At 49.3% G+C, this 55,382-nt stretch overlaps 1 protein-coding gene and 1 pseudogene across 2 annotated transcripts; one reads left to right on the forward strand and one right to left on the reverse strand.

Moving 5' to 3' along the window:
• LOC105533460 overlaps positions 1-14,879 on the forward strand; it is a 28,872-nt pseudogene extending 13,993 nt beyond the window's left edge.
• A 4,788-nt stretch (positions 14,880-19,667) lies between these two features.
• On the reverse strand, positions 19,668-45,912 carry CETP (cholesteryl ester transfer protein, plasma). 2 transcript variants are annotated; one of them, XM_011971862.1, is made up of 16 exons: positions 45,671-45,912; positions 44,645-44,759; positions 38,253-38,387; positions 38,092-38,162; positions 37,772-37,859; positions 36,669-36,738; positions 36,380-36,440; positions 34,027-34,118; positions 32,091-32,270; positions 30,949-30,999; positions 27,870-28,034; positions 22,266-22,333; positions 21,836-21,869; positions 21,279-21,351; positions 20,102-20,187; positions 19,668-19,921 (listed from the first exon to the last, which is right to left on the reverse strand). In XM_011971862.1, exons 1-16 carry the CDS (start codon positions 45,864-45,866, stop codon positions 19,847-19,849), a joined length of 1,560 nt encoding a protein of 519 aa, XP_011827252.1. In that variant the 5' UTR covers positions 45,867-45,912; the 3' UTR covers positions 19,668-19,846. The 2 variants fall into 2 exon arrangements, with proteins under 2 accessions (XP_011827252.1, XP_011827253.1); XM_011971863.1 differs by lacking the exon at positions 32,091-32,270 and having other exon boundaries at positions 45,671-45,839.
• Between the last annotated feature and the right edge of the window lie 9,470 nt (positions 45,913-55,382).

The following is a 55,382-nucleotide window of genomic DNA, read 5'->3' on the forward strand; positions in this document are numbered from 1 at the left end:
TGAGGCAGGAGAATTGCTTGAACCCGGGAGGCGGAAGTTGCAGTGAGCCAAGATCGTGCCACTGCACTCCAGCCTGGGTGACAGAGCAAGAGTCCATCTCAAAAAAAAAAAAAAAAAAAAAGAATGAAAGAAAATGTGGTACACATACAAAATGAAGTACTATTCAGCCATCAAAAAGAATGAGATCCCATCATTTGCAAGGACATGGATGGTACTGGAGGTCATTATGTTAAGTGAAATAAGCCAGGTACAGAAAGACACATGTCACTTGTTCTCACTTATTTGTGGTACCTAAAAATCAAAACAATTTAAGTCATGGTGGTAGAGAGTAGAAGGACGGTTACCAGAGGATGGGAAGTGTAGCAGGAGGCTGGGGTGGGGGAAGTGGGGATAGTGGGTACAAAAAATAGTTAGAATGAATAAAACCTAGTATTTGATAGCACAAGAAGGTAACTATAGTCAGTAATAATTTAACTGTACGTTTAAAAATAACAAAAAGTATAATGGAATTGTTTGCAACACAAGGGATAAATGCTCAAGGTGATGGAAACCTCATTTACTCTGATGTGATTACACATTGCACGCCTGTATCAAAATATCTCAGGTAACCCATAAACATATACACCTACTATGTACCCACAAAAATTAAAAATGAAAAATTAAAAAAAAAGCTTCAATCCACCCAAGCTCTGATTACCACTAGTGTGGCTGTCATTGCTGTCGCTTCTTCGGTCTCTCCAGCCCCTGGCTCCTGGTATGAGGAAAGAAGTGAGGGATGCAGAGAGGACAGGAGTGGAGCCACAGACTTCTGGCTGCGGTTCCTTTGCTTTCCATCCTGTTCCTGCCTCTCGAAGAGTAGATTAAGGAGGAGGCCCCATTAGGCCTTGGGGTGGAGGAGAAACAGGACCTCAGTTTTCTCATCTGTGCAGATCAGAAAGCATGCAGTTTGTGGGGTAATAGCCAGGCACCCCAGTCATGGCTACAGACATTTGGACAGAAATACCTTAAAGAAACAGAAAGTGCTGCTGTTGTTGGTTCTTTAGGTCCAGGTGGACAGATCAGGGCCTGGGGACCCTGGGGAGGACCTGAGGCCACAGAGGCCCTCCAATCCTCCCTGAATCCTACACCAAGCCCTACCAGGGGAACAGAGAGAACGTAGCGCCTCTGCCTTCCCCCTGGGGAATGGCTGAGGATGTCAGGGCTTCAGAGAACACCTGAGCCTGGGCGCACAGGGTGACAGAGCAGAAAGAGCTCTGGAGATGGGGTCTATGCTGGGCCCATTGTAAAGATGGGGAAACTGGGGCCCTGGGAGGGAAAGGCCTTGCTGGCATTTAAAGCAGAGGAAACAAAACTAAGAGCAGGGCTGGGCCGGGCCACTGGTCTCTTTCTGGGAGGCGTCACCCTCCTTTCAGGGGTCCCTTGGGAAGTGCCTTCAGGAAGGGTTAGAGGCCGTTTCCTCCCCCGCCCACAAATGCCGGCAGGGCAGGCCAGAGATGTCCTTATAGGGCATATCCATTTCTGTGAGTCAGCGACGACGCAGGGGTGACTGTTGCCTTTGAAAACAATCATCTTGGCCAGGCCCGGTGGCTCACGCCTGTAATCCCAGCACTTTGGGAGGCCCAGGTGGGCGCATCACAAGGTCAGGAGATCGAGACCATCCTGGCTAACACAGTGAAACCCCGTCTCTACTAAAAGTACAAAAAATTAGCCGGGTGTGGTGGCGGGAGCCTGTAGTCCCAGCTACTTAGTGAGGCTGAGGCAGGAGAATGGCGTGAACCCGGGAGGCGGAACTTGCAGTGAGCAGAGATCACGCCACTGCACTACAGCCTGGGCGACACAGCAGGACTCTGTCTCTAAAAAAAAAAAAAACCATCGTCTCTGTTGTCCGTCACAAAGATAGGGCTCTAAAAGGCTTAAAATGCACAATCACAAGGATAGGGCCTGAAAGGACTTAAAATGCACAGTCACAATCCTTTACAGGTGAGGAAATTGAGGCTCACAGAGGGGAAGGGACCTGCCTAGGTCACCAGCTGGAGTCGAAGAGACAGGAGTTGAAGAAGCGTCTCCCTGCCTGGCAGCCCTGGAGGTGTTCCTGAGCCTGTGCTCAAATTCATGCTTGCACTCCCTGCCTCAGGTCTGAGCCTGGGTGGTCCCTGTCCCCAGTCCAACAAGGCCATCTTCTCCTGGTCATTGGAAACCCAGAAATCTGGGTCCTAGCCCACATCACTAGTCTTTAAACTGCCTCCTTTACCCCAGTCACCTTCCTATGTTAAAGGCTTGAACTTCCTCCAAGGAGCCCCCAAGATTTCCAGATGCACCCTCCTCCAGGACTGGGGTGCCCTATTGCTAGCCCGAGCCTGGCTGGGATATCAGGTGGCCAGCTGGTGGCCTTGCTTCTCCCGCTCAGCCCTGGCAGTTTGGGTCTAGCACCCACAGAAAAGGGGTTGGTGGCTGGCAAGGCTGCTAGGAGAAGGCTTCCGCCTGCATGTCCAGGGCCCCAGAGGCCTCTCCCTGGGGCTTCCAGGTCAGTGGTTCCCATGCTTGTCTGCACATCGGTATCACCTGGGAGGAGGGCCTTTTAAAAATCCCAATGGGCCACACTCCAGACCCATCACAGCACCATCCCAGGCGGTAGAACACAGGCACTGGCACTTTGGGAAGCTCCTGGGGGGTTTTCCCATGTGCCAACATCTGGCAACGACTGTTCGAGGCTGTGACACCCAGCTCTCCACTCCCAGCGGGGAGAGACAGGCTCCTCGCTACCTCCACCTGGCGCCCTGCTTCTCCAGCAAACCAGAGCTGAGTGATTCTTGTCCTCTGAGAGCCCCAAAAGCACTGGGGACAGGAAGGCCACCAAGTTGACCATATTTAGATGGAGACCTTGAGGATGTCTCCCCATAACCAAAACTCAGCTCTATCCCCTTCCTGGAGCAGAGCACCTGCCTCAGATTCAGAGCTATTTCTTGGTACCTCGCGCCCCAACTCTGTGGCTCTGCCAGGGCTTGGCACGGCCAAAGTGAAAATAAAACCGAGGTTTAGAAATCCCCTTCTCGGCTCCAACCTTGCCATGGTGCCTGGCAGGAATGTCCCAGAGGAATCTTGCTTTGGTTTGGTAACTAAGGCAGGGGACAAAGTAAGCTCGAGACATAAAGGAGAGAAGGCCTAGATCCAGGGTTCAGAGCTGCAGCCCGGGAAGTGGTTTGCCCATCTTGCAGGGCAAATCAGCAATGACTTCTAAATCTTACCGCGCTTCCACCCTTTGACCTTACCACTAAACTTCTCAGCAGAAAGCACAGTGGATAGCCATGAGGCCCAGAATATACAATGTGATGGACTGAATATCTGTGCTCCCCCGAAATTCACACGTTGAAATTCTAACCCCTAATATGAGGGTATTAGGAGCTGGGGTCTTGGGGAGGTAATTAGGTCATGAGGGTGGAGGCATAGTGAATGGGTTTGATGTCCTTATAAGAGTCCCCAGAGAATGCTTTAGCCCCCTTTGCAGCATGTGAGTATACAAAGAAAAGTCCGCCATCCGCTACCCGAAAGAGGGCTCTTGCCAGAACCCGACCATTCTGGCGCCCTGATCTTGGACTTTAGTCTCCAGAACTGTGAGAAATACATTTCTATTGTTTAGAAACCAGCCAGTCTCTGGCGCTTTGTTACAGTAGCCCCAATGGGCTAAGACACAGAGTCTTGGATAAAGAAATTCCAGCAGCGGTCTTTAAACACCCTAGACAGCCACGATAAAGTTTAGTGTAACCACGCTGTGGGATTACGTGCATGAAAGGGACTCATTTTTTTGTTGACAGGGCTGTATCCTCAAGATGTATCATGGAATAAACAAGACACATTGTATAATGATATGCACAAAATGATATCACTTGTCCCAAAATACACATCAACAAACAGCAATACCGTTTCTTCCCACAGGTGGATAATAGCACGTTTTATAACTTAGAGGCTAAGAGCATGAATTTCGGAGCAAGGCTGCCTAGATTTGGTACTGACCTTTCCACTAATTGCAGGCTGGGTGACACCAGGCAAGTTACGTAGCCTCTCTGGGCCTCAGTGTTCTCATCTGTAAAATGGGGATAAGAGCAGCACCTACCTCACAGAGTTCCTGTGGGGTTTAACTATGTAAAGTCCTAAAATCAGTGCTTGGAAGTTAGTAAGCCCTATATAAGAATTATTTTTATTATGTGAAGGTTTAGATAAAGCTCTGGAAACATGTCAAATAGGGGTTACTGCAGGAGAGGGGACAGGCATGGGGCTGGAAGCAGTGAGTAAAATAGATTTCAGCCTTATGTATAAAAAGCTTAACTTTCTGCAAGGAAGACTGAGTCATGTCTTACTTGTGTGGTTTAAAATGAATACATTTTTTAAAAGTTAAAAAAAAAAAGACATCAGTGACCCTAGGCTGGGCCCTTTGAATTTAGAAAAATTTTGCCTCCAGACTGGATCATCTGAACTGCTCCCTCCCATCCTGGCAGACATTGCCAAACCCATAACACAGGCGCAGAAGAAAGATTGGCGGGGCCAGAGGGCTGGAGCCTTGGTTTTGGGTCTCATCACCCCAAATGACTTAGAGGGTGATATCCAGACAAATCCCTGCTCACTTCGGGCCATGGTTTATATGTATGTCAAGCAGGAGTAATGCTTTCTATGCAGCCCATCTCACAGGGAATTGTGGAACTGTTAAAAGAGCCTCTAATGCTGGGCATAGTGGCTCATGCCTGTGATTCCAGCACTTTGGGAGGCTGAGGCAGGAGGATCGCTTGAGCCCAGGAGTTTGAGACCAGCCTGGGCAACATGGCAAAACCCCGTCTCTACAAAAAGTACAAAAATTAGCCGGGCATGGTGTTGTGTGCCTGTGCCCCCAAGCAACTGTGGGTTGGGGGACAGAGGTAGGAGGATCACTTGAGCCTGGGAGGTTGAGGCTGCAGTAAGCCATGATCATGAGACTGCACTCCAGCCTGGGTGACTGAGAAAGACCCCCATCTCGAAATAAAATAAAATAAAATAATTTTGGAAAAAAAAAAAAGCTTCTGGGGTCAGGAGGGCTGGGTTTAAATCCTTATTTCAACATTTGAGAGCTGTGCAACCTTGGACAGTTTTCTTAATCTCTCTGTGCCACTGTTTTCCTCATCTGGGTGATGATTTTACATTTACTTCACAGGATCACTATGAGGGTTGCAGACATTAATACCACAGCACAAGGAGGGGACATGTCCAGTCCACAGCCAATGCTCATTGGCTCTTATGTACTGAGTTCCCGGCATAGGCTGGGCATCAGGCTGCAGTATTCCACCGGTACGTCCTCATTAGAATCTCAAGCAACATTTCCAGGCACATTTCCTGAATTTCATAGATGAAGAAACAGGCTCCAAGAAGTCAAGCAACAAAATGTGGATTTAAAATCTATGCTGGCCGGGCGCAGTGGCTCACACCTGTAATTCCAACACTTTGGGAGGCCGAGGCAGGCAGATCACTTGAACCTGAGTGTTCGAGACCAGCCAGGACAACATGGTGAAAACCTGTCTTTACAAAAATACAAAAAAATTAGCCTGGCGTAGTGGTGTGCACCTATAGTCCCAACTACTTGAGAGGTTGAGGCAGAAGGATCACCTGAGCCCAGCAAGTTGAGGTTGCAGTGAGCTGTGATCACACTACTGCACTCCAGTGTGGGCAATAGAGTGAGACACTGTCTCGAAAAATAAAAATAAAAATAAAACAATAAAATCTATGCTGATTCCAGAGGCCATTTCCTAACCGAAATATAATACTGCCTTCAACAAATGGTCATCTTTTAAAGCCAATTCATCATTTTAACATGTCTTTATTATTTTTCCTGTTTACAAACATAACCTGTACTCATTTGGAAAGTCCTAAACATTGTGGAAATATACATTATGAAATTTCCCCCACAATCTCACCCTCTAGGGGTATGTGTATAATTTCCAAAACTCTTTTTTCATGTTTGAAGATATTTTTTTTTTGCCTTATCTGAAAGCCAGAACACCACTTCCTTAAAGTTTTTCTAGAAACCATGTCACTTTTAACTTTATTTTTTGAAGTACCACTTGCCACGAACGGAAGGTAACATCTAAAAGAAACCCAAGGGTGGGGCATGGTGGCTCACACCTATAACCCCAGCACTTTGGGAGGCTAAGGCAGGAAAATTGCTTGAGCTCAGGATTTTGAGATCAGCCTGGGAAACATAATGAGATCTCATCTCTATCAAAAATAAAAACCAAAAACAATTAGCCAGGTGTGGTGGTGCACACCTGTAGTCCCATCTACTTGGGAGGCTGAGGCAGGAGGATCGATTGAACCTGGGAAATAGAGGCTGCAGGAAACTGTGCATGGAGCTGTGCAATCAGTGCACCCCAGCCTAGGTGACAGAGTGAGACCTTGTCTAGAAAAAAGAAAGAAAGCCAAGGAAAACAAAAAATACCATGATGCTGTTGAACTGTAGCTGGGTATTGCTGCAGACCCAGGGCTCTGATCGGAGCCCTGGCCTCCCCTTGCTGAAAATATCAAGAATGTGAGAGGTTTACAGATGCGTTAGCACTTGACTGAGGCTTTCTCTTTGACTAGTCCGGAAGAATGAAAAAGAACTGAAAAGGGAACAACTTTGTCACTTTGTGATTCAATGGAATTGGATGCCCTTTCCACACACCTCCTAAAATCCTCTTGTGAACGCCTACTGGATAGGTCTTTCTCTGGAAAACACTGACCTGTACATTTTGATAAAAGGATTCTGCAGCCCAGAAACACACAGCACACCTTCAAGAACTCAGTGAATAAGACTATTGAGAGACACACAAAACAGCAAGCTATTTCTCTCTTCAAACATGATGCCATGGTAAGATCTGAATGCCTCAAAGCACCAGCTTCCCAAGGCGTTCATGCTGCGTCCATTTCACCAGGAGGGGCAGAAGGGACCCGACAGGACACAGAGTTCTTGAGGGTTTGGCTATGGTACAGGATCCATCCCACCAACAGGGGATAGGTGCTAGGGGATCGGGAAGCTTCCAGGGGTCGGCAGCCTCTCTAGATTGGCACAATCTTTTAGTAGATAAATTTGACAACACAGTTTCAAAGATTTTTAAAATAAAAGTTCATCTATCCCTTTAGGAGTACACTTTGAGGACTGAGCCTAAGGAAGCAATCCAGAATGTGAATAAAGCTCTAGCTACGACGATGTTCACCAGGGCGTTGCTTACGCCTGGATGTCAGTGGAAGCGGCTCTCCCTTTCTTGAGACAGAAACAGCCAGCTGGGACACCAACCCACCTGCAATGCCACCACCTACAGGAGGCTATGGCCTCCCCTGGGAGCTCTGCGATTCCTGGGGAGGAGGTGGGTGGGTGCTCCTCTAGCTGAAGGCTCCTGCTCTAATTCAAGCCCCCCCCCTTTTTTTTTTGAGACCAAGTCTCCCTCTGTAACCCAGGCTGGAGAGCATGGCACGATCTCAACTCATCACAACCTCTACCTCTCGGGTTCAAGCGATTCTCCTGCCTCAGCCTCCAGAGTAGCTGAGATTACAGGCGTGTGCCACCACACCTGGCTATTTTTGTATTTTTAGTAGAGACTGGGCTTCTCCATGTTGGCCAGGCTGGTCTCAAACTGCAGACCTTAAGTGATCTGCCCGTCTCAGCCTCCCAAAGTGCTGGAATTACAGGCGTGAGCCACTGCGCCCCGCCTAGCCCATTATTAAATTACAAAACAAAATTGCAAAAATTGCAAAAATGTCATTCACAGTGAGCATTTGGGAGCACAAAAGCAGACTTTAAACAGCATTGTCTCCTCCTCTCCCTCCTGTCCACCTCTTCTCTGCTTTCTTCTTCTCCCCACTTTTTTTGTTTCTTGCCATCCCCTCTGACTGGTTCCCTCTTCCTCCAGACATCATGGCCCAGGGTTCCCTGCCACACTCCCTTCAAGTTCTCTCTCAAATGTCCCAACATCCCTATGAGAAGGCCACGTCTACCTCTCTTTCCAGCATGCTCCACCCTTGCCTGCCTTGCCTTCTTCACTGCAGTCACTTCCACCTGACCTCGTATGACACGCACATCTTTGTTTACTTGTTTGTCTGTTTCTACTGCCATATCAGCTCTATAAGGCAGGGACTTGGTTGCGTTCCCAGCTGTGGCCCAGTGCCTAGAGCAGGGCCTGGTATGGTGTGGAAGCTCAGCGGAGAAGCTGAATGCATTCATGACAGCAAGTGTGGAGCCAGAGCCGGTGTCTGCGGTGCTGATATCCGACTCATACGGAGCAGAGGGCATTCCTGGACTCACCGAAAATGCCCTTTTGCCATCCTACCCCTAAGAAGTTTCTGGGAGTCATCTCCCTATGTGGCTAACCTCCCTCCACCTTCTCTCCTTCCTTTCTTCTCCCCTCCCTCCACCCCCTTTTCTTTCAGGAGCAAATACAGCACCTCCACCCCACACGCATACATCATGCAAAGCACTCTGTTCCCACCCAACATGTCCTGGTCCCTGTTGGCCATTTTGTACACAGGTTCCAGCCACCCCAAATCCTATCGAAGTATTTTCCCAAACATATTTCCTTTCCTTCACCATTATGGTGAGAGCTATTGGAAGAATTAAAATGTCATATTTTCCTTTTTTTTTTTCTTTTAACAGAAAACAGGGAAAACATCCCATGTACAATACAAGAAAATGAGACCGAATATAAATATCCAACAATGATGGATATGGTTCAGACATTCTATAAGCAATGATGCCACCATTTTAAATGACAGTATAACCATATTATAGACAAAGAGCAAATTCCCTCAACATGAAAAATGCTTTTACAACTCAACAGGAAAAAGACCAAAAACCAATAAAAAGTGGGCAAAGGATATGAACTGACAGTTTATGGAAAAGGAGCTATAGGTGACTCTAAAATTTTTGAAAAGGTGTTCAAACTCATTCATAATAAGAGGCACAGAAAATACACCATTTTTCATCTCCCAGATTTGCAAATATGGATATTTGGCCCCTCCCCACTCCAGCTGGTGGGAGCAAAAATTAGTACAACATTTAAGGGGGGATAATTTGCCACATTTATCCAAGTTCAAACTGCATATTCCCCTTGACTTTGCAAATCCACTCCTGACTTTCTTAAAGATTCACTCCCACATATGAAAAATGATGCTTGACCAAGGATACTCATTACAGCACTGCTGAAACAGCAAAAGACAGGAAATAACCCAAGTGTTCTACAACTGTTAGATCAACTACAGAGCAGTCATACAGTGAAATACTATGCAGCCGTTAAAAAGAAAGAGGGAAAAGGCAGATTTTAAAATTTTGATGTAGAAAGATTTCCAAATTGCACTAAGTTAAAAAAAAAAAAAAGAACCCAAGTTAGAGAACACTACATATAGTATACTGCCATTTGTGAGAAGGGAAAAGTACACGTGTGTGTGTCTATGTATGTGTATATGTATGTATATATGTATGTATCCATGTTTGTAAAAACCCACTTAGACTATCCTTGGAAGGAGACACAAGAACCCGATAACATTGATTGACTTCGGGGAGTGCAGTTGGGTGGCTGGGAGACAGGAGATGGAAGGAGACTTATTTTTCATTATATATATTTCCAAACGTTTTACATTTTTAGAAACTATATAAATGTATTAGCTATGAAAAATTTAAAAAATTAAAAAATGATATTGTAAGATTTAATTTTCTTTTAACACATAATACCATATCATTTATTTTTAAAAGTGAGATACTATTTTCATGTATAAGTCCATTAAAATATGAATATACAGGCTGGGCGTGGTGGCTCATGGCCATAATCCTAGCATTTTGGGAGGCCAAGGCAGGTGGATCACCTGAGGTCAGGAATTTAAGACCAGTCTGGCCAACATGGTGAAACCCCGTCTCTACTAAAAATACAAAAATTAGCTGGGCTTGGTGGCACATGCATATAATCCCAGATACTCAGGAGGCTGAGGCAGGAGAATCTCTTGAACCTGGGAGGTGGAGGTTGCAGTGAGCCGAGATCATACCACTGCACTCCAGCCTGGGCAACAGAGTGAGACTCCCTCTCACTAAAAAAAAAAATTAATAATAATAAATAAATAAAATAAAAAAAGATCTGGCAAACAGATCTCGCTCACATCCTTAGATTGCCTCCAAAGTTTTTACAGTGTTTGGACTTGCATTAGCTTGCCTGATCCTTAGTCCAATTCTATATGGAAAACAGAGCAGAGATGCTGAGATGATGTCTTCATTTCCTAGTATTGTCACAGTACTGCTGTATCTGCTGTCACAAAGTGCCACAAGGCTGTGTACATTAAAACAACCGAGATTTCTTCTCTCGCACTTCTGGAGGTCAGAGTCTGAGATCAAGGTGTGGTCAGGGCCAGGCTCCCTCTGAAGGCTAGAGGAGAGGATCCTTCTTTGCCTCTCCTGGCTCCCGCTGACTGCTGGCAATTCTAGGTGTCCTTTGGCTCCTAGATGCATCACTGCACTCTTCCTCCACCGTCCATGACTGTCTGATCCCCGTATGTCTCTGTCTTCATGTGTCCATCTCCTGTCTTATAAGGACACCGGTCCTATTGGATTCAAGGCCCATCCTACTCCAGTATGACCTCATCTTCACCAGTTATATCTGCAACAGCCCTATTTCCAAATAAGGTCACGTTAGGAGGCACTGGGGCTTAGGTCTTCAACATATCTTTTGTGGGGAGGCAGAGTTGAACTCATAACAAATGGGAAAAGTCATGCTAAGAAGTTATGGCTGGGTGTGGTGGCTCACACCCATAATCTCAACACTTTGGGAGGCCGAGGCAGGCTGATCACTTGAGGCCAGGAGTTCGAGACCTCATTTCTATTAAAAAAAAAAAAAAAAAAAAAGCGGCCAGGCGAGGTGGTTCACGCCTATAATCCCACAGGAGGCCAAGGTGGGTGGATCATCTGAGGTTGAAAGAGTTCGACACCAGCCTGGCCAACATAGTGAAACCCCATCTCTACTAAAAATACAAAAATTAGCTGGGTGTAGTAGTGGGCGCCTGTAATCCCAGCTACTCCGGAGGCTGAGGCAGGAGAATCGCTTGAACCCAGGAGGTGGAGGTTGCAGTGAGCCGAGATTGCGCCACTGCACTCCAGCTTGAGCAACAGAGTGAGACTTCGTCTCAAAAAACAAACAAACAAAAACGGAATAAAGAACAACAACAACAAGCAAAAGAAGTTTTGCTGAACTTTCCTCAGAGGGGAAGAGGGTATGTGTGTTGGGGTCTGTGGAGGCTGACCCGGCCCTGTGGACACCGGGACAGCTCAGTATCTGATCCAGGAATAAAGCTCAGCATATTGTGAAACTCTCCCAAGAACTTTCCCCTCTGCTGATCTGTCTTCTTCAAGGATCCATCTCCTCTCACACTTGCGCAGCACTTTAAGGTTGATCAAGGCACTGGGCGTGTGTGCGTCATCTCATTCAATCCACAAAACACACATTGTAGGATAGATCTGCCTATGTTCATTTTACAGATGAGAAACCAAAGTGTTGAGAAAGGGAATGGTTAGTTCATGGTCATCCATCAAATACCAGGTGTTGAGAGCCCCAGTCTGTCTACCGTCCACACCAGCTGCAGGTCCACCTGGCACTGTGCTTCTGGAGACAAGGGGGATGGGCATCATGGATGGCCATTCTGGGCTATGGTCAGTAAGGTTTGCAGAAAGCACGCTCGATGGGAGTCTAGATACATCTGAAAAGCATCAGATACATCTGCAAAGCCCATGGCTTTTCAAGGTTTATTTCTCCCTTAGAGAAACGGAAAGTGATTTGAAGGGACTATGAGGCTCCAGGATCTGGCCCCGGGTCCTCTCTGCCTCCTGCTACCCCCAAGTTTTAGAGGCTAGGAACTGCCAGTTTTCAAACTGCTTTTTAGGTCTGCAGAAACTTCAACCTTTTAAAAAAGGAAAACGTAAGAACCCCAACTTATAAAATGGACGCAAACGGCACTGAAGGTAGGAGCCTCTTCGGACCTCCCCGAATGATCACCCCAGCCAATTCCAGGTCCTGGCTTTCTGGGTGAGAATAGTGACCAAAAACCACATGGGAATGCAGAAAGCAAGTAACAAAACAACACCCACGTATTCACCTATTACTTGTGAGGTTAAATGTTCCTTAGAAATAATCTGGAGATTTGACATTAAGGAATAACTATTAAAATGTTTGTAGTATGCTGGTGGTACTGTGGTTTTGTTTTTAAAAGATGTCTTATCTTTTAGTTCATTCTGAAATACCTCAGTTGAGATGTTATGCTGTCTGCCATTTGTTTCAAAATAACCAGCGGTGGAGATTGGGCCACCTAGGTGGCCTTAGGGTCGTGACTCTCCAAGCTGAGCGTGGATACGTGGTGCTTCACTGTATGAAAACCCGCAGGTGCACAAGGTTCAACTTAATTCTATTCCTTCTACTCTTGTATATGTTTGGAATTTTCCATAATAAAAAGTTGTTTAGGCTAAAAAGTCCAAATTGCGTATAATGAACAGTGTAACTTACTTCCTTAATCGTTTTAAAATCAATGAAAAGTTGCAAAGAAAAAGACAGAGAGAGTGGGTGGCTCCGGTAAGTGACAGGGGCTGAGCAGGGAGGGAAGCACAGCCGCTTACCGTGTCCCCCCACCCAGGTGACCCTTATCTGCAAGCCGCTTACCATGTCCCCCCACCCAGGTGACCCTCATCTGCAATCCTCTCCGGGCCGGCAATTCCTCCTCCAAACTCCCGGGGCCGCAGGCTGCGCGCGCTGCTCAGCTACAGGCGCCCTGTCCACCACCCGGCGACCGGTAACCCCCGCTCCAGGGCCTCTGACATCCCCTCCACCCCTCTCAGTGCAGAATTCGAACCCCGAACCTCCCCCTTCCGCTCGCCGCAGCCCGGGTCCCGCAGCCCGGCGGCACGCCCGGCACTCACCCTCAGAGCTCCCGGCATTCACTCTCTGCGCTCCCGGCTCTGCGCTCTGCGCGAAACTGAAAGTAGAAGTCGCCTAGAGCTGCCGGGCCAGTGCTTGGAACCGGCAGCTGCTGCCGAGAAATCACGTGGATTCGAGGTGCCAGCCCCAGTCAGATGGGGCTCGGGCGCGGGATGGGCGGGGGCCTAACACACCCGCTCCTCGCTGCGCCCACGCCCTGGCACCTCCCTGGAGCCCCGCATCGCACCCAAGGACAGTCCCAGGAGACGTGGGGGCGCTCACCCCTTTCGTGGACGGGAAACTGAGGCAGGCGGGTGAAGGTCGGCTCACATGCGGAGCGCAGGTAGGTGGGGACTCCGCGCTGAGACCCTGCCTCAGTGCCTCAGTGGAGACTGGGTTGGATGAGAGGGGGTATGCAGCGCAGGAGGAGGGGACTTAGAGAGTGTAGAGCCTCCAGGACGAACTAGGGGAGAAGGGAATGGCAGCAGCGTTCGTTCTTATTCACTGAGCCCCTGGCTGGCTGACCTGGGAAAAACAGTCTACCAATTTATCTCATTAAGTAACCCTAAAATACTCCTGCAGGCATCACCCTATTTTCCAGGTGAGCCACTGAGGCTCAGGGAGGACAGAGGTGAAGGATCTTGCCCCAGTCACACGAGGAATCACAGGCAGAAAGGGGGAGATGGAAAGAGGGAGGAGGGAGAGCAGGGAAGGAGAGGAGGGGCTGGAGGGGGCAGAAGGAAGGGGAGGTGGCTCTCCCAGGATGGGGTCAGGGGCCGTCCTCAAAGTCCAGCTTCAGCTCCTCCAGGTTTCTGCCCACATCCTGGGACAGGGGGCTCCTCTCCCCCTGGACATGTTCATCCTGTGGGCAGCTGTGCCTGCTAGGAAGGCCTTCCACCCACCTCCCAGACATCCCACAGGGAAGCAACTTTCACTCCCGGACCGATGCTGCTCCCCTGCCTCCCAGGCCAGGCCAGGGCGGGGTGTGGGTGTGAGGATGCTGCAAGGTAGTGGTCAGGACACAAGCATCAGCATCGGACATCCCGGGTTCAAGTCTTACTCTCCACCTTACTGTGTTAGATAGGCCCAATGCCTTGACTCCTCTGTTCATACTGGAGTGCACTTCCAGGCCAGGAGTCGGGGACCCCGCTAGGTTCTTTTGTTGTTGTTGAGACTGAGTTTCGCTCTTTTCCCCAGGCTGGAGTGCAGTGGTGCGATCTCAGCTCACTGCAACCTCCACGTCCCAGGTTCAAGCAATTCTCCTGCCTCAGTCTCCAGAGTAGCTGGGATTACAGGCAGGTGCCACCACGCCCGGCTAATTTTTGTATTTTTAGTAGAGATGGAGTTTCACCATGTTGGCCAGGCTGATCTTGAACTCCTGACCTGTGATCTGTCTGCCTCGGCTTCCCAAAGTGCTGGGATTACAGGCCTGAGCCACCGTGCCCAACCCTGGAACCCCCGGGTTCTAAGTCCCCTCCTGCACAGCATTCCCCTTTCCTCCAACCTAGTCTGTACCCTGGGTGGAGGAGGGGGGGACTCAGCCTGGAGTCCCCGCCCATCCGCGCTCTGCAGGTGAGCCAACCTTCAACCTGCCTACCTCAATGTCCTGTCCACAAAAGGGGCAAGAGCCCCTGAGACTCCTGAGATTGCCCCTGGGTGTGGTGCGCAGGGGCTCAGGGAGGTGCCAGGATGCAGGCTCTACAGAGAGTGGGTGTGCCAGGCCCCCACTCATCCTGCACCTGCATTCCCATCTGGGTCCAGGTGGGAATGGATGTGCACATCAGTTTTGCCATCTGTAAGATAGGGATGATGTTAATACAAACTCCACATAGAGTGGTTGTGATCATTTGATGACTTAAAGTTGAGACTGACGCAATCTGTACCTGAAGCCCATAAACTGCCCTTATGTTTTTGTCCCCTTTTGCAGGCCCCAAATCCCCATGAGACTTGAACTGCCTTCCTCCTAGCCCCAAATCCCCATGAGACTTGAACTGCCTTCCTCCTAGGACCAACTCCAATATCTGCAAATTGCATGACAGCTCAGAGTGGGAAGGGCACAGACTTTGCAGTGATTGCTTGTGTGTAACTCCCAGCTTCACCACTCCCAGTTGTATAACCTCAGACAAATGCCTTGACCTCCCCTGGACTCAGCTTCCTTATCTGTCAAGTGGGGTATTTCTAGCCTCCCCAGGCCACTGAGGGGCATGGTGGGAATGGATGAGAATGTGGGTGTGAGCTGTATGCACGGGAGGGATTGATTATGTTTCAGTATGTGCCTGCTAGGAAGGCCTTCCACCCACCTCCCAGACATCCTACAGGGAAGCAGCAGGTTCACTGAGCACCGACTGGATGATTGGTCCTACACGAAGTCCTAAGAAAGACACTGACCTGCTCCCTGTGCAGGCAGGATTGACAGACACATGAACAAATAACCACAGTCCGAGACACACATGCAGGTCATTTTCAGATGCATTTAATTCTGAACAGCCCCTTGAGGAGGGCAGGACAAAGATTATTATCCCATTAGGCAGATGAAGAGGCTGAGGTCCAGATAGATCAAATGAGTTGCTGAAGGTCACACAGCAATCAAGGGCAGAGCTGGGTCTTGAACCTGGAACCCTTTTCACTCTGGGTATACCAGGCCTGCCAGAAACATTATCACCAAAGGGTTCTGGAAGGGCGATCTTCTCAAACTTCCCCTGTCCTCAGACTGGCTTGCAGCCTGAGATTCCACATCACACCTTTGGCTAAAAATGTGCCAGCCCCTCCAGTGTCAATCAAATGGCCATCAGTCATTTACACTTGAGTGTGAAGAAGCCAATCAGATTTTATGGGTTGGAAATGAGAAGGAATCTTGAGTGTTTGGACTTTGGGGTGGGAAACTGGAGATGTGAGAGGAAAGTCTGACAGCAGAAGAACTCAGGAAGTGGGTGGGGAGGGAGTCGGGGTTAACTGGAGAATGGAGTGAGTCCGCATGACCTGACACGTCTGTGTACCTCACCTCCATGAAGTATAACCAATATCTGGCACTCATGGAGCACTGAGGATGTACCAGACACTGTGCTCTCTCTCTCTTTTTTTTTTTTTTTGAGAAAGAGAGTCTCGCTCTGTCACCCACGCTGTAGTGTATTGGCACGATCTCGGCTCACTGCAACCTCCACCTCTCAGGTTCAAGCAATTCTCCTGCCTCAGCCTCCTGAGTACCTGGGACTACAGGTGCACGCCACCATGCCCAGCTAATTTTTTAAAAACGTATTTAAGTAGAGACTGGGTTTCACTGTGTTGCCCAGGCTGGTCTTGAACTCCTGAGCTCAGGCAATCAGCCCACCTTGGCCTCCCAAAGTGCAGCCGCTCTCTCCTTTAATCTTTTTCTTTGTTTGTTTGTTTGTTTTTGAGACAAAGTCTCACTCTGTCGCCCAGGCTGGAGTGCAGTGGCGCAATATAGGTTCACTGCAACCTCCACTTCCCAGGTTCAAGCAATTCTCCCGCCTCAGCCTCCAGAGTAGCTGGGACTACAGGTGTGCACCACTACATTCAGCTATTTTTTTTTGTATTTTTAGTACAGATGGGGGCTCATTATGTTGGCAAGGCTGCACTTGAACTCCTGAGATACCCCTGCCTCAGCCTCCCAAAGTGCTGCGATTACAGGTCTGAGCCACCATGCCTGGCCTCTCCTTTACTCTTCATGGCAACTGTCATCTTTCTTTTGATAGGTGAGAAAAGGGAGGCACAGAGAGGCTAAATAACTTGCCTGAGATCACACAGAAGCAGAGGAGCTGAACGGTGGACCCAGGCAGGCCACCTCTGCAGCCGCTGTTCTTGGCTACCATGGGCTCCTCCTCTGGGCTAACCCAGCCCTTGCCAGAATCCTACATGGAAAGTATTATCATCCCATTGAATAGAAGAGGAAATAGAGGCACAGAGGGGCCCCAGGAGGGTAGAATTAGTAACTGGGGTTGTGGGGAGCTGGGACTAGTACCAGGTCTGAAAACCAGGCCTTCCCTCTACCCTTCCTATTTGCCAAAAACCTGGGCCCCATCCTGCCCAAAGTCAGTAGCCCAGGTGGCAGGATGTGCTTCTGCCTGGTGCTGGCCTTGGGGAGCACTTGTTTTTCCCTGGCGGAAGCAGCAGGTGTGGCCTTCTTTTTGGAACTGATCCTGACTGGGCTGGGGCCAGGACCCCCCTACACACACACCCAGGCCAGGAGGACTTAAATAGGACTAGGTCAGAGCTTCTAGGCTTGGATGGAGGGGCTGGAATTTGGGAGAGGGGCTTGGAGGTCAGCCCCATTTTTGTAAGCCTCTCACCCATTGGACTCCATATCTCCTGCTAATTGCACTCTTTGGATGGGACAGTGACATGGAAGTGCCTCCCAGCTCAGCCCTGGGGAGAGCTCTCCAAGGACAGTGAAGGAAGCTGGCGGGATGCCCCTACCCTTCTTTCTGGAGCAGAGCCCTGGGGCCTTCTGGAGTCCCAACCGGGCTGGGGTCTACAAGGGGTAAGACTCCAAGTGACTTCTCTGTCTGTCCCTCGTGCTAATAAAAGTCTCCATTCAAGGAAGAACTGCCTAGGGCTGCCAAGTTATCCTGATTCTGTCATTGTAGCATCAAGGTGGGGGCCTTGGGCCTTTCCAGCCTCTTCGAGGGAGTATTCTTGGGTGGGATGTGGCTCCTAACTGGTGTCATCACCTCAGAGGCCAATATTCCAAGACCTAGAATTCCCACGTTGGACTCAGGGACTGGTGAGACCACCTTGACTCCTTCTGCCAGGGCCCTTTGCGAGCAGCCCATCCTGCCCATGAGTGCTCCTGCTTAGTGAGTCAGACCCTTGCATTAGACCCCGGAGGAGGAAGAAAAACAGGTCTCAGAAAGCACTTGGAGGAGCAGGGAAGGGCTTGGAAGAAACCTGGCTCAGAAGATGGTGCCCTCCCCTCACATATTCCCAGACTTGAAGGGGCATCTTACTTCTGAGCTTTCCACAGCCCCAGCCTCCTAGCTGTCTCTCTTGGCTGCTGAAATAAAGACCAGGCCCTTTTACCACCTTTGTTATGTGACCTTGCCTGCTGGTTAGACCTCATCTCTTGCCCCTAGTTCTTTGCTTTCAGTGCCACACCAGCCCTCTTGACTGTTCTTGAATCCATCATGATTCTTTCTACCCCAGGGACCTTGCACTAGCCAGCATCTTGCTGTGCTTCCTTCCATCTCACTTAGCTACATGGGAGAGGCATTTTCTTTACACACCCAGAGAAAATAGAACCTGGTACCTTCCAAGACTGAGACAGTTGGAAGAAACTTTTTGTATTGTAGCTTGAGGGTGGGAAGGAGAAGACACAATTTGAGCATAAGAAGGTGAGCTGGAGGCCGGGCATGGTGGTTCATGCCTGTAATCTCAGTATTAGAAATGCTGTTCCCCACTGCCTGCTACAAAGAAATAGCACTCAAACATAAATTTAATTGTCTCAGCAAGGCAATTTTTACTTTCTGCAGAAAGGGTGCTCCTCACAGATGGAACAATGGCGAGAGCACACTTGAACAAGGGAGGGGAAGGGGTTCTTATTCCTGACCCAGGTAGTCCCTACTGCTGTGTTGTTCCCCTGATGGCTAAGGTTGGACTGCACAGTCTAAGCTAATTCCGATTGGCTATTTTAAAAAGAGCAGGGGTATGAGCCAGAGTGGTGAGGTGAGTAGTTTGGTGGGAAGAACTGTTAGGAAGAGGTAACTAAAGGTGTTCCCATAAGGGAACATCAGAGCAGGTGACCAGGGGTGACTCAGGTCAAAGCACGTGACTGGGATGAGTCAGGATGGAGCAAGTGACCAGGGGAACAGATGTGAACTGCTGATAAGAACTGGTGGAAAAGGTTGTTTACTGAAATTAGAAGCAAGGGGGCAAAGAGAACCAGGAAGTTAAACTTTAAAATGGAAAATCAAAGAATAAGAGAGCTGAACATACTGACTTACTGATTCTTTGAAGAGAAACTTGGGGTTCACTATATTTAACACCAGCACTGTGGTGAGGTTGAGGCAGGTGGATCACTAGAGGTCGGGAGTTTGAGACCAACCTGGCCAACATGGTGAAACCCCGTCTCTACTAAAAATACAAAAATTAGCTGGGTGTGGTTGTGCGTGTCTGTAATCCTAGATACTTGAGAGGCTGAGGCAGGAGAATTGCTTGAACTTGGGAGGTGGAGGTTGCAGTGAGCTGGGATTGTGCCACTGCATGCCAGCCTGGATCACAGAGAGACTCCATCTCAAAAACAAAAAAAAGTGGTGAGCTGGAAATAGGCTCAGGCTCATGAGCAGTTTATCTTCTGGAATAAAGTTTTTTGCCTTTTTAGAGGCTCTGTTTTCCTCCATTTCTACCAGAAACCAGACTTCTGAGGGCCCCTTCGCCTCCCGCCATCCTCAGGATGTGAAGCCCCTGTCCTCCCTCACTTCCTGTCCAGCACTGGAACCCTATGGGACACAGAGTGTGTGCCAGCTCCTGCAGGAAGCTGGTCAGACAAGGAGAGTGCTGGGTTAAAGGAGATAAATTTGGAAGGTATCCAGGGACCTGATCAGGGAGGACCCTGAGTCCCAAGGAGAGAGGTTCAGATTTCTTCCTCCAGGTACCATGGAGCTTGGAGGGTTTGGGGGCAGCTGCCTTGGAAGGGCTGAAAGGAGGAGGACAGCGTTGGTGATACACATCCCTTCCCCCTCCCTCTACCCATCAGCCACAAAAGAAGGACTGTCCAGCTCTTAGATACAGCATTTTAATACCAGTGGGCCTTTAGGACAGGGAGGAGTTGGGAGCCAATCCCCATCTCTGTACTCCTAACCCAACTTCCACCATGCTGGAGGAGACACCAGGGTTCCAGCTGTGAGCCTGGTGCTTGCCTTCTGGTTCAAGCCCCATCCTGACGTCCTTGGAGACTTCTAGCTCAAGCTCTGGAGGAAATCCACCAGCAGGTGCTCAGGGAAGCCAAAGTCCATCTGCAGCAGCAGGAAGCCCTGGAGGGAGGGGCGGGAGGAGAGAGGGGCAGGCTGGGCTGACTCCCAGGCCACCAGGAGGGAGCCAAGCTGGTGAAGTCCCCTCTGCCTGTTTCCCCAACAGCCCCCAGTCACCCTGGGAATCCTGTCTGGGCCTCCCTCCCCAGGAACAGGGACTGGTGAGGGGCGCTTTGTACTCACATCTTGAGTGATAATCTCAGGATTGATGATGTCGAAGAGGCTCAGGCCTTTGCTGTTCATGAGGGCTGTAAACACTGCCTCAAGCCCTGGGGCAGGGGACAGAGCCCCAGTCAGCCCTTCTTGGGGAGCAAGGCTGGCCTGAGGCTCTGCCACCCTGGGCAGTGGGAGATGCTGAGACCCCTTTGGACCAATATTCTGTAAACATGTGTTTCACTTTGACTTAGAAGAGTGGGCAAGTGCTTCTGAGGAGGAGGAAGAGCAGAGTTTGCGTGGTGGCAGGGCTTGCCACTCTGCTGCCAAAAAAAAATTCCCTCTATCCCGAATTTGAGCTCCCAACCCATTCACTATGGCCACATGACCTGCAGTTAGCTGAATCTACCTACCCTGCTAGGAAGGAAGCTTTCCCACACAGCTTCTCAAAGTGTTCTTTGCAACCACACAGAGTGGTCTCCTTGTAAGTAGTTGTAGGAACCATTTAATCTGCACCCCCTAGCTTTAGCTTCATGGTTCAGATGGGGGAAAATGAGGCCAAGAGATGCCAAGACACACCACTAGGATCATTCCAGTTTCCACGCCCTTCCTCTCCTACCTAAGCCATGTGAACAAGCAGATATTCAAAAGGAAGGCATAGTCAGCTCAGCATACTCTGTGGGGAACGGAGCAGAAAGCTCTCAGCAGAGCCTTGTCCAAATTATCCCCAGCACATGCGTGCTATGGTGTCTGAGAGTCTACCATTCGAGTCACCTCAGAGGGATAAATATTCTACCATTTCAAGGTCAAAAGGAAAATTGGGAGTTATCAAGTTCAACATTCTTGTTTTACAGAAAGGGAAACTGAGGTTCAGGACTGGGCTAGAACTAGGTCTCAGCCTCCCAGCCCAGGGCTCTTTCTGCTATATCAGGTTACTGTTCGGAGACCTGCATCCTGAAAGTGGGTTGAGCCATCCCACTGGGTGGCAGAGATAATATTCTGCAAGTAAACCAAGAACAGGGTTCTGTACATCTGGCCGAGTCACTGGCGTGCAATGACACCAGCAGGGAGAAGGAAGGGGGCCCAGACTGCTAAGTATCAATGACTGGGAAGAGGGGCACCTGGAGCTCCGCCTGGGAAGGGCCCACAAGGTGAAATGAGAAACTGTCAGGCTCGGCACCCGGTTTCCCCTCCAGCCCACACTTACGAGACATGACCTCAGGGATGCCCACAGTGGTGATCATTGACTGCAGGAAGCTCTGGACGGACTCGGAGCTGCTCTGCCAATCAGAGGCCCATAGTGAGTGCTCCATGGAGCATGGAAATGACCCATAGGGCAGATGCTGCACGGCCTGGATGAGCATTCATCCACATGCCCATCCGTGAAAACAATACATCCAACCCACTCCCTCTTCCTGCCCCAGACAGTGCCCCTCCTCAGTGGTCTTTCCTTCGCCCTGGGGGGGCCCAGTATTGCTAGCCCATTCCACAGAGGGAAAATTGAGGTCCAGGGAGGGGCTGCTTGGCCAGTACTCTTCTGCCTAAACTCTAATCCATACCACCACGCTCTCATTTTTGCAAAACAAGGACTCTCCCAAAAGACATGGCAGAGAGAAGAAGGGTCACAAGAGACACAGCATGGACCACCTGGTCCAGATTCTTTTGGTCCGGTTGCCTGATTTCCTTTAGGGCCCTCCACCTGCTTTCTTTAAGGCAGGAGGTCCCACAGGACTTATTTCCCCCAGTCTATCCAAGACCACCTACCTCAGTCAAGTTGGAAACAGTCTTTGGTGTAATCCTGAAATAAAAAAGAGATGAGAATTTGACCCACCATTGGGCCCCCTCCTGTAACATCTCCTGGGAAAGAAACTCTAAGAATAACTGCCAGTGCTTCTGTCTCATAGCTCAGGCCCTTTGGGGCATCTCTTGAGATTTGCTATTCTCTTGAGATTTGCCAGACCTTCACTCTGGCAGCGCTCTCCTCCTGCTAGGCCCTCCCTCCATTCCTCCTGGCGCCCCTTCTTCCCAAAGAAGATTCTATCTAGGTAGGGTCTTATCTCCCTGCAGTCAGGCCATATGCCCCAAGGGGAAGGAGCCACATTTCCCCACCAACACCCTATGCTGTGCCTGACTCCAAGGGACCAGGGAGAGGTTTGCGGAGTCGACCAGCCCCTCTCTTCTCTGCGGCACGTACTGGAAATCCAAGAGGCTTAAGAAGAGCTTTTTCTTAGAATAGGAGGCCTGGACGGTAGTCATGATATCCTGGGGAGAGAAACCAAATTTGCTGTGAGCCGGGGCTCTTCCTGAAGCAGAGAGCAACCCTTCTAGCTCAGGGCCCTTGATTCTTTCCACTGAGGGACCGGAGAGGCATGGGTGACACGGGAACCAGGCTTAGCTACTGCTCTTCTGAAAACTGAGGAAAGTTCCCCAGCACCTGTGGCTTTGGGGTTAGGACCTGAGAAGTCACTTTCTTTTCCTTTTTGTTTTGTTTTGTTTGTTTTTGAGACACAGTCTCGCTCTGTCGCCTAGGATGGAGGGCAGTGGCATGATCTCAACTCATTGCAACCTCCACATTCCAGGTTCAAGCGATTCTCCTGCCTCAGCCTCCCAAGTAGCTGGGATTACAGGTGTGTGCCACCATGCCTGGCTAATCTTTGTATTTTTAGTAGAGACGGGGTTTCACCATTTGGCCAGGCTGGTGTTGAACTCCTGACCTCAAGTGATCCACCCACCTCGACCTCCCAAAGTGCTGGGATTACAGGCTTGAGCCACTGTGCCCGGCCCACGTGGGCACTTTCTCTCCTGGTTTCTGACTTATCCACATCACCAATAGTTTCTTCCTGTTTGGTGAGAAACAATCACAGTCCTGGGCTTTCCTGCATACCTCACTCCCTCCACCTCCCAAGTGAAACCATCGTTAAAGCGAGGTGAGGCTTCCTCCACTGGCGGTGCTACTCCAAATGTGGTCCCTTAACCGGCATCGTTCTCACCATGCAGAAGGGAACGTGTGGGAAAGGCAGGTTCTCAGGCCCCACTACAGACCCATCAAACCTGAAACCCTAGGGGTGGGTCCAGAAGTCTGTGCAGTAACACTCCGCCAAAGTCTGAGGCCCATGACGCTAGATCACTTTAAATAGACGCTGGATTTTGAGTTATAAGTTGTATAAGCACCTCTGCTGACCACCCATTTTTATTTCATAGCACTGGGCACAATTAGTAGTTATATAGTCTTTTGTTTGTCTAGTTATTGTCCCTTTCTTCCCATTCGACTGTAAGTTTCATGAGATCAGGAACCATATGGTCCCGGCCCACAGTAAAACCTCAACAGATTGTTGAAAATGAATGAGGCCGGGCACGGTGGCTCATGCCTGTAATCCCAGCACTTTGGGAGGCCGAGGTGGGCAGATCATGAGGTCAGGAGATCAAGACCATCCTGGTCAACATGGTGAAACCCTGTATCTACCAAAAACACAAAAATTAGCTGGGTGTGGTGGCATGTGCCTGTAATCCCAGCTACTTGCGAGGCTGACACAGGAGAATCGCTGGAACCCAGGAGGTAGAGGTTGCCAGTGAGCCGAGTTCACGCCACTGCACTCCAGCCTGGTGACAGAGCTAGACTCCGTCTCAAAAAGAAAAAAAAAATGGAAAGAAAGAAAATGAATGAATGAATGAATGAATGAATGTGCTGGGGGTGCAGAAACTACTGGCTCAGGTCTGAATGTGATGTATGGCCTTGAACAAGTGTCCCATTGGTTCTAGGCCTCTGGAGCGCCCTCTGCAGTGAAGCGGTGGGCACAGCTGAGGCTTGGAGGCTGTTCCTGCTTTCTGTCACTTTAGCCAGGGCTCAGTTTGATGCCTCCCCAATCCCACAGTCCTTCACCAGCACCAGCCATGTCATCTCTTCCCTCCCCTAATCCCAAAGCCTCTGTGGCTTTTAATTTCTCCTTCTGGTCTTTAAACCTCCATGAGATAGTCTCAATGTACCTCCTAGCCTTCACCTCAAAACAACCCTTGTCCCTGGCCACACTGGGATTCCCCTCCCCTGGCTCTATTTGTGTTTTTCCCTGGGCCACGGCACCTTCCCATGGCTTTCTCCCTGCCCCTGAGATCCAGTCAAAACTCCCTTCTGGAAGCACTCCCTTCAACTCCAACACACACACACGTCCTAGTGAACACAGATTTCTAAAAATCCTTTCTGTACACAGCCAGACTCAAAAGCCAAAGGAGAGGTCTTCAGGAGGCAGGAACAAGGGCAGACTCCTAGGAAAGTTGGGGGAGGGGGAATGAAGTGCTTTGCAATGAAACAGGACATTCCAGGAAGGGGGGGATGAGTTTGGGTGAGTAGGGGGCTAACAGGTATTTGTTATAGTGGTAAAGACTAATTTCAGTCAGGCCCCTGAACCTTCCCCTAGGACCATCTGCACACTTCTTATAAAATCCAGTAGGCTAGGCACGGTGGCTCACACTTGTAATCCCAGCACTTTGGGAGGCCAGGCGGGTGGATCACGAGGTCAGGAGTTTGAGACCAGCCTGGCCAACATAGTGAGACCCCGTTTCTGCCAAAAATACAAAAATTTGCCAGGTGTGGTAGCACCTGCCTATAGTCCCAACTACTTGGGAGGCTGAGGCAGGAGAATTGCTTAAACCTGGGAAGTGGAGGTTGCAGTGAGCGGAGCACTCCAGCCTGGGTGACAGAGTGAGGCTCTGTCTCAAGAAAAAAAAAAAAAAAAATTTCAGTTTTAGCCAAAGAACTCAGCTAAGTCAATTTGGCAAGAACCCCCTATTCTCGATATGTGATCACCCTTGAAATCTGATCAGATTTCTCTACCTCCACCTCCCCCTAGATGTTGTCTGATCACCCTGTCTTCAGCTGGAATCCTGTTAGGTTGGTTTTAGCCAGAATCCCCCTTAGCTCTGATGTTTTCTCTTAGTAATTTTCCATCCCTAATCCCATCCTGCTCTGTGGTTATAAATTCTCACTTGCTCATGTTTGAAGTTGAGGCCAAGCTCTTCCACTACTGTAAGCCCTGCCGTAGTGGTTCCTATACCTGTCCTGAGAGTCCCAAATGGTCTCTCTTACCATGCTTTAACATGAATAATTTTTTCTTTTTCGTTTTTTTTTTGAGACGGATCCTTGCTCTGTCGCCCAGGCTGGAGTGCAGTGGCATGATCTTGGCTCACTGCAACCTCCGCCTCCCAGGTTCAAGCGATTCCTCTACCTCAGCCTCCCAAGTAGCTGGGACTAGAGGTGTGCACCACCACGCCCGGTTAATTTTTGTATTTTTAGTAGAGACGGGATTTCACCATATTGGCCAGGCTGGTCTTGAACTCCCGACCATGTGATCCCCCCACCTCGGCCTCCCAAAGTACTGGGATTACAGGCGTGAGCCACCGTGCCCGGCCAAATAATTCTTTTTTAACAAATGCTCAATGTTTCAGATTCTTAACAACAAAAAAAAAGTAAATAAAATAATACATATCCATCCACATGAGAAAGCCAAAAGGAATAAAACAGAAAAACAAAAAGGAAAATAATACAAAAATTAAAGAGATATTTAAAAGGTTAAAGAAACTGGGCACAGTGGCTCATGCCTGTAATCCCAACACTTTGGGAGGCCAAGGTGGGTGGATCACTTGAGCCCAGGGATTCAAGACCAGCTTGGGCAATGTGGCAAAACCCTGTCTCTACAAAAAAAAAAAAAAAATATGTGGAGGTACACATCTCTAGTCGGGAAGCTGAGGTGGGAGGATCACCTGAGCTAGGGAGATCAAGGCTAGAGTGAGTACTGCTGCACTCCAGCCTGGGCAGAAACAAACAAACAACAACAAAAAACAACGGCTAAATACAATGTGCTATCGTGGATCAGATCTTGGAAAAGAAAAAGGATATCAGTGGAAAAACTGGGGAGATTCAAATAAAGTTTAGAGTTTGGTTAACAGTCGTGCACCAATGTTGATGTCTCCGCTATGACAATGTAGCATGGTTATGTAGGATGTGAACAAAGGGGGTAGTGGGTGGGGGGTATATGGGAACACTCTGTATTTTGCAACTTTTATGCAAATCTAAAGTTACTCCAAAATAAAAAGTTTATTTAAAAATAATAAAGCACCAGGAGGAAATGCGCCCAGTAACCACAACGAAGGCCTCTGGAGAAGGGGGTTATGGTGACAGTGGTTTCCTTCTTTCTATTTTTCTATATTTTCCACAATGTGCTTGCATTGTTCTTGTCTTTAATTCTTAATGTATTAAGAAATATTGACCAGGCACAGTGGCTCATGCCTGTAATCCCAGCACTTTGGGAGGCTGAGGCAGGTCAATCACTGGAGGTCAGGAGTTTGAGACTGGCCTGGCCAACATGGTGAAACCCTGCCTCTACTAAAAATTAGCTGGGTGTGGTGACATGTGCCTGTAGTCCCAGCTAGCTACTGCGGAGGCTGAGGCATGAGAATCGCTTGAACCGGGAAGGTGGAGGTTGCAGTGAGCCGAGATTGCACCACTGCACTCCAGCCTGAGAGTCTGTCTCAAAAAAAAAAAAAAAAAAAAAAATTGAAGATATTCTAAGAGGCCTTAAAGATAATACTGATCCTTAATTCCTTATTTGCAATGATAAAATCAAACAGGATTTGAAAACTACAAGTTTTTTCTTAAGTTTGTTGGCAAAACCTGGCCATTGTCTAGGAAGCTATCTGTGGTATTGCTTCATATGAGGAGAAATGCCAATTGAGGCATTTGAGGAGAATTGATTGTGTGGTGCCACCCCACACCCAATTGTGGTGTTCTGTAATATATCCAGTGTCTATACACTATACTACTTTTACAAAGTCACAGAAGTTCTGAATCTGAAAACCCATGTGGCCCTAATGGATGGAGGGTTGTGGACTTGGGTAACAAACACCATTGTCCACTGCTCAGCTTAAGAAGGAAAATATTGGCCGGGCGCCGTGGCTCACGCCTGTAATCCCAGCACTTTGGGAGGCCGAGGTGGGCAGATCACTTGAAACCAGGAGTTTCAGACCAGCTGGGCCCACATAGCGAAACCCTGTCTCTACTAAAAATACAAAAAATTATCCGGGCATGGTAGCACATGCCTGTAATCCCAGCTGCCTGGGAGGCTGAGGCATGAGAATCGCTGGAACCTGGGAGGCAGAGGTTGTAGTGAGCCGAGATTGTGCCACTTCACTCCAGCCTGGGCAACAGAGTGAGACTCTATCTCAAATGAATAAATAAATAAATAAATAAATAAATAAATAAATAAAAATAAGAATGAAAGAAAATATGCTTGGCATGGTGGCTCATGCGTATAACCCCAGCAACTTAGGAGGCTGAGGCAGGAGAATCGCTTGAGGCCGGGAGTTTGAGAATAGCCTGGACAACATAACAAGACCCTGCCTCTAAGGAATTTTTTCTTTTTTTTTAATTAGCTGGGTGTGGTGGTGTTTGCCTGTGGTCCCAGCTGCTCAGGAGAGCTGAGGTGGGAGGGTCACTTGAGCCCAGGATTCGAGGGTGCAGTGAGCTATGATTGTGTCACTACACTCCAGCCTGAGTGACAGAATGAGACCCTGTCTCTAAAAAAATAAAAACAAGAAAAGAGAGAAAATATGGAAAAGCTGTGGAAGCCACGTGTGCACCCCTCATTACTTGCATGATGTGATTTTGATTGTTAAGGGGCCATGTGCAAGAGACAACCAGTGCCGGCAGAGGTGGTGAGAAGGATCTGGAAGCTTCAGAGGTCCCCAGGCCCCTGCCCATCTGTGAGTCAGGTTCCCCCACCACCACCTCTCCCTGCACCCGCCTCACCTCTTCAAATGTGTAAGCTACAGAGTGTTGCTGGTCTGGGCGTGGAAAGAGGAATTTCACCATCACTGAAGAATTGACCACGACTCCCTTGTTTTGGCAGGAGATCTTGGGCATCTTGAGGCAGTGGACAGTGACTTGGGCCTGGCTGGGGAAGCCGCCGACAACCTGTGAAAGACAGGGGTCCCATGGCCAGGATGGGGGCCCATCAGGGCAGCAGCAGTCCTTGCCCTCAGAAATGGGAAGGACAAAGCTGGCTTGGGGCCCCAGGGCTGGGGAAAGGAAGCAGCCTGGGGTAGTACCCGGGCCCCAGGCCGTGCAAATTAGGACTCTCGTCCTCTCTGGGCTTCAGTTTCTCATCTGTGTGCTAGTGAGGCTATTCCTACCCTGAACTCCTCTCTCGGGATGTGCTGAGGATGCCTTCACTTAGCCTTCCCAGCCTCACTTTCCTCATCTGTAAAATGGGGATAATCATAGATCCTACCTCATAGGGTTGTCCTGAGGATGAAATGAGATAATCTGTGGAAAGATCTTAGAACAGGACACGCTGCATGGTAACCCTCCGAGGGAAGCTGCTGTAGCAGCTGGGCTAGGGGTGGGGATAGAGCAGAGAGTGCAGGAGCTGCGGGCTGTATCTGCAGGAGCCCAGCATTTTCCAGGGCATCCCAGAACAGAAGGTAAGACTGCATCTGAGGAATATTTAAAGGAGAGACACACCAGGCTGTGACACAAGGGGATCTGACCTAGTCAGTGAGGTGGGAGAGGCCATCCCTGAGGAGGCAGGAGGAGGAGCAGATGGGATGGGGGAGTGCAAACCATTCTGGCAGAGGGGACAGTGGACAAGAGCCCTGTGGAAGGAGCCTGGCCAAGATAAGGAATGCGCAGGCAGGGGCTGGGGAGTGTGGCCTGAGGACCTTCAATTACAGCCTGTGGGACTGGGCTCAAGGAGACCACATGCCCCAAGAAACCACCGAACCACTGGATACACAAGAAAAGGTTTCATTAAATACATAGCTGAGCTCAAAAGAAAGAAAGGGGCGGCAGGGTGCAGGGGCTCACACCTGTAATCCCAGCACTTTGGGAGGCTGAGGCAGGAGGATCATTTGAGGTCTGGAGGTCAAGACCAGCCTGGCCAACATGGTGAAACCCTGTCTCTACTAAAAATACAAAAAAATGAGCCAGGCACGGTGGTGTGCACCTGTAATCCCAGCTACTCGGGAGGCTGAGGCATGAGAATTGCTTGAACCCAGGAGGTGTAGGTTGCAGTGAGCTGAGATTGTGCCACTGCACTCCAGCCTGGGGAAAAAGAGCGAGACTCTGTCTCAAAAATAAATAAAATAAAATAAAATAAAATGAAAATCTCAGTCGGTAAGTAAACAAATAAGACACAGCTGTAAAAAGAATTAATGAACTAAAAAGATACTTGAAGAAATCATCCAGAATTTAGCGTAGAGATAAAAGAGATGGAAAACATGACAGAGCAAGTAAGAGACACGGAAAATGGAATGAGATGGCCCTGTGTGTGTCTCACGGAAACTTGAGGTGGTAGAAATGGAGAAAATAGGGATGGGGCAATCATGGAAAAGAAAGTGATGAAGAAATTTCCAGAGCTGATGGGCCAGGTGCTGTGGCTCACGCCTGTAATTTCAGTGCTGAGACAGGAGAATCGCTTGAATCCAGGAGGTGGAGGTTGCAATGAGCTGAGATTGTGCCACTGCACTGCAGCCTGGGCTACAGAGCAAGACTCTATCTCAAAAAAAAAAAAAGAAAGAAAGAAAAGAAATTTCCAGAGCTGATGAAAGACGTCGTCAACTCTTAAACTGAACAGTTACACTGGGTAGGATACAACTAGATGGAGAGGTAGACAAGATGAGAAAATGCAGGATCCTGGAGGCCATGGCAGAGCACTTAGCCTGTATCCTACACCAGCTTTAAGCAGGCAGGTGAATGATCAGTTTTATTTCTTGAAAAGATTTTTCTGGCTGCTGTGGGGAACAGATTGTAGGAGGGTATCAGGACACAGGGAGACCCACTGGGAGCTACAGATGGGTCCCCACTAGAGATAATGGTAGCCTGGCCTGGGGAGGAGGTAGAGACAGAGAGAACTGAAAAGACTAGAAATAGGACATCAAAGGAACAGGACTCAGACAAGAGGCTGAGGGAGAAGACCCAATCAGGGGCCTGCCCAATATTGTGAGTTGCGTATGTGCAGGGAGAGAGACATCACAGAGCCAGGGAAGGCTGGACGGTCTGAGTTCAGAAGGGAAGACGGGCCATCCTCTGTCAGAACAGGAGAAGGGCCACAGGAAGGCGCAGGTGTGGGTGAGTGGGTAGGACTGGGAGCGGAGACATGCGGGGGAAGTTCTGTTGGTGGCTGTGCTCAGCTCTTGGGAAGTAGGTTGTGTGAGGAGAGGGAAGTGGAAGGTAGACAGGAGGGGGCAGCTGGAGATTTGAGGAAGACAGGGAAGGCCTGAAGAAGTCATTGCAGTGGGTGGGGGAGTGAGGTAACCAGAAAGCTGAGCGAGGCTTATTCAGAAAGCATGAGGTCCATTTGAGGTAGGAGATCATGGGTTCTTAGTGGAACCCTGCATTGAGGGGTGGGATTATGAACATCATTGCCACTGGGCATAGCAAGAAGAGGCTGCGACCCGCAAGGAGCTTGCCTGAAGTCAGCTTTGGGATCAGGAGTAATCAAGTCACTTATTGCTGGGGCCCTCTGAGCCCGGAGTTGATCTTGAGGTTCCAGCCCCCTACAAGTCCCTATGCTTGGGTAATAGAGCAGAGAATGGAGCATTATCTTTGGGGGAAATAGAGCTGGGCTCAAACCCAGCCTTGCCATTCACTAAGTTTTCCTGTGTGTAAAATGGGGATGGTCTGACTGCCCCACTCATAGCATCGGTGTGAGCACTGAAGGAAGTCACACTCACTAAGCGCTTCGCTCCTGCCAAACACCCTACAAAGAGCTGTGTTTGCTGTTGTAATTGTTGTCATTGGTGTTGTCATTGGCTGTGTGGGGGCTCTTGAAGCCAGAGCAGGATTGGGGTACACGAGATAAACCCCACACAGCGGCAGGGGCAGTTACCTCCTGGAAGATTTCCTGGTTGGTGTTGAAGCCCCAGGTCTCCAGCACTGCCTGAAAAGAGATGGGGAAGTTGGCGGGTAGACGGTGTAAAGGCCACTCCTCAGAAGAAAACTTCGCTGGGACCAAGTGCAGTTTCAAGGACTGGACCCCTCCTCAGATGCAACTCCCAACCTCCTAGACAACATGTGAGATGCTCCGGGTGGGGTGTGGGGCAGGGAACCCCTGTCCCGGCTGGAGGCCTGGGTTCTGCTCCCCACTGTGCCCCACGCAGGCTGCGTGACCTTGCGCAGGTCTCTTCCCCTCTGTGGGTCTCAGTTTCCTCATGAGTTCAATGACAAGCATGCCCTGGAAACTACCTAAGCATTTCTAGTACAGTATAGGTGAAGAGTACAGGCTTTGGGGCCACCTCTTACAGGCTGTGTGATCTTCAGTAAGTCACCTACCTTCTCTGAGCTTTGTGGTTTTTTGTTTGCAAAACAGAGGTAACAGTACTTATCTCACAGGATGAGTACAACAAGACAAAGTGTAGCAAATATGACTGTGCAATAAATGTAAGACTAATATCATCTTATATGTAATGCACAGTTACTAACTGCCAAGTTATATCTACACCTAAATCTATTGATCACTCTGTCTATCTATCTGTCTCTCTGGCAACACATCGTTGACTCCAATAAATGCTGAACTTCATTAATTTTTTTGAGATGGAGTCCTACTCTGTCACCCACACTAGAGTACAGTGGTGCCAATACAGTTCACTGCAGCCTCAACCTCCTGGGCTCAAGTGATCCTCCCACCTCAGCCTCCTGAGTAGTTGGGACGATAGGTATGCACCACTGTGCACAGCTGATTTTTAAATGTATTTTTATTTTTGTAGAGTCAGGGGTCTCCCTATATTGCCCAGACTGGTCTCGAACTCCTGGCCTCCAGGGACCCTCCTGTCTCAGCCTCCCAAAGGTTTGGGATTACAGGTGTGAGCCACTGCACCCAGTCTGGACTTCACTGCCATTGCTCCAGCTTAGGTGGTCCCTAGTTCTTTTGCCCACCCCCGAGTTTCCGAGTTTCCTCCCTCCTCCCCATGCGTGTGCATACACACACATACCACATGCCATCTGGATTGCCTAGCAGCCCCATCCACTCACCTTGAACTCGTCTCCCATCAGGCTGAGCGTGAGGCGGCCATCTTGGAAAGCTACCTTGGCCAGGGAGTGGAAGACTTGCTCGGAGAACCAGAAGTACAGCATGCGGGAGTCCCCCAGCAGTGCGGGCGAGAAGGTGGGGAGCGGGAGGTCCTCCGAGACATTCTTATAGATGAAATAACCCTGGAGGAAGCCAGGACGCTGGCTGGACCCCGTGTGTCCCTACTGGGCTCAGGTCCAGCTTCAGGGAGATTGGGAGGAGCCCAGAGTGGGACCTGGGTGTGTGGGGAGGGGTGTGGCACTTTTTCATGCTCTTTTTTCCCAAGTCTGTCTGTCTGGGTAGGTAGAGCCCTTCTAGAAGGCTGGTTCAGAGCATGGCACTTTGAGTCCAAGACTTGGGCTGAAACCCAGCTCTGCTCTGTACTGCAGAGGACAGGGCAGGGCCCTGACCTCACTCAGCGTCCATGTCCTTGTCTCCAATGAGCTAGGCTGTGTAAATGTGGATGAGTGCCCAGCCATGTGAGCAATCTAATTATCTTTTTTCCCAATCTACTTCCAGGAGAATCTTGGAGTCCTCCTGGACTTAATCACCTGTCTGTCCTGAGTTCTATAGTCCAGAACAGTGGGTAGCAGATTTTTTCTATAAAGAACCAGATAGTAAATATTTTAGGCTTTGCAGCGTAAGTGGTCTCCGTTGCAATCATCTGCTCTGCCACTGTAATGCAAAAGCAACCACGGACAATACGCATGCCAGTGGGCATGGCTCCATTCCAATACAGTGGAGCCCCAGAGTGTAGAGTGCCCAGAGTGCAGATGGGGAAACTGAGGAAAGAGCTGCACCCAGTTTCCCCCACGGGGCTTTCACTCATTCAACAAATACTTCTGGAGTGCCCACTATGTCTCAAACACCGTGGGAAGTGAACCAGACAGATGTGGTTCCCGCCTTCACAGGGTTGTATTCAAGTAACGACATTGGTCAGGACAGCTGGTGACCATGGACCTCCAGCTCCCACCCCGCCCCAGCTGACCACCAGCCCTGCCCCTGCAGAGGGCAGTCCATTGACCATCAGCTCCTGGAGGCCAAAATCAGGAAAACAAGCTGCTGCCCAGTCCCCCGCCCCTCTAGATCATCCAGCCCACGGGTTGTGAACAGGCTTCAGGAGTGTCCATGAACCTCCGAAATGATCCTTCTGTTCAGTTTTCCAGGGAGAGGCTCTGTTACAAAGATGGCTAGGTCTGCCCTAAAATCTTCTCCCATCTCTCCCTCCATTCTGTACCACTTAATTTTTAGCTGGTCTCAATATTTAGCTGAAATAAATTCCTCAGCTTTCCTTGCAGCTAGGGTGGGGTCCTGCGATCAAGTTCAGGCCAATGGGCTGTGAGCAGAGTGGGTGTGGTGGTCAGGCCAGCCAGCCAGGACCCTGGGACGAGGCCGCACCTGGGGCTGGCTGAGAACCCAGTGGAAGGGGCCTGCGTGCCTGACACCCTGCAGCCTCCAGATCCCCCGGGACTGCACATGTTCAGACCGCAACAGAGGGAAATAAATGTCTATTGTGTTTAAGCAGCTATTATTTTGGATTTCTTTGTTACAGCAGTAGAACCTATATCCTAAGTAATAGAGGGTCCAAAGCTTTTGTCAGTACCCCCGGAGGGGCCACAATCCACTGCTGTAGAGGATGACAGAAGCCAAAGAAGTCCTCTAGGAAGGAGCTGGTGCTTTGCTGGGATCCTTGTAGTGGGGAGCCCTGGTGCCTGCAGAGACGGCTCGGGGGCACGTCGCTGTGGCCTGCCCGCCTCGCAGCATCAGGAATGCGGAGGAGCGCCCCAGGACTCTTGGCTGCCATAAGGTTGAAGCTGGGGGACGGGGTTGTCAGACCGCAGGAAAGGACCAACTCCCCTGGGGAAGCTGGGCCCTGCCCCACCCTCCCACAACTCCTACCTTGTGATGGGACTCCAGGTAGGAGGCTGTAATGATGGGATCACCTGTCAGGGAAATGTCCACCCCGATGTCTCCATCTGAAAGGATACTGGCTGCAGGAGGAAAAGATCAAGGCAGGGCCTTAGGATGGGGGAACCACCCTGAGTCACCGCTCCCCTGCATCCACACAGCTGCCCAAGCCTCCAGCCTCAGTGTTCCCCTCTGTAAAGTGGGACCTGGGTGTGCGGGGAGGGGTGTGGCACTTTTTCATGCTCTTTCTTCCCAAGTCTGTCTGTCTGGGTAGGTAGAGCCCTTCTAGAAGGCTGGTTCAGAGCATGGTACTTTGAGTCCAAGACTTGGGCTGAAACCCAGCTCTGCTCTGTACCGCAGAGGACAGGGCAGGGCCCTGACCTCACTCAGCGTCCGTGTCCTCGTCTCCAATGAGCTAGGCTGTGTAAACGTGGATGAGTGCCCAGCCATGTGAGCAATCTAATTATCTTTTTTCCCAATCTACTTCCAGGAGAATCTTGGAGTCCTCCTGGACTTAATCACCTGTCTGTCCTGAGTTCTATAGTCCAGAACAGTGGGTAGCAGATTTTTTCTATAAAGAACCAGACAGTAAATATTTTAGGCTTTGCAGCGTAAGTGGTCTCCGTTGCAATCATCTGCTCTGCCGCTGTAATGCAAAAGCAACCACGGACAATACGCATGCCAGTGGGCATGGCTCCATTCCAATACAATTGTATTCGCAAAAGTAGGCAGCCAGACACATTTGGCCCACTAGCTGGAGTTTCCAACCCCTGGTGCAGAACCAGTGTGAGGGACGGAGCACAGATGGGAGCATAAGTCCCCCTCCCTTCCTCCTCCCTCAAACCTGCGTCAAGAGCCATGTCCCCATGAAACAGCCCCTCCGACCTCCCAGCCCCCTCTGAATTCTGTGGCTGCCTGGGTCAGTCCAGGGACTCCTACCTCACTTTCCCTTCCTATTAGCTTTGCCCACCCGCATTCCCACTGATGGCACAGCTACCGGCATAGGGATCCCAGAGAGACAGGCAAGGTTCCAGTCTAGGTGTATGCACCCATAGGAGTAGAGGGGAGGGGAGGGGAGGGGAGGAAGGGATTGGCCACTTAAGGAGACAGAACTGTGCTCAGCCCTTCCTGCATTGCTCATCTGTGCCTTGGCAGGAGCCTAGGATGCCTGCCACAGGCCTGGGGCTGCCTGGAGCCTCCCCACCTGATACCCCACAGTGGCCCAGAGGACCCCCTCACCTGGAGTTCCACTGTTCCCTCACTGCCTCTGTTTACTGAGCACCTACTGTGTGCCAGGGTATAAGGAGCAGGCCAGCCACCTCCCTCTCCACAGGTGAGGTGCACAGTGGGAGGCCTTACAGCACAGCACAATAGCTGGGAGCGGGGGCTTAAGAGTTGTTGGAGGGCCAAGGTTCAAATTCTGCTTCCACTTCCTAGTGGGGGGAAGGGGGTCCTCTCATCTCCAGAAATTTCTATGTCCTCCTCAGTGGAATGGGGGTTAGCGGTACCTCCCTCGCTGGGTGGTTGTGAGGATTCCATAGCTAATGTAAGTGTTTGGTATGCAGTAGTCCTGGGCATGACGGAGCGTCTACTGGGTGCAGGGTACCATTCAGGGCATTGATCAGCAAATGATGGCTATAACTCTTATTATGATTGGCACAGGACAGTGCTTCTCACTTCTCAGACCACCTTCTTCTCTCGTCTGGCGTCCCTCTCCATGACCAGGGGCGTCCCCACGGGACAGAGGATGAAACTGGGTCCTGAGTAGTTTCTTCTACACTGCACAGCCTGGTGGGAGGGCTCCCTTAACCCGAGGCCTGATGGGAGGGGAGGGAAGGGTCCCAGAAGGGCGGGGAGTTCCTAATCTCCACACTGCTTTCTTCCTCCTTATCTTTCATCAGATGTTTTCTCTACTTGAAATGTTGGTGACTGCAAGGTTCAGGGTGTTGGGTGATGATAATAGCAGTCATAATAATAAGGGTTCAGAATGAGCCAGGTATGAGGTACAAGGCGCTATCTTATTTTACATACATTTTTTTCCCACGCAATTCTCACAGCCACCTTGTGGGGTAGATGCTATTATCGCCCCATTTTAATCAATGAGGAGACTGAGATTCAGAGAGATTACGTGACTTGCCCAATGTCACACAGCTTGTGAGGCTGCAGCCCAAAGGGGCAGAGATTTGCCAAAGCCTGCCCGTAACTAATCGTCAAGTGTCAGAGCCAGACAGAGCCCATGGGATCTAGACAGGAGGAGTGATGGTCCCAAGGCCATGTAGTGCAGCAGATGGCCTTCTGGCTCCCACCGCTGTTTTCTGAGGCATGCAGACAGAAACACACTCACCAGCCCTTGTCTGGACAAAATCAGCCATGATGTTGGAGATGACGTTGATCTCTTTGCAGATCTGGGGCAGACAGAGCAGGTGCTTTCCAGGGAGGAAAGGAGGCCAGAGGAGAGGCAAGGCAGTGCCTCCTTCCAGCTGCGTGTTGGTGGCAGTGCTGGGAACTGGCACAGGGGACTGGCCACATGGGGAAGGTGGGAGTGGCACCTTCTCAGGGAAGGGCAGGGAGGAAAGGGCTCCAGCCTCCCGGGCATGGCCCTGGACCACAGGGAGTCAGCCAGCCCCACTCACCTGTCCCTTCAGGACCAGCTTCAGGGTGAAGGAGATGAAGTTTGTGAACAGCTGCTTGATCCACCCGGGCCTGAGGGCAGCAAGCACCACAATAAGCCCCTGACCAGTCCTGTGCATCCATGGAGCGCCTACTGTGTACCAGGCACCATTCAGGGCTCTGCTGGCCCTGACTCGTGTAGCTCAGGAAGTAAGAATTATCACCCCCATTTCGCAACTGAGAACACGGAGCCTCAGACCCAAGAATTAACTGTGGCACCATCCCAGAATTCCTCGGGAGGGGGCCCAGCTCCTGTGACGCTCACACCTGTCACATACACGAGAACGTGTCTGGAGTCCAGATTCACACATGTGTCCATCTGCTCCAGAGGCAGAAAATGGCCTGAATAGAGGGTTCCTCTCCAGACCCTACCTACCAGTTCCCTTCTGCCTTCCAGGTTTGGCATTGGTTACATGACTAGGGTGTCTCCAAACCTCGTTATCTTCCTCTGTGCAATGGGGTTACCCACAGCTCCTTGACAGACGGTGTTGGCCAAGACAAAAAGCCCCACCCTGGGAAGCAGGATAGTAAAATGTCTAGGAACTCAGCTTCTGGGGTCAGAGAATGCTGGGTTCAAATCCTACTCCCATCACTCAGTGGCGAGCTGTGTGTCCTCAGCAAGTTACTTAGCTTGGCTGGAGTTTTATCTGTGAGTTAGTGTGGTCCTTGGGATGCAGGATGCACTCTGTAGATACGAGCTTTCCCTTTCTAACCTCTCTGTGACTCAGTTTACCCATATGTAAAAAGGGAATGATAACCGAATCTCTATCCTAGGGTTGGTTTTAAGGACAAAATCAATTAATTCATGAAAAGGGCTTGGAATAGTGCTTTGCACACAGCAAGTTCTTAGTAGCTGTTAGTTACTAGCTGTTGGTTATTGTTTTTTCCAGCCTTTGAGGGTGTATTGATGGGAAGGAGTAGGAAGTGACCCCACTGAAGGTATTGCTACCCCCAGGTTTGGCCACCCACAAGCGTGCCGTGTGTGGGGCTGAGCCTGGAGGGGGCCGTGGACATGCTCACAGGATGGGCACGAGCAGGAAGGGGGGCCACAGGGCGGTGTACTTACTCTCGCTCCCCTTGGAGATGCAGGAGCAGCTTATGGAAAGACAGGTAGCAGTCAGGGGCATCAGTCCTCACTCTACCAGAGTCACAGGCTGCAGGGAGACCCGACACGACCTTAGGGCAGCCTCCACTATTGGATAGTATCCACATGCTGCCCAGGCCAGCCAAGAGCTTGGCCAGCTCTTGGCTCCCCAGCCCTGCAAACTTCCCAGGCCAGGCTTCCTTTGGTGGCCCCAGAACCCTCCACCTGCATAACCTCCCGCTCTGCTGAGGACAAGCCCTGGAGTCTGGCTCCCACTTCCCCAGAGGATGCTATACACATACTCAGTTGTGTGTTGATCTGGAGGTCAATGGCAGAGTCGATCTCGAAGTCAACGGACCGATCAATGCCCAGCCTGGAAAGAGCCAAGGACCCAGGACTCTCATTCAGCTCTCCAGCCCAGAGAGGGCCAGGGCATAAGGCATCAGCTGACAGGAATGCTTACCCCCAGGCAGTGGTGTAGCCATACTTCAGGGTCCCCTTGAAGACCACAGACACGTTCTGAATGGAGACATCAATGGACTTGGCTTCCACCAGCTCCACCCGGCTGCTGGCGATGGACAAGTGGCTGATTTGGATGCTGGGAAGGAACGGTAGTGAGGAAGGATGTTGGGGGTCATCCAGGGAGCCCAAGGAGCGAGCCTCCAATTTTGCCTTGGTGAGGGTGGAAGATAGAATTATGGCCCCCAAACTGTCCGCCTCCTAATCCACAGAACCTGCAAATATGTTATCCAACATGTCAAACCCTGGGTACTGCACTCAACTCATGTTACCCATATGCAAATATGGTCAAGTTAAGGACCTTGGGGGTAGGTGTGGAGATGATCCGAGATTTTCTGGGTTGTCCCAATGTAATCACAGGCTGCTGAAAAGTGGAAGAGGAGGCAGAAGAGGAGAGGTGGGGGAGGGGTGACCAGGGAAGAATGCCCAGGGAGAGTCAACCCTGTTGGGCTGAAGATGGAGGGAACCATGCTCACGGGGAAATTTATATATAGAAATGCCTGTCTTTAGAAAAGAGAAAGATCTCAAGTCAATAATCAAACTTTCCACCTTAAGGAACTTGAAAAATAAGGGCACACTAAGCCCAAAGCTAGCAGAAGGAAGGAAGTAATCAGGATCTTAGTGCCTACGAACGAAATAATAGAAGAACAATAACAATCAGTGAAAACAATTGTTGGTTTTCCCCAAAGATCAACAAAATCAATAAACCTTTAGCTAGACTGGCAAGAAAAAAAAAGAAGACTGAAATTACTAAAAATAGAAATAAAAGCAAGGCTATAATTACCAATCTTACAGAAATAAAAGGAATTATAAGAGAATACTATGAACAATTGTATGCCAACAAATGAGATAAATTAGATGAAATGAAATGGACAAATTCTTAGAAATGTAAATGGTATGTGAGGAAGGGTGAAAATTGATTCGGAAGAGTATGAATACACCAGCAGAAGTCAAGTTAGATCAAAAATAGATTGGCAGGCCAGCGTGGTGGCTCACGCCTGTAATCCTATCACTTTGGGAGGCTGAGGAGGGCAGATCACCTGAGGTCAGGAGTTCATGACCAGCCTGGCCAACATGGTGAAATCTCGTCACCACAAAAATACAAAAAAATTAAACAGGCATGATGACGGGTGTCTGTAGTCCCAGCTACCCAGGAGGCTGAGGCAGGAGAATAGCTTGAACCTAGGAGGCAGAGGTTGCAGTGAGCTGAGATCGCGCCATTACACTCCAGCCTAGACGACAGAGTCTTACTCTGTCGCCAAAAAAAAACAAAAAAATAGACAAAACGTTGCATGTCTACATCAAAACATCTCATGTACCCCATAAATATATACGCCTACTATGTACTCACAAAAATTAAAAATATTTTTTTTTAAATAGATTGGCAAAGACTTACAGTATAGGAAACAACCAGATTGCTCCAAATTCTTCTTTTTTTTTTTTTAGTTTGTTCTTTTTTTTGTTTTGTTTTTTGAGACAGGGTGGCTCTCTGTTGCCCAGGCCAGAGTGCAGTTGTGTAATCACAGCTCACTGGAGCCTCGAATTCCAATGAGCCTCCTGCCTCAGCCTCTGGAATAGCTGGGACCACAGGCAGGCACCAACAGTGCCTGGCCAATTTTCGTATTTTTGGTGCAGATGGGGGTCTCACTATGTTGAATAGACTCCACATTCTTCTAAATGCTCTAATGTAGAATTAGACCGTACTACAATCTCCAATCCTCTTTCAGTTCTACAGAAATTTAAACCTCATACCAATTTTTTTTTTTTTTGAGACTGAGTCTGACTCTGTTGCTCAGGCTGGAGTGCAGTGGCATGATCTTGGCTCACTGCAGTCTCTGCCTCCTGGGTTCAAGTGATTCTCCTACCTCAGCCTCCCTAGAAGCTGAAATTACAGGCTCCCGCCACCACGCCCGGCTAATGTTTGTACTTTTAGTAGAGATGGGGTTTCACCATGTTGCCAGGCTGATCTTGAACTCCTGACCTCAGGTGATTGCCCCACCTCAGCCTCCCAAAGCGCTGGGGTTACAGGTGTGAGCCACCATGCCCAGCCTTTTTTTTTTTTTTTTTTTGAGACAGAGTTTTGCTCTTGTCGCCTAGGCTGGAGTGCAATGGGCAATCTCAGCTCACTGCAGTCTCCACCTCCTGGGTTCAGTGATTCTCCTGCCTCAGCCTCCTGAGTAGCTAGGATTACAAGCATGCACCACCACGCCAGCTAATTTTGTATTTTTATGTTGGCCAGGCTGGTCTTGAACTCCTGACCTCAGGTGATCTGCCCGCCTTGGCCTCCCAAAGTGCTGGGATTACAGGTGTGAGCCACTGTGCCAGGGGTGGAGTCTCTTCTGGTAATAGCTGCATAAGCTCCTAACACACTAACCTCCTTTGATGACTAAATTCTTGACCTCTGCACAGAATACAATAAACACTACCTGAGGCATTAGAGAGTAAGTGAAAATAGTCAGACTAGGCCAGGCGCAGTGGCTCATGCCTGTAATCCCAGCACTTTGGGAGGCTGAGGCAGGTGGATCATCTGAGGTCAGGAATTCGAGACCAGCCTGGCCAGCATGGTGAAATCCCATCTGTACTAAAAATGAAAAAAAAAAAAAAATTAGTGGGGCATGGTGGCATATGCCTGTGGTCCCAGCTGCTCGGGAGGTTGAGACAGGAGAATCGCTTGAACCCAGGAGGCGGAGGTTGCAGTGAGTCATGATCGTGCCACTGCACTCCAGCCTGGGCGACAAGTGCAAACCTCCGTCTTAAAAACAAACAAACAAAAAAACCCACAAACAACCCACAAACAAACGAACAGAAAAACCCAGCTGGACTGCAGGGGAGATGCCGGGTGGAGGAAGAGAACAGCACAAGGTGCGTTTCCCCATTTTCACAGATTCTAGCACGAAGGTGGGCTCCAGCTTGCACTGTGAGAAAAGACAGTGGGAAAAGGCCCTTTCAAGGTCTTGAACTCTGGTAGATCATAGTTTTTCTGGCCTAGAGAACCAGAGGACAGGTTTGGGACAATCACAGCTGCTGGAAAGCAGGGGGGAATACCATAAATGAGAAAGTCAGAGCAGGGAGCCCCCCTCGTCCGAAATAAAAGGAGATGGAGGGAAGCCAAGGAATGGGGGAAGCCTCTAGAAGCTGGAGAAGGCGAGGGAATTAATTCTTCTCTATAGCCCCCAGAAGGAATCTGATTCTGCTAACATCTTGATCTTGGCTCAGGGAGTGCCGTGGTGGACTTCTAGCCGTTTTAACTGTAAAATGATAAACTTGTGTCATTTTAAGCCACTAAACTTGGAGTGATTTTTTACGGCAGAAAATAGGAAACTGATACAGAGGGCTTCCCAGAAGAGGTGACACCTGATGGAGGGTGGGAGTTTGGAAGATAGTAGGAGGCTCAGCTTGGAGGAGGCCTCAGCCAGGCCCCAGGGGCAGAGGTGGAGCTGCACAGTGGGAGAAGTGTTGGACCTGGGGTCTTAATGTAGGTCCAGCAGAGGATCTGTGCCGCCGGGGACTTGGTCAGAGGTGGGGCTCAGTGAAGGCCCTTAGGAAGCAAGCATCAGAGAGGAGAGACTGCAGGCAGGGAGGCCAGTGGGCCACATTCACTTTCAAACCCCTCTACCCTTGCTGAACTCTCCCCAGGGCCCGGCTTGAGCACATGGAATATGACACAATAGAAGCGGCCATCACGTTCCGAACACATGCTGTGTGGCAGGTACTGTGCTGAGAGTTTACACACATTTCCTCATTTAATCCTCACAGCTACCCACGAGGTGGTCACTATTGCTGTACCCAGTGAACTGAGACAGAAATGACTCAGACAGCTTATGTGGCTTCAGAAAACCTCAGCAGAAGGGAATTTGATCCTGGGTCCATCCCACTCCAAATCCCATATTATAAGCCACTATGACACACTGCGCCTAGCAAGGAGAATCCACGTATATCTGGCTTTCCCCGTCTATTCTGTTCTATCTCATTCTATTCCCTTTAGAGAGAATAGTGTGGAGAATTCTCATTTTAGCCATGATCCAGCTTCATCTAATGTTAATCATGGCCAATCATATTTATGGCCAATCATATTTTTTTCTACCCCACCCATATATATTTGGGATAACAGTTATATATTAATGACTGTGACATCTAGTCTATGGCAGTCTGGTCTTACTGAATTATTGCTAATTTATTAAGGGTGCTATCTCTTTAACTTCTCAAGACGCTTTTGCCATATCTGACCTCTTGCAACATAGGCATAGGGTAGCATTATCCTCTTTTATTTCTTAGCAACAGAGTCTTGCTCTCTCACCCAGGCTGGAATGCAGTGACGCAATCATAGCTCACCGCAGCCTTGACCTCCCAGGCTCAAGTGATCCTCCTACCTTGGCCTCCTGAGTAGCTGGGACTGCAGGCACGCACCATCACACCCAGGTAATTTTTAAATTTTTCATAGAGACAGGTGGTCTTGAACCCTGGTTGAAGTAATCCTTCTGCCTCGCCCTCCCAAAGTGCTGGGATCACAGGCGTGAACCACTGGACCTTGCCCATTATTCTCCTTTTCAGAAGCCTAAACTGAAGCCCAAGGTCGCACAGAGGGCGTGGCTGCGCGAGACCTGGGACGCCCCACAGCACCCCCTAGCGGCAGTAGTTTTCCTGCAAAAGGCGAAGCGGCATCCCTGCACCGCCGGCGCCCCCTGGTGGCTCAGAAACATTTAGCAAGACTCCAGGCCTAATGTGCGCGGGTAGCAGAGACCACCACTGGGGAGCATGTTTAGCGGGGCTGGGGAGGAGGAGGAGATTGGCTTTAAGACAAAGACAAGGTCCCTGAACAATGTCTGCCCCACCCTTGGGGCCTCAGACCGACACACAGACGGGGACCCAGGCTCCAGAGCAGCCTGAGGTGCCAGGAAGGTGGCTGAGTTCCTGAGACTGAGCTGAGTTTGCACATGAGCTCCGCCAGGCTGCGAAACCTCTATCAGCTCCTGTTTCCGTATTTGTTAAGCAGGGCCATCCGGGCGATGGCATTATCCTCTTTTACAGAAGAGGCTAAATAAAATATATGATAAAGATTAAGATAGGCCAGGCGCCGTGGCTCACGCCTGCAATCCCAGGACTTTGGGAGGCCGAGGCGGGCGGATCACTTGAGGTCAGGAGTTCATAATCAGGTCGACATGGTGAAACCCCGTCCCTACTAAAAATACAAAAATTAGCCGGGCGTGGTGGCGGGCGCCTGTAATCCCAACTACTAGGGAGGCTGAGGCAGGAGAATATCTTGAACCCGGGAGGTGGAGGTTGCAGTGAGCTGAGATCGCGCTACTGCACTCCATCCTGGGTGACAGAGAGAGACTCCATCTCAATCAATCAATCAATCAATCAATCAAGATTAAGATAGATAAAGAGCTGGGCAGGGCCACCCGGGCGATGGCATTATCCTCTTTTACAGAAGAGGCTAAATAAAATATATGATAAAGATTAAGATAGGCCAGGCACCATGGCTCAAGCCTGTAATCCCAGCACTTCTGGAGACTGAGGTGGGTGGATCACTTGAGGTCAGGAGTTGGAGACCAGTCTGGCCAACATGGTGAAACCCCATCTCTACTAAAAATACAAAAATTACCCGGATGTGGTGGCGTGTGCCTGTAATTCCAGCTACTCTGGAGGCTGAGGCATGAAAATTGCTTGAACCCGGAGACAGAGGTTGCAACGGGCTGAGACTGTGCCACTGCACTCCAGCCTAAGTGACAGAGGGAGACTCTGTCTCAAAAAATGAAAAAAAAAGAAAGAACAAATGTATGATAAGGGTGACGATAAAATTAGATATTGTTTGTAAAAGCACCTGGCCCACAACCAACCCTTGGCTGTTAACCATCATCCCAAATAAAGTCAAGATACTCATTTTAGGCCTGGGGGGAGGAATTGGTTGAGGCCAAGAGTTCAAGACCAACCTGGCCACCATTGCAAGACCTCTGTCTCTAAGAAAACAACATTTATAATTTTTTTCTAAAAAATACCTATTTTGCTGAGATCTCTCTACCCTACCCTCGTATTCACCCCCAAATAAGACCTCCATCGTCCCAGGGCAGTGGGAAAGGACCCTGTGAAGCCTGACTCTTAGAGGGGCTGTTAGAGAGGTTGATACACTCCAATAAATCCCCCAGGTCACCAGGGGATGGAGCGTGGGGGTAGGGGAGGTGTCAGGCTCTGGTTCCAGATCAAGGGAAAAGACCTGAGTTCCCCCCCACCCTCCCCTCGCCCACTGACCTTCCTCCCTGTGGGCTGGGGGAAAGCCCCAGGCTGTTCCTCCCTCCTCCCTACCCCCAGCCTGGTCACACTCGAGGCCCAACTCACTTGTGCAACCCATACTTGACTTGGCCAAGGAGCATCATGGCCTTCTCGCCTGTGATATTTGGGTAGTTGGCTCGCTGGAAGGCAGACTGGATCACCTTGGCAGTCTCTTGGTTCACTAGAGGGGAGGGCAGTGGCTGAAGGGCTGCAGGCCCGTGCCAAACCCCCTGCTCCCACCCCCAAGTGGCCTTGGCCATGACTCAGCCTCTCTGGGATGAGGGTCCCCAGCAGGCCTTAAAGCTGAGGGGTTGGACTGGGCCTCCCTCTCAGTTTAAGGTCGATGGCAATTCCAGGGGACACAGAGAGCTCTGACCCTGACCCCAGCTAGAGATCCTGATCATACCCTAGTCTCTGGATGCTGACACATGGGAACCCCATGATCCTAGTCAAATGGCAGCCCTGAGCCCAGCCACACACTAACCTAAGACTCACCCAGACGATGCTGTGACACTCTCTGTAGTCCTGGGGGTCTATAATCCTGGCTCTTGAACTTGGCGATATTCTAGTTTAGAAATTGTATCATTTAGCCTCCCTATACCCTTATTGTATTGAGCAAGAGGCTGAGGCCCAGAGAGGGCAGGGGAGCTGGCCAAAGTCACACAACAATCAGTGACAGAGCCTCTGTCACCTGAGCTCATGGCAACCCCTGACTCTGGCCATAGAGTGACTCCCAACACCAAATATACACCAACCTCCTAATCTTTACCGCCTGACTCAACCCCCTAACCTGGCTCAGATCTGAACCTTAACTTGAACCCCAGTGATTCTGGATCTCAGACAAACAGAAATCCCTACACCTGGCTATTTGCAACCGAGCTAGGACCTTCTCACCAAAGAACTTGACCTTGAAGGTGAGGTCAGGAGAGGGTGAGGACAGCTCCACTCAGCCCATTCCCTCCCAGGGCACTCCTCTCTCTGGGCTAGTGTGGCAGCCAGCTTCAGAGCTGGCTTCAGACCAGGGAGGCTCCTGGCATAGTGGGTGTCCGTGAAAAGACCCCTGGCAGGGCAGACAGATGCACTGATACTTACACACCAGGAGGGCAGGCTTGGTGATGCGGCACACAATGCCTGCCTTGTGTGAGGTACCTTTGGAGCAGGCGTGGACATTGCCCAGCAGGGCCAGGGTCAGGACGGTGGCAGCCAGCATGGTTATCAGGCAGTCGTGCATGAGTGACCCGAGCCGTTCAGCCTGGAGCCTGTATATATATGTCCTCCCAGCCCCCATGGAACATGAGGCTCTTCCGGGCAGCGGGGTCTTCCTGGCCCCAGAGATTTACCTCCTTCCTGCCCAGCCCCGGCGGCCTCCTCTCGAGTTCAGAGCCAGACATTCGACAAGAGCACCCCAACTTCTCCTTGTCTCCCCTCAACCATCTGCACCATTTTTGCCATCCCTTATGTTATCTGGATAATTGCTTAATATGTTTCCATGAATTCATTTATTTTTTACTTAAATATATCTAAGAATAAACTTTCTCTCTCAGTTGCCATAAATAGAGGCCGAAATATAATGACTATGAGAAAAAGACATTGAATTCTTGCCAGATACTGTTGCCCGACAATGACCCCAAGCTTGAAGCCTGTTGTTGCATGTAAAGTAAAACTCAGTAGAAAAAGGGAGAGGGCTTCAAGAGCGCTAGAGAAACTCTAGCATCGACCTTTCCCTTGCTCTGATTTGAAAGCTTGAAAGGATAATGTCCTCACTGTAGTATTCCATGGCATTTGATGCTGCATTTGGGTACCCCAGAAAGAGTCCTCTATGTAGACTTTCCTTGATATGCATAAAATAACTCTGGGTGGGTACACAGCCTCTGAGATCATTGGCTGCCTCTGGGAGAAACAGGGTATCTGGGGGAAAGGGGCGGAGCGGGGGGGACGTCTGTGGCATTTGAATTCTGAGTCATGTGAATGTGTTATCTTTCAAAAAATTACAACATACAGTACTTTACCTACAGCTGGGGCCAAGAACTGTCCTGCAGCAACTGTGACCAGATGGCCAAGTACTGCCTCCTCAGAGCCCCTAGGAAGGAGCCAGCTGCAGGGATGTGGGCAGGATGCTGTGCTCCAGGCAGGGCCAAGGAAACATGAGTTGGGGTGGCCTTGCTCAGTCGCCTCTCAGGAGGTCCTGCCCTAGTCCCAAGTTTGCACCTGCTCCAAGCCCAAAGCTGCCCAGAACCACGTGGGGAGCCGGACTGACCCTCACCGTTTCCCAAGGCTCAGAGACAGAAGCTGATTGCCCCTGGGCACCAGCCCTCAGGTTCGTACCCACAGGCCTCTGGAGCCCCCTCACTGAGTGAGCATGTACCATCTGCCCTGACAAGGTCGGGGCTGGAGGTGAGCCCTTTAGCCCAGGCCTCCCCAGCACCCCGTCCGCCGATCAGGCTGAAAGAACTTCATTACTGGGCTCTATTTCCCCAGAAACGTGAGGACTTCCTGGCGGCTATTATCTTCCTGGCTGTTGTTTTTCTTCCCTTCCTGGGGCCACAGAGGACAATGACCCAGGGTGCCCCTGACCAGGGTACTGGCGTTCAGGGTGGGAAACCCTTGGGATAATGGATTTAAAAAAACAAATAAAACTAAACCAAAAAAACAAGAGCCTATCCCTTTAAACTTAGAATCCTGCACCTTAGACTCTTAAAACTTAGCTTACTAATCATACTAATATCAGCTATATTTTTGAGATAATGCTTTTTTGCATTATCTCATTTAATTCTTTTTATTATTTTTTAGTCTTTTTTAAATTGTAGTAGAATTTTTAAAATACTGATAAATGAAAACTTACCACTTTAACCATTTTAAAGTGTACAATTCAGTGGCATTTAGTACATTCACGATGTTATGCGGCCATGAATTTAATTCCAGAACATTCTTATCACCCCAAAATAGAGTCCCACATCCAATAAACAGTCATTCCCCATCCTGCCCTCTCCCAGCTCCTGGCAACCACAAATGTGCTTTCTGTCTCTATGGATTTGCCTACTCTGAACATTCCACGTAAATAGAGTCACACAGTGTGTGATCTTTCGTTTCTGGGTTTGCTCTTTTCTTTCTTTCTTTCTTTCTTTCTTTCTTTCTTTCTTTCTTTCTTTCTTTCTTTCTTTCTTTCTTTTTCTTTCTTTCTTTCTTTCTTTCTTTCTTTCTTTCTTTCTTTCTTTTTCTTTCTTTCTTTCTTTCTTTCCTTCTTTCCTTCTTTCCTTCTTTCTTTCTTTCCTTCTTTTCTCTTTCTTTCTTTTACTTTTCCCTCCCTCCCTCTTTCTTTCTTTTTCCCTTCCCTTCCCTTCCCTTCCTTTCTTTCAACAGAGTCTTGCTCTGTCACCCAGACTGAAGTGCAGTGGCATGATCTCGGCTCACTGCAACCTCCACCTCCCAGGTTCCAGCAACTCTCTTGCCTCAGCTTCCCGAGTAGCTGGGATTACAGGCACCCACCACCATGCCCAGCTAATTTTTGTATTTTTAGTAGAGGCAGGATTTTGCCATGTTGGCCAGGCTGGTCTTGACTCCTGACCTCATGTGATCTACCTGCCTTGGCCTCCCAGAATGCTGGGATTACAGGCATGAGCCACTGCGCCTGGCATGTGTCCCTTAGAGGAATGTCTTCAAGGTTTGTCTGTGTCTAGGCTGTGTCCGTACTTCATTCCCTTATACACCTGTACCGCATTGTATTGGTCCCTTCACCCATCCGTGGGCGTCTGGGCTGTCTGCCATCTCATTCACTCTTCACAGCCACCCTCGGGGTGCCTTGGTTGCCCTGCTTTGTAGGTCAAACAGTGAGGCAGAGAGAAGTGAAGCTACAAGCTCCAGGTCACATAGGGACAGAAAGCCAGGATTTGAGTTCAGGAAGTTGGGCTCAGAGCTGGTCCCAGCTTCTGAGAATACTGGAGTCAGAGGACAAGAGGCTTGGGGCACAGAAGCTCACCCTCTCTCACAGGGGAGACAGTTCCTGGGGAAGGGGACCTCTGGGACAGGGAGGGGCAGGATAACCTGCACCCTCTCCTGCCTCTGTAATCATAACCTGCAAAACCTTGTCATGGACGAGAATGCAAACCCTGTGTGAATTTTTAAGCAGACTTTGCTTTTTGGAAGAGTTTTAGATTTTCAGAGAAACTGAACAAGGTTCCCATATACAACCCATACTCAGTTTCCATTACTATTATTATTATTATTGTTATTATTATTGAGACAGGGTGTCACTCTGTTGCTCAGGCTGCAGTGCAGTGGCATGATCCTGGCTTACTGCAGCCTCAACCTCCCGGCTCAAGCGATCCTCCTGTCTCAGTCTTCTGAGTAGCTGGGGCTACAGGTATGTGCCACCACGCCTGGCTAATTTTTAAAAATTTTTTGTAGAGATGGGGCTCTCACTATGTTACCCAGGCTGGTCTCGAACTCCTGAGCTCAAGAGATCCTCCTGCTTCAGCCTCCCAAAGTGCTGGGATTACAGGCGTGAGCCACCACCCCTGGCCTGATTATGAACATCTTGCATTCATACGGTATATTTGTTACAATTAATGAATCAATGTGGATACATTACTAAAATCCATGGTCATTCAGATGTCCTTAGTTTTTACCTAATATATTTTTCCTGTTCCAGGATCCTGTCAAGTATCCATCACATTTGGCAAGGCATGGTGACTCATGTGTGTAATCCCAGCACTTTGGGAGGCCAAGGCAGGTGCATTGCTTGAATCCAGGAGTTCGAGACCAGCCTGGGCAACATGGCGAAATACCGTCTCTAAAAAAAATACAAAAATTAGCTGTGCATGGTGGTGCATGCCTGTAGCCCCAGCTACTTGGGAGGCTGAGATGGATGGGAGGATCACTTGTTCAAGGCTGCAGTGAGCTGTGATTGTGCCACTGTACTGCAGCCTGGGTGACAAAGCGAGACCGTATCTCAAAAAAAAAAAAAAAAAAAATCACATTTAGTTGTCACATCTCCTTGTGGCTGTGACAGTTTCTCAGGCTTCTCTTGTTTCTGATGGTCTTGACAGGTTTGAGGAGCAGTGGTCACGTATATTGTAGGATGCTGTTCTGTTGGGATCTGTCTGATGTTTTTCTTTTCTTTTTTCTTTTTCTTTTTTTTTTTTTTTTTTTTGAGATGGAATCTCACTGTGTCACCCTGGCAGGAGTGCAATGGCGCGATCTCGGCTCACTGCAACCTCCGCCTCCCGGGTTCAAGTGGTTCTCCTGCCTCAGCCTCCCGAGTAGCTGGGATTACAGGTGCGTGCCACCCTGCCTGGCTAATTTTTGTATTTTTAGTAGAGACAGGATTTCACCATGTTGTCCAGGCTGGTCTCAAACTCTTGACCTCTGATCCACCCACCTTGGCCTCCCAAAGTGCTCGGGTTACAAGCGTGATCCACCGCGCCTGGTCTGATGTTTACCTTGTACTGGCGTTACGGGCTGTTGTGAAAAGGGTCACGGAGGTAAAGTGCCATTTCATCCCATCATATGCAGGATGCCCACTATCAACATAATTCATGACAGCTGATGTGACCTCGATCACCTGACTGAGGTCGTATTTGTCCGATTTCTCCACTGTGAAGTTAATTCTCCCTGCTTCCCCTTCCTGTGCTGTACTCTTTGGAAGAAGGTCACTAAGGCAGCCTGGAGTTGTGTGTGCCCTCCTGTAGGGGGGAGAATCTACACAACTCATTTGGGGTTCTTCTGCATGGAAGATTTGTCTCTTATTTCCCGTTTATTTTTATTTTTATTTATATGTTTATTTTATTTATATATTTACTTATTTTGAGACAGGGTCTCACTCTGTTGCCCAGGCTGGAGTGTGGTGGCGAGATCACAGCTCACTGCAACCTCCATCTCCCAGGCTCAAGCAATCCTCCCACTCCGGCCTCCCAAGTAACTGGAACTACAGGCCTGCCCCACCATGCCCGGTTAATTTTTGTATATTTGGTAGAGACATGGTTTCATCACATTGCCTAAGCTGGTTTCAGACTCCTGGACTCAAGTGTTATCTGCCCGCCTTGGCCTCTCAAAGTGCTCTCCCATTTATTAACATGAATGTATTCAATCATCTATGTTAGTATAGACTCATAGACACTTATTTTATACTTTGGGCTATAATTTGATGCTTACTTTATTTATTTTGTTGCTCAAGTTGCTCCATCTTTGGCCCCGGGGGCTCTTTCAGTTGGTTCCTGCATCCCTTTGTCATATTCCTATCAAAGTGGGTTTTCTCCCTTTTTTGGTCCCCATGTGAACGTTTAAAGATAAAACACGAGCTTTTCAGTACATTTCCACCTTGCTGTGACAACCCAAACTGGTGCCAGGACTAGGGTAAGGCAAAGTGCCTGACAAAATTTAAGGGGTGCCAGAAAAACTTAGTAGTCACCATTTAAAAATCAAAATTATGGACTAGGCGTGGTGGCTCACGGTAATGCCAGCACTTTGGGAGACCAAGGCGGGTGGATCATTTGAGCCCAGGAATTTGAGACCAGCCACCAACATGGTGAAACCCTGTCTCCACTAAAAATACAAAAATAGCCAGGTGTGATGGCAGACACCTGTAATCCCAGCTACTCGGGAGGCTGAGGCAGGAGAATCACTTCAACCTGGGAAGCGGAGGTTGCAGTGAGCCGAGATTGCACCACTGAACTCTAGCCTGGACAGCAGAGTGATACTCTGTCTCAAAAAGAAAAAAACAATCAAAATTATGGACTCAAATGAATATTTGCACACCCATGTTCATAGCAGCATTTTTCATAGTAGCCAAAAGTGGAAGCAACGCAAGCGTCCATCAATGATGAGTGGATAAACAACACATACTATATCCACACAACAGAATATTATTCATCCTTTAAAAGGAAGGGAATTCTGACACACGCTACAATGAGGATGAACCTTCAGGACATTATACCAAGTAAAATGAACCAGTTACAATAAGACAAATACTGTATGATTCCACTTATATGAGGTATCTAGAGTAGTCATATTTAAGAGCCAGAAAGTAGAATGGGCAGGGTGTGGTGGCTCAGACCTGTTATCTCAATGCTTTGGGAGGCTGAGGTGGGAGGATCACTTGAGGCCAGGAATTTAAGTCTGGCTTGGGCCATGCAGCAAGACCCCATCTTTCCAAAAAATAAGTAAATTAGCAGAGTGTGGCGGCCTGTGCCTATAGTCTCAGCTACTCAGGAGGCTGAGGTGGAAAGATCCCTTGAATCCAGGAGTTTGAGGCTACAGTGAGCTGTGATTGCACCACTGCACTCCAGCATGGACAACAGAAGGACACTGTCTCTAATAATAATAATAAAGGAATGAAGGTCCACCAGAGGCTGGAGGAAGAGAGAACAGGGAGTGAGTTCATATTTAATGGTAATAGAGTTTCAGTTTTTCAGGGTGAAAAGAGTTCTGGAGATGGGTTATATAATAATCTGAATGTATTAAATGCCACAAAACTGTACACTTTTCAATTTTATGTTATACATATTTTCCTATGATAAAAAAATCAAAATTAATGCAAAAGATCTATAATGGACAAAGTATCAGAATCTTAAGTAAACATTGAATCAGTATTACTAATTTTCTCATTTGCTTCCATGTCCAACAAGGCCTGTTGCGGCCCTGTTGCTGAGCCGGTTCCACGTCAGAGCAGGGTGACAGCCCGCTGACCCCAAGTTCCTCCTCCATCCACTCAGTCATGGCAAAATCACGCCTTCAGAGGATAAGCCCAGAGAGAGGAATCTGTGGCAGAGCTGAACCCAGAACCCTGGTGGAAAAATTCCCACCCTAGGCGGGCGTGGTGGCTCACGCCTGTAATCCCAGCACTTTGGGAGGCTGAGGCAGGCAGATCAGTTGAGGCCAGGAATTCCAGACCAGCCTGGCCAACATGGCGAAACCCTGTCTCTACTAAAAATATAAAACTTAGCTGGGCTTGGTGCTGTGTGCCTGTAATCCCAGCTACTAGGGAGGCTGAGGCAGGAGAATGGCTTGAACCTGGGAGGTGGAGGTTGCAGTGAACCAAGATCACACCATTGCACTCCAGCCTGGGTGATAGAGTGAGACTGGGTCTCAAAAAAAAAAAAAAAGAAAGAAAGAAAGAAAGAAAGAAAATAAAAATTCCCACCTTACCAATACGGGGATTCCATCCATCTAAGCTTGGCCGTATGCATCAAGTATTTAATTAATAGCAAGAACTAGCTAATCAATTCCTCTCCTGACAGTGAGTGTTGATAGTGAAGAAGGGAAGATGAATGTGGGGGTTACGTAGGAGGAAATGGGGTACTGTTAAGATGAAAATAAACTTAGGGTGGAGAGGCTGGGGCAAAAGACAGGCCCAACATTATGATTTGCCCCAGTGAGGGGACTTTGTGCCTGGTGATTTGAGGTGGCAGGGTTTCTACCCAGGCCTGATGGGAGCTCGGATTAAAAGCATCTGTGACCTGAGGAAGGCCATTGCTCTGTGGCCTGCTCCCCTAACTCTTTTGCAGAAAGTCCCAGGCTGAGATGGGGGATGGTTGTAATGACCCCTCCTAGAAATCCTGGCTCTGTCCTGCAGAGGTGGGGCCCAGGGATCAAGACGCCTCTAGGTTCAAGAGAGAGGCAGAATGAGGGGTCAGCCAGCTGGGGCAGGAAGGCTTCACTCTGGGCTGCAAGGAGAGACCTTTCGCCTTGACTGGAAGGACGTGAGGAGCCTGTGGCCTCCTGTTTGCAACCAAGGGCTGAGGGAGGGGCCGGGCATTCCTGCCATAGGTCAATGACCTGGAGAAATGCATGCTTGAGGACAGAGCTCAGATCATTGTCCCAGCGCAAACCCTGGTGGGTTGTCAGGTTTGGAGCTTCTTAAGTTCCAAGAGGCAGTCTCATGCAGTTCGAGGAGGGCTGGAGAAGCCTGGTCTGCTCATGGGAGTCTATTGTTAAGTTTTCGGAATTTTGTGAGCCAGTTATTAAACACAGCTATTATTAAGAACAAAATTATAGGCTGGGCGTGATGGCTCACGTCTGTAATCCCAGCACTTTGGGAGGCCGAGATGGTGGATCACTTGAGGTCAGGAGTTCAAGACCAGCCTAGCCAATATGGCAAAACCCTGTGTCTACCAAGAATACAAAAAAATTAGTCGGGTATAGTGGCTCACACCTGTAATTCCAGCTACTCGTGAGGCTGAGGCATGAGAATTGCTTGAGCCCAGGAGGTAGAGGTTGCAAAGGGCTGAGATCATGCCATTGCACTCCAGCCTGGGCAACAGAGGGAGATTCTGTCTTAAAACAATAATAAAATAAAATAGGCTGGGTGCCATGGCTCACGCTTGTAATCTCAGCACTTTGGGAGACCAAGGCGGGAAGATCGTTTGAGCCCAGAAGTTGGAGATCAGTCTGGGGAACATAGGGAGACCCTGGTCTGTGCAAAAAATAAAAACAAAATTAGCCGGGCATGGTGGCACATCCCTGTGGTCCCAGTTACTTAGGAAGCTGAGGTGAACAAAGTTAACACTCAAAACTCATCACTTGTGAATTACTTTGCTACAGTGTATTATTATTATTTATGTATTTTTATTGGGCAGCCTCCTGAGTTAAAGTAGGCTCAGAGACTTGCCAGCATACTATTATTGATGCCCTGTGGTTATTGATATTGACTGGATCTGTATAGTGGAAATGGCTATACTATGGAATTGTGTGCTACTGTGTATTTCTTACCAATTTTGCATTCAGTGGCATCACATTCGTAGCTTCAAGTTGGCTATGGTGGGAGGTAAATATGTGTGGTATAAATTGGCAAAGAAATTGGCAAAGGCTACAGATTGGGATTCCTGCCTGGCCCCCCAAGAGCTGGTTGTTAAACTTTTACCAGCACACCACTGAGTCGGAGTCTAGAAAGCAGGCTTTGTCCAGGTTCTGCCCTGCTAGCTCAACTGGCTCTCAAAGCTTTGCTCCACCAACCGGCCTATGGCTTCTTCCACTCACCAATTCTCCCTTTTGCCTTCTAAGGCCACCTCTTCCAGGAAGTTTCCCCTGATTTCTTTGCCTGGACTTCTAAAATTATTTCATTGCTAGGCGTGGTGGCTCACACCTGTAATCCCAGCACTTTGGGAGTACGAGGTGGGCAGATCACTTGAGGTCAGGAGTTAGAGACCAGCCTGGTCAACATGGCGAAACCCCGTCTCTACTACAAATACAAAGATTAGCTGGACGTGGTAGCGCGCGCCTGTAATCCCAGCTACTTGGGTGGCTGAGGCAGGAGAATCACTCTGCCAGGAGACAGAGGTTGCAGTGAGCCGAGATCATGCCATTGCACTCCAGCCTGGGTGACAGAGGGAGACTCCATCTCAAAATAAATAAATAAATTAATTAGTTCTTTCTTACCTCTTCTGTCCATATTCATACAGAATAATCTCCACATCTCAAAATTCCTAACTTAATCACACCTGCAAAATCCTTTTCCCCCCACATATAAGATAACATTCCCCAGGTTCCAAGGATTAGGATGGAGCTATGTTTTGGGGGAGGGAGAGTGGAGCCATTATTCTGCCTACCACAGGAGTGTAATGTGATCCCATTTCTATAACGCAGATAAAGACGACAAAACTCCAGACTTTGATTACATGTAGACAGGCCTATAGAGGATTACTTGGAAGGACATGTACTAAATTGTGAACTTGGCCACCTGGGCAGGATAGGGGAGATGATGTCACTCCTCCTGAGACCCAGGAACTGCCTACTTCCTTCACATTTGGGCACAGGCAAAAAGTAACCCACTGTGTCTGGAGGTCTCTAAAGAAAGAGCAAAGGCCGGGCA

The sequence above is a fragment of the Mandrillus leucophaeus genome, unplaced genomic scaffold (genome assembly GCF_000951045.1).
Source record: "Mandrillus leucophaeus isolate KB7577 unplaced genomic scaffold, Mleu.le_1.0 Scaffold125, whole genome shotgun sequence".
Taxonomy (NCBI): domain Eukaryota; kingdom Metazoa; phylum Chordata; class Mammalia; order Primates; family Cercopithecidae; genus Mandrillus; species Mandrillus leucophaeus.

Bases quoted from the DNA above. Each gene is read 5' to 3' on its own strand.
- CETP (XM_011971862.1), bottom strand. From the start codon at position 45,866: ATGGGGGCTGGGAGGACATATATATACAGGCTCCAGGCTGAACGGCTC. The intron at 31,000-32,090 runs GTGAGTGGATGG...ATCTCTTTTCAG, and splicing joins TGATGGGAGACGAGTTCAAG to GCAGTGCTGGAGACCTGGGG. The intron at 19,922-20,101 runs GTGAGTACAAAG...CCCTCCCTCCAG, and splicing joins CTGAGATTATCACTCAAGAT to GGCTTCCTGCTGCTGCAGAT.